At 39.0% G+C, this 72,089-nt stretch overlaps 2 protein-coding genes across 2 annotated transcripts; both read left to right on the top strand.

The window, feature by feature from the left end:
• Positions 1 to 33,999: 33,999 nt before the first annotated feature.
• On the top strand, positions 34,000 to 35,565 carry LOC128045746 (glutamyl-tRNA(Gln) amidotransferase subunit A, mitochondrial-like). The gene has a single exon (XM_052638204.1). It carries the CDS (start codon positions 34,000 to 34,002, stop codon positions 35,563 to 35,565), a length of 1,566 nt encoding a protein of 521 aa, XP_052494164.1.
• A 3,504-nt stretch (positions 35,566 to 39,069) lies between these two features.
• On the top strand, positions 39,070 to 63,215 carry CDC7 (cell division cycle 7). The gene is made up of 11 exons (XM_052637776.1): positions 39,070 to 39,184; positions 47,068 to 47,151; positions 48,892 to 49,027; positions 52,295 to 52,388; positions 52,474 to 52,616; positions 53,505 to 53,757; positions 54,391 to 54,486; positions 55,263 to 55,441; positions 56,248 to 56,330; positions 61,343 to 61,492; positions 62,818 to 63,215. The coding sequence occupies exons 1-11, from the start codon at positions 39,070 to 39,072 to the stop codon at positions 63,213 to 63,215; spliced, it is 1,731 nt and encodes a 576-aa protein (XP_052493736.1).
• The last annotated feature ends 8,874 nt before the right edge of the window (positions 63,216 to 72,089 follow it).

Raw genomic sequence — 72,089 nt, 5'->3', positions numbered from 1 at the left:
TTCTTCTAAGAAAGTGACTTCCTTTCTTTACTGCTCATTCTGATCCTTTGATGCTAGTCCCTGGTTCCCACAAGGTCCACATTTCTAACTTCCAGAAATCATTTCACAAAGTGAGACACAGCTCCCCTCTGGGGACCTCCTGATCCTGCTTTGCAGAATACATTCTTACATTTTTCCCAGCATTTTAAAAGAATTTCCTTCCTGACTTTAAGACACTGGACCCTGTCCGCTTCTTGTCATTTTAAGAGTTGATGAGTTACAGCCTTGCCTACGCACAGCTATGGAGGACTGTGAGAAGCAGCTGGCTCTGCTCAGATGAACCACGCTAGACTCCCTCAACCTTCAGTTTCACTCTCCAGCCCTTGGAAATGCTCATGCTCTCTAATGCTCATGAAAGTGAAAAGTGAAAGTGAAGTCGCTCAGTCGTGTCCAACTCTTTGCGACCCCGTGGACTGTGGCCTACCAGGCTCCTCTGTCCATGGGATTTTCCAGGCAATAGTACTGGAGTGGATTGCCGTTTCCTTCTCCAGGGGATCTTCCAAACCCAGGGATTGAACCCGGGTCTCCCGTGTTGTAGACAGATGCTTTACCATCTGAGCCACCAGGGAAGTCTCTAATGCTCATGGGGTAACACAAAATATTTGCTTCCCGTTTCGGGGTGGAATTGGGTTGGTGCTGCCCAACCCAAATAAGCAGTCTCTAATTTTAGGATGCCAGTCCCAACTGTGCTCCTAACCTGAAGGCATGCTCCCCTTCCTGGCACTTCTGGGCCTTCTCCCCAGGAATTTTAAGGAAAAAGTAAAGGAAGAGAGGAAGAGTACAAAGAAAAGCCAAGAAGGGGTCCCAGATGACATCTCACAATCACTCAGAAAATAGGACCTCAATTTGAAGATCTATTAGAGTGGAAGTGAACAGTGAAGCCAAGTTACACTGATGAGTTGCATTTGGGCCACAAGGAAACTGTTTGCACGTGTTTCACAGATGAATCTTAGCAATTTACCAACATTTTTTTACTCCATGTTTCCTCCTACCTGACAACCCTTCTCTCTACATAGGTGGCAGATAGAATATGAGGAGCGTGTCAAAGAAAACATGATGGCAAGCCATAGGAAAAAATTCTTATTTTATGCACTTCAAATTCATAGGCTTAATATTATTTTATCAAACTAAACATTTTACATGTATTCTCTTCTTTAATCTCCATAAGCATATGGTGTGGTAGACAGAATAATGGCTCCCTCAAAGATATCCATGCCCTAAGCCCAGAAACCTGTGAATATGTTACCTCAAATGGTGAACCTTTGTGGATGTGGTTAAGGATCTTGATAAATAAGATGTGGTCCCTGCCCTCAAAGAGCTCACTGTCTGACTCTAAAGATCTTAAACTTTGGCACAAAGAAATGAGACTCAACTAGTTAGTCTCTTGGATGTGAAAAGATAATGAACTTCAGAAGCAAAGAACATCTTGTTGGATGTTGATGTTCTATTTTGTCTAGAAAAATTTAGAAAATAAAATTCTAGTAAACAGCGGGGGCAGGAGGGTGGGGATGTTAAGGATACTGAGATAGGGAAATAAGCCTGGATTATCCTGGTAGATATTGCATAAGAACCTGGAATGTTAGGTCCCTGAATCAAGGCAAACTGGAAGTGATCAAACAGGAAATGGCGAGAGTGAATGTCAACATTCTAGGAATCAACGAACTAAGATGGACTGGAATAGGTGAATTTAACTCAGATGACCATTATATCTACTACTGTGGGCAAGAAACCCTTAGAAGAAATGGAGGAGCCATCATAGTCAACAAAAGAGTCCCAAATGCAGTACTTGGATGCAATCTCAAAAACGACAGAATGATCTCTGTTAGTTTCCAAGGCAAACCATTCAATATCACAGTAATCCAAGTCTATGCCCCGACCAGTAATGCTGAAGAATCTGAAGTTGAATGGCTCTATGAAGACCTACGAGACCTATTAGAACTAACACCCAAAAAAGATGTCCTTTTCATTATAGGGGACTGGAATGCAAAAGTAGGAAGTTTAGAAACACCTGGAGTAACAGGCAAATTTGGCCTTGGAGTAAAGAATGAAGCAGGGCAAAGGCTAATAGAGTTCTGCCAAGAGAACCCACTGGTCATAGCAAACACCCTCTTCTAACAACACAACAGAAGACTCTACACATGGATATCACCAGATGGTCAACACCAAAATCAGACTGATTGTATTCTTTGCAGCCAAAGATGGAGAAGCTCTATGCAGTCAGCAAAAACAAGACCGGGAGCTGACTGTGGTTCAGATCATGAACTCCTTATTGCCAAATTCAGACTTAAATTGAAGAAAGTAGGGAAAACCACTAGACCATTCAGATATGACCTAAATCAAATCCCTTATGACTATACAGTGGAAGTGAAAATAGATTTAAGGGCCTAGATCTGATAGACAGAGTACCTGATGAATTATGGACAGGCGTTCATGACATTGTACAGGAGATATGGATCAAGACCATCCCCAAGAAAAACAAATGAAAAACAACCAAAATGGTGTCTGCCTTATAAACAGCTGTGATAAGAAGAGAAGTGAAAAGCAAAGGAGCAAAGGAAAGATATACCCATCTGAATGCAGAGTTCCAAAGAATAGCAAGGAGAGATAAGAAACCCTTCCTCAGTGATCAATGCAAAGAAATAGAGGAAAACAACAGAATGGGAAAGACTAGATATCTCTTCAAGAAAATTAAAGATACCAAGGGAACATTTCATGCAAAGATGAGCACAGTAAAGGACAGAAATGGTATGGACCTAACAGAAGCAGAAGATATTAAGAAGAGGTGGCAAGAATACACACAAGAACTGTACAAAAAAGATCTTCACAACTCAGATAGTCATGATTGTATGATCACTCACACTCACCTAGAGCCAGACATCCTGGAATGTGAAGTCAAGTGGGCCTTAGGAAGCATCACTACGAACAAAGCTAGTGGAGGTGATGGAATTCCAGTTGAGCTATTTCAAATTCTAAAAGATGATGCTGTGACAGTGCTGCATTCAATATGCCAGCAAATTTGGAAAATTCAGCAGTGGCCACAAGACTGGAAAAGGTCAGTTTTCATTCCAATCCCAAAGAACGGCAATGCCAAAGAATGCTCAAACTACCCACAACTGCACTCATCTCACACACTAGTAAAATAATGCTCAAAATTCTCCAAGCCAGGCTTCAGCAATACGTGCACTGTGAACTTGCAGATGTTCAAGCTGGTTTTAGAAAAGGCAGAGGAACCAGAGATCAAATTACCAACATCCGCTGGAACATCGAAAAAGCAAGAAAGTTCCAGAAAAACATCGATTTCTGCTATATTGACTATGCCAAAGCCTTTGACTGTGTGGATCACAATAAAATGTGGAAAATTCTGAAAGAGATGGGAATGCCAGACCACCTGACCTACCTTTTGAGAAACCTGTATGCAGGTCAGAAATAAACAGTTAGAACTGGACATGGAACAACAGACTGGTTCCAAATAGAAAAAGGAATACATCAAGGCTGTATATTGTCACCCTGCTTATTTAACTGCTATGCAGAGTACATCATGAGAACCACTGGGCTGGAGGAAGCACAAGCTAGAATCAAGATTGCCGGGAGAAATATCAATAACCTCAGATATGCAGATGACACCACCCTTATGGGAGAAAGCGAAGAAGAACTAAAGAGCCTCTTGATGAAAGTAAGAAAGGAGAGTGAAAAAGTTGGCTTAAAGCTCAACATTCAGAAAACTAAGATCATGGCATCTAGTCCCATCACTTCATGTCAAATAGATGGGGAAACAGCGGAAACAGTGGCTGACTTTATTTTTCTGGACTCCAAAATCACTGCAGATGGTGATTGCAGCCATGAAATCAAAAGATGCTTACTCCTTGGAATGAAAGTTATGACCAACCTAGACAGCATATTAAAAAGCAGACACATTACTTTGCCAACAAAGGTCTGTCTAGTCAAGGCTATGGTTTTTCCTGTGGTCATGTATGGATGTGAGAGTTGGACTATAAAGAAAGCTGAGCGCCAAAGAATTGATGCTTTTTGAACTGTGGTGTTGGAGAAGACTCTTGAGAGTCCCTTGGACTGCAAGGAGATCCAACCAGTCCCTCCTAAAGGAGATCAGTCCTGGGTTTTCATTGGAAGGACTAATGTTGAATCCGAAACTTCAATACTTTGGCCACCTGATTTGAAGAGCTGACTCATTTGAAGAGACCCCGTTACTGGGAAAGATTGAGGGCAGGAGAAGAAGGGGATGTCAGAGGATGATATGTTTGGCTGGCATCACTGACTCAATGGACATGGGTTTGGGTAGGCTCTGGGAGTTGGTGATGGACAGGGAGGCCTGGCATCCTGCGGTTCATGGGGTCGCAAAGGTTCGGATATGACTGAGCAACCGAACTGAACTGAACAGATCCTTGTAGATCCAATGTAGTCATGGGGTCCTTATAACAGGGAGGTGGAAGACTCAGAGTTAGAGAGGAAATGTGATGGTGGAGGCAGAGATGAGGTAAGGTGAGGTGAGATGAAGGGGAGAGCAGGGGAGGGGCAGGAATGAAGTTCAAGCTGTCATTCGTGGGTCTAACCAGGACCAGGGAATGTTTCTGTGATATCGACAAGGTTCATGTTTTGTCCAGACGTAAGAATAGAGTGGATTTGTTTTTGTCTTGATGCATCCTGGTCACAGACTGGCCTTTCAGATGTTGCTGCTTTGTGAAATTGCTTATGTTGAACAGGAGAACAGAATGGCCTCACCAACAGTACAAGGCTAGCTCTTGTATGTTAGGGGCTGCTTCTTTCTTCCTCATTTTTTACATAGTTTGTACAATCACTCATTTGATGTTTCATTCTTTATTTAACCTTGCCTTTCTGTTGAACATATAGGCTGTTTCCAGATTTTCAGTATTATAAATAAACTTGTAAATTTAGCCCTCAAACAGCCTTAAATAATAAAGAAGATTTACTGGCTCCTATAACTCATATGTCAAGAAAATGAAAAGACTAGCCACAGGCTGGGAGAAAATATTTGCAGATCAAATACCTGATAAAAGCCTTATGTGTCTAAAATACATGACGAACCCTCAAAACTCAATAAGAAAACAACCTAATTGTTTTTAATGAACGAAAGGTTTGAACACATTACAAAAAAGATATACATTTGGCATGCAAATATAAACATATGAAAATATGCTCAGCATCATAAGTCATTAGGAAACTGGACAATGAGATACTATTATACACTGATTAGAATGACAAAAATGAAAAAGACTAATCATACCAAGTCCTGGCAAGGATGTAGAGGAACTGGAATTCTTGTAAACTACTGGTGGCATGTGAAATGGTACAATCACTTGGGAAAATGGTTTGGCAGTTTCTTAAGGTTCAACGTATACTCACTGCATTAAACAAGCCTTTCTACTTCTAGGTATTTATCTTAAGAAAAGGAAATACATGTCCATAGAAGTGATCATAGCAATTTTACTCATCATAGCCCCAAACTAGAAACAACCCAAATGTTCATCAACAGGTGCACGGATCAACAATTGTGGTATATCCATACGATAGCACACTACTCAGCAATAAAACAGAATGAAATTTTGATATATACCACATGAACAAAGTTTTAAAATAACTATGCCAAATGAAAGAAGCCAGAAGGTGCATTCTATTTATATAAAACTCAGGAAACACAGCTAGTCTATAGTGAAAGTGTATCAGATGTTGCCTGGGGAGTGAGTGATTACAAAGACACAAGAGAAAACTTCTGGAGGGAGAAGTTCACTGTCTTGTTTGTAATGATGGTTGTACAGGATACACATACAGTTATTAAATTATGCAATTTAACTAGGTGCAGCTTATTTTATATCATTATACCTCAATAAAACTTTTTTAAAGTGGGGGAGGGTAGGGACTTCCTGGTGGTCCAGTGGTTAAGACCTTCTAATGCAGGGGGTGCAAGTTCAATTTCTGGTCAAGGAGCTAATCCCACATGCCTTGTGGCCAAAACACCAAAATGTGAAGTGGAAACAATACTATAACAAATCCAATAAAGACCTTAAAAATGATCCACATCAAAAAAAAAAAATCTTAAAAAGTGGGAGGGGAGGGGTAGCATGGGTTTTAATGGAACATGTGACTGTCATCACAGATCCAATTTCTTTCTCTTTCCCATTGTGCCTCCTGTTCTGCAGGACAGAAAGCATCCCCCAGTTGACAGGGAATTTCCAAGCTAGTTGACTGAGACCTGAAATTCACCCTGACTGAATATGCTTAGGTCATATGGCTACTCTCCATTAACTACAGCCAGGGAAAAAAACTTGGGGAACTGGGTTCACCACTGAAGGTGGGGCCATGTATCGTTGCAGCTCTGAATATTTTCTTGTGAGAATCTTAGAAGGAGAATTACTTTGGGGAAAAAAAAAAAAAGTTTTAAAGGGCTAATGTCCTGGAGAAGAAAGGAAAAGAAAAGCACAGTGAAAAGGGGTAATTGAGGGGAGTTTAGTGAAGGACTATTTACGAAGATGGGAAGAAAATTAAAGAGCTAATGAAACTGCTGGGGGGACCAACAGCAGCAGGAGGGATGGGGCGATGGGACAGGGAACCTGCTCCGTTTTCCTGACCTGAAGGTGAATGGAGGAGCTGTCCTTGGGACCTGGTTAGAGTGAAAACTGTGGGAGAGGAGTTACGGGTTACCGTGGCCCAAGGTAGGGAACACGGCCAGTCAATTTGGAACTCAGCAGGGAAGGAGCTGGGGAAAGAAAACCCCAACCTCTCTTTCCTCTTCATCCCTCCCCGGTGGTTAGCCAGCATCGTCCAGAGTCTAGAGGGTAAGAGATCCTGGGTGATGTGGTCGAGTCAGTAGGGATTAGTCTCTCAGGGTGCAGAGTAAAGTGGATATTGAACAAAGAGAAGGTCCAACACAGTACTTTTTGCTCGATTGCTTTCCGAAGAGCTACCATTTATAACATTGTATTTTCCAAATTTATGACATTTTGATTCTACTTGTTTGACTTAGTATGAATAGAATGCTAGATTTCTAAGTTATATTCATTCAAAACTCTGATATAGTTCCATATATCTTAGCATCTAGTATTACTGCTAAAAGTCTAGAAAGTTTATTACCTTAGTAATTAAAAAAAAAGTTTTTGAATGAGGTTTGAAATTTCTAATCCAGTTCTGAAAATATAAAGAAATACTTTTGTAGAAAACTGTATTTTCCTTTCCTGGGACTTCCCTGGAAGTTTAATGATTAAGACTTCATGCTTCCATTGTAGTGGAGGCACAGGTTCAATCTCTGATCAAGGAACTAAGTCCTGCATGCAGTGCAGTCAAAAAATAAAAATATAATATAAAATATAAAATTTTGTGTTTTCCTTTCTTAAAATACCGCTGCCAGATGCTTAATGAGGGACTTCTGTGACCTGCTAAGAAACAGCCTTCTGTCTTATCCCTATCACCACACCATTTGCTAAACATGTTTGATGTTGTCTTAGAAAAACTAAAGTTCTCTGAAAGGCGGGGCAGCTAGGCATCTGGTGTCACAAATGGGAAAGGGCTTTTTAAAGGAGTGTCTTGCTAGCTTCAAAGGCTTAAGTCAAACGAAAGTTCAGATGATGACTTTCTCTAGGTTTCTACCCTCTCCCCAAATTCATCAGCAGAATAATTCTCAGTTCAGTTCAGTCGCTCAGTCATGTCTGACTCTGCAACCCCATGAACTGCAGCACACCAGGCTTCCCTGTCCATCACCAACTCCAGGAGTGTCCTCAAACTCATGTTCATTGAGTCGGTGATGCCATCCAACCATCTCATCCTCTGTCATCCCCTCTCCTCCTGCCTTCAATCTTTCCCAACATCAGGGTCTTTTCACATGAGGCAGTTCTTTGTATCAACTGGCTTAAGTACTGGAGTTTCAGCTTCAGCATCACTCCTTCCAATGAATATTCAAGACTGATTTCTTTTAGGATGGACTGGTTGGACCTACTTGCAGTCCAAGGGATTCTCAAGAGTCTTCTCCAACACCACAGTTCAAAAGCATCAATTCTTTGGCACTCAGCTTTCTTTATAGTCCAGCTGTCACATCCATACATGACTACAGGAAAAACCATAGCTTTGACTAGACAGACCTTTGTTGGCAAAGTAATGTGTCTGCTTTTTAATATGCTGTCTAGGTTGGTCATAGCTTTTCTTCCAAGGAGCAAGTGTCTTTTAATTTCATGGCTGCAGTCACCATCTACAGTGATTTTGGAGCCCAGAAAAATAGTCTGTCACTGTTTCCATTGTTTCCCCATCTATTTGCCATGAAGTGATGGGACTAGATACCATGATCTTAGTTTTCTGAATGTTGTTTTAAGCCAACTTTTTCACTCTCCTCTTTCACTATCATCAAGAGGCTCTTTAGTTCTTCGCTTTCTGCCATAAGAGTGGTGTCATTTGCATATCTGAGGTTATTGATATTTCTCCCGGCAATCTTGATTCCAGCTTGTGCTTCATCCAGTCCAGCATTTCTCATGATGTACTCTGCATAGAAATTAAATAAGCAGAGTGACAATATACAGCTTTGACATACTCCTTTCTCGGTTTGGAACCAGATTTGGAACCAGTCTGTTGTTCCATGTTGAGTTCTAACTGTTGCTTCCTGGCCTGCATACACATTTCTCAGAAGGCAGGTAAGGTGGTCTGGCATTCCCATCTCTTGAAGAATTTTCCAGTTTGTTGTGATCCACATAATCAAAAGCTTTGGCATAATCAATAAAGCAGAAGTAGATGTTTTTCTGGAACTCTCTTGCTCTTTCAATAATCCAACTGGCAATTTGATCTCTGGTTCCTCTGCCTTTTCTAAATCCAGCTTGAACATTTGGAAGTTCACGGTTCACGTACTGTTGAAGCCTGGCTTGGAGAATTTTGAGCATTACTTTGCTAGCAAGTGAGATGAGTGCAATCAGCGGTAGTTTGAGCATTCTTTGGCATTGCCTCCAGTCCTGTGGCCACTGCTGAGTTTTTCAAATTTGCTGGCATGTTGAGTGTAGCACTTTCACAGCATCATCTTTCAGGATTTGAAATGGCTCAACTGGTATTCCATCACCTCCACTAGCTTTGTTCATAGTGATGCTTTCTAAGGCCCACTTGACTTCACATTCCAGGATGTCTGCCTCTAGGTAAGTGATCACACCATTGTGATTATCTGGGTCGTGACAATCATTTTTGTATAGTTCTTCTGTGTATTCTTGCCACCTCTTCTTAATATCTTCTGCTTCTGCTAGATTCATACAATTTCTGTCCTGGATTGTGCCCATCTTTGCATGAAATGTTCCATTGGTATCTCTAATTTTCTTGAAGAGCTAACCAGACTTTCGCATTCTCTTGTTTCCTAACTGGATGCAAATATAAAACAGCAGTCCTCTCTATTTGTCTTTGAAAAATGTAAACACATTGTAGGTGCCACTAATGAAAGAAAAAGATGGGACATTTCACCTGAAAACAAGCCATATTAGGAAATAGGAGAGCAACCGAGGAAAGATAGCAACTTACTTTCCACTGTAAAACAGGTTCATGCCTTTACTTTCCAAGGTTTGATATCTGTTTTAAAATGATGTTTTCTTGGAGCAGCAGTGGGCACAGTCTAAACAGTGAGTCCCTCTGAAGACCACCTTGATCGGCAAATCACTTGGGCCAAAACCTATCCAATGAGGACTATGCTTCAGGTAGACAGCCAAATGCTGTAAGGCAGAGTTTTGCAAACTTCAATGTGCATGGAAATCATGTAATATCTTTTAAAACTACAGATTCTATTTGAGTAGACCTGGGGTGATGCCAAGAACCTGCCTCTCTAAGCAGTTCCCAGATGATGCTGTTGGTCTTTGGAGCACATACTGAATAGCAAGGCTATAAGAGAGTGCAAACTCAGAGTCCATCCTGATAACAGATGTGTGATGCAGGAGGATAAAACTTGTCATGTTGGAAACTAGTGGGAACTGTGGTGAACTAGAGCATGCATGCTCTGCCTTCAAGCATTCAAGCAGCAACCTTGTGCTTTCCCTAAAAAAAAAAAAAAAAAGAAACTGTGGTTGAATTCCACGCCTACCAGTTTTCAACTACTGCACAAAGGAAAAGGATGTCAGGCAACCTTGGCCTAGTAGCAGAACCTGAATAATAAACTAGAGGGCCAATGTTTACTTGCTCAGAATTTCCTCTCAGTTTAGCCCTCCATGGACTCTTGCCTCAATGTTTCAGGGAACATGCACATTAACTAATAATGAAGCAAGCTGTTGCACTTAAAACTTTCTAAAAGATACTTGAGCCCAAGTAGTACATCTCTGCTTTCTCTCTCTGAAACACAAGAGGCTCAGAGCAGTATTCTCCCTAATTTACGATGGGGTGATATTTTGGCACCTCGAGGGTTCCTCTGAAGTCACAGAGTGGCAAGATCAATGGAAATAGCCGCCATGGTACCAGGCATGGTGATGCTTAAAGGGAGGGGGCTGAAGCAGAAGAGGGAAAAGAATCACATGGCAACTAAGATTGATAATTCTTATGAATTAAGATTCATAAGAGAACCTTAGGAGAACCCCTGAGTGCACCCAGAAATATCAGGATGTGGTAGGATGGGATTTCCCAGGCTCTAGGAACCTACACAAGTAGACTACACAAGAATCAGCCAAACACATGGTACATTAAGATCACTAAGAATTGGTTCATTTGTCTTATGTGGTCACTTGTGTCCATATTGTTTTATATTCTATCTTCAGCTCCATTTTTGAAACAGATTAGACCAGAACAATCTGATACAGATATAACATGAGCCACACATACAATTTTAAATGTTCTAGCAGCCACATTTAAAAAGTAAATAAGTGAATTTTATTTTAATAATCTATTTTAATTGAGTATATAAAAGTGTATAATTTCAACATGTACCAATATAAAAATGAGATTTTTTGCATTTTTTATACCAAGTTTTAAAAATAAGTACGTAGTTTATCCTTATGGCACATCTTCAGTTCAAACTAGCCATATTTTGAGAGAGTGAAAGTTGCTCAGTTGTGTCTGACATTTTGTGACCCTATACAGTTAATGGAATTCTCCAGGCCAGAATACTGGAGTGGGTAGCCTTTCCCTTCTCCAGGGGATCTTCCCAACCCAGGGATTGAACCCAGGTCTCCTGCATTGCAGGTGGATTCTTTACCAGCTGAGCCACGTTTTGAGTACTCAATAGCTATTTGTGGTACTATTTTGGACAGCATAGGATTAGAGTGTACTACATACATCTTGTAGTTTAAGACTCTCAATTCACACACATATTCTTAGTCCATAGGACTGATTTCCATAAAACATTAATTATTTACTATGTCTTAAAGTTTATTCTAAAATGTATTATAATTAATATGATCATTCATTTCATAAAAATGCATCCCAGAGAATATATGTATTTGCCAATCTCCCTCCACTTCAAGTGCTTTAGTAGAGGATCTGACTTGGTGTTGACCAGCCACAAAGCTATGTATTAACTGCTTTAGTTAATGGAACTGAATGAATGAACAAATGTTTTTCTCAAGTATTGGTGCTGTATATCTAAGTTAGAGGTTAACTGAAGATTATAAAAATGGAAACAAAGTTATTCATAGTTTTAAAGAGTTTTGGGGGACCAGTGAAACATGTTAAAATGATGTACTTTGAGAATACTGAAGTAGTGGTTTAAACAAGCTATAACTAGAGTGATCATCTGTTCCAGTTTTCCAGGAACAATGCCAGTTTATCTCTGTTGTCCCATCATAATTATTAACGATTCTCCCTTTTCACTCTCAAAATTATCCTAGCTTAAACAATTTTGGATCATCTTAGCTATAACAAATGACCATATACTTTAAGGCATATGGTTACCACTTTTTTGTGGTAAAATTATTACCGCTTTTTTGTGGTAAAAATCTGAGCATTAATTGAAGCTTGAATTTAAATTACTAACACATATATAGCTTATACATAAATATTCTTTCTCAAGAAAAACAAAAGCCTATGTTGAATTTTCCTGTGTAAAATCTTGTACTCAGGATAAAGAAAGAATGAAGGGCCTATCTATCTTTTTTACTCTTCATTCCAAAACTATATTCAATAGATGTATGTTACTACAGAAATGAATTCTAGAACATTGACCCATGGGCATCATAGAGTTCTTTTACTTTTTATGCCCTGCTCTTTAATTATTTTGTTCCTACAAGCCGACATAAAACTCTAACCAATATGTTAGCATTCAAAAGGGGTTTGTTTTTGTTTTCAAAAAAGAAGCTCTATAGATGTAAAGTATTCTTTCTGCCACTAGGGTTATATAATTACTTATTTTTAAACAAAATAAAGAAAATATTTTGAGCAGTTTATATTAAATCACAACAGCCCACCTGAAATGGTCTGATATCAGGTAGGATATCTTTTTTTTTCATGTCCAACATAACGTTTATTTAAATTCCTTGAAAATGAAATTCACTAAAACTTTAGTGATTGAACATAACATTGGTAGAATCCTATTTCAGAAGCTTTGATAATACCTCAGAATTAGGCATACTTTTCTGTGCATTGCTTCAGGAGTCTTGAGTTCTCTGTTTCACACAGTTGATCTCTTTCTGACATGCTTAATTGGCAATGAACTAAATTCTTTTTTTTTAATGTATTTATTTATTTATTTATTGGAGGCTAATTACTTTACAATATTGTATTGGTTTTGCCATACATTGACATGAATCTGCCATGGGTGTACATGTGTTCCCCATCCTGAACCCCCCTCCTACCTCCCTCCTCATCCCATCCCTCTGGGTCACCCCAGTGCACCAGCCCCGAGGACCCTGTATCATGCATAGAACATGGACTGGCCATCCGTTTCACATATGATAATATACATGTTTCAATGCCATTTTCCCAAATCATCCCACCCTCGCCCTCTCCCACAGAGTCCAAAAGACTGTTCTATACATCTGTGTCTCTTTTGCTGTCTCTCATACAGGGTTACCATTACCATCTTTCTAAATTCCATATATATGCATTAGTATACTGTATTGGTGTTTTTCTTTCTGGCTTACTTCACTCTGTATAATAGGCTCCAGTTTCATCCACCTCATTAGATCTGAATCAAATGTATTCTTTTTAATGGCTGAGTAATATTCCATTGTGTAATATATGTACCACAGCTTTCTTATCCATTCGTCTGCTGATGGACATCTAGGTTGTTTTCATGTCCTGGCAATTATAAACAATGCCGCAATGAACATATTCTTAATATTCTACCAAGATGGGCTCTCAGTTGACTGGTGGGGAGGGAGTCTGAGCTTGCAGATAATTTGTCTTTAATTCTTGAAGCAGGTTGAAAGGAGCAGACACAGATAAGTGTTGACATGTAGCCACACCTCCTGCATGGTTGACTTGAGGTGTGAACATGGGTTTTCTAACTCCACACCAGGGCTTTTCTCACTTCCTTCAGTATGTCAGATATTATTATGTAATGAAAAGAGCAAACTCTTGGAATCTGGGGGAGTGAACTATAGAGGGAACACATAGGCAGATATAAATTTGTTAATGTTCTAGTTCTTAGGTTTGTAGGTATTCATTATACTATTAAAAATAAATAAATAAATAATAGATGATGCAAGGCCCAATGATAGCAGCATGTCCACAAACCAAAGATTATACTTAATTAAAATCTGTGCTAATGGAGGTAAAATTTTTCTTTTTTATTTTAGTTCTAGCACTGTTCTTTTTTTTTTTTTTCGTTTTTTTTTTTTTAATTTTAAAATCTTTAATTCTTACATGTGTTCCCAAACATGAACCCCCCTCCCACCTCCCTCCCCATAACATCTCTGTGGGTCATCCCCATGCACCAGCCCCAAGCATGCTGTATCCTGCATCAGACATAGACTAGCGATTCAATTCTTACATGATAGTATACATGATAGAATGCCATTCTCCCATATCATCCCACCCTCTCCCTCTCCCTCTGAGTCCAAAAGTCCGTTATAGACAGCTGCGTCTTTTTTCCTGTCTTGCATACAGGGTCGTCATTGCCATCTTTCTAAATTCCATATATATGTGTTAGTATACTGTATTGGTGTTTTTCTTTCTGGCTTACTTCACTCTAGCACTGTTCTTGAAAGCTATGTGAACTTGGCAAGACACATAACCTCTCTGAACTGAACTTTGGTAAATCTGTGTGTTTTAGCCAGGGTTTTCCAGAGAAACAGAATTGATAGGAGACAAAGAATGAGAGAGAGGGGCGATTTATTACAGGAATTGGCTCATGTAGTTATGGAAGCCGAAAGTCCCACAGTCTGCCGTCTACAAGCTGGGAAAACAGGTGGTGAAATTCAGTCTAAGTCTGAAGGCTTGAGACTCTGGGGGTGGGAGGTAGGGGAGGAGGGGTGATGATGGAAGTCCTGATCTGAGTTAGAAAGCCTGAGATTAGGAACACCCATGTGTAAGGACAAGAGAAAGTCCTATCCTACTCTCTTTTTGTTCAATGGATTGGATCATACCCTCCAGAATTGGTAAGGGTAATCTTTACTCACTCTACTGACTCAAATGCTAATCTGGAAACACCTTCACAGACACACACACACCTCCCAAAAAAATGTTTTACCAGTTCTCTGGTCATCCCTTAGCCCAGTCAAGTTGACATATAAGATTAACCATCACACTGTTTGAAAATAAATAAATAAAAACCTGATTTACTACCTGCCTAACAAGATTATTGAAATATTGCACTAAAAAATTTTATGTGAAAAAAAAAAACAACACAGTGCCTGGTTCATAATAAGCAAAGTTGGGGGACTTCCCTAGTGATCCAGTGATTATAAGTCTGTCTTGCAATGCAGGGAACTTGGGTTCCATTCCTGATTTGGGAGCTAGGATCCCACATGCTGCGAAGTGACTAAGTTTTCGTACTGCAGGTACTGAACCTGGACTCCACAGTTGGAGAGTCCATGTGCCATAACTGAAACATGGCACAGACAAATAGATATATAAATTTTTTTTAATAGGCATAGTTAGTTTCCTTCTTTTTCATACTACCTGCTTCCCCTCTCAATGTCACTATCCACATAAAACCTCTTTTCATCAGTCATAAGAAGTTGTTTTGTTTTGTTTTGTTTTATCATTTTTAAATTTTTATTTTTACTTTATTTTACTTTACAATACTATATTGGTTTTGCCATACATTGACATGAATCCACCACGGGTGTACATGCGTTCCCAAGCATGAACCCCCCTCCCACCTCCCTCCCCATAACATCTCTCTGGGTCATCACCGTGCACCAGCCCCAAGCATGCTGTAGCCTGCGTCAGACATAGACTGGTGATTCGATTCTTACATGATAGTATACATGTTACAATGCCATTCTCCCAAATCATCCCACCCTCTCCCTCTCCCTCTGAGTCCAAAAGTCCGTTATACACATCTGTGTCTTTTTTGCTGTCTTGCATACAGGGTCGTCATTGCCATCTTTCTAAATTCCATATATATGTGTTAGTATACTGTATTGGTGTTTTTCTTTCTGGCTTACTTCACTCTGTATAATCGGTTCCAGTTTCATCCATCTCATCAGAACTGATTCAAATGTATTCTTTTTAACGGCTGAGTAATACTCCATTGTGTATATGTACCACAGCTTTCTTATCCATTCATCTGCTGATGGGCATCTAGGTTGTTTCCATGTCCTGGCTATTATAAACAGTGCTGTGATGAACATTGGGGTACATGTGTCTCTTTCAATTCTGGTTTCCTTGGTGTGTATGCCCAGCAGTGGGATTGCTGGGTCATAAGGTAGTTCTATTTAAGAAGTTGTTTTTAATTACTTGACTGCTTTGCTTATTTTCTGTTGTTGAGACTTCAGCTCCCACTCAATCAGGTATAATTTGCTAATATCCTTTTTGACATACTCCAATTTAATTTAAGTTATGATAAATCTGTGTACATTTAAGGACCGAAGGGAAAATGGGAAAGTAACTATAATGGGTTGAATAGTCCCCCCAAAAGATTTTTCCAACTCCAAATCTCTTCCATCTGTGAATGTGACCTTACTGGGGAGTAAAAAGTTCTTTGTAGATGTAATTAAGCCAAGGATCTCAAGATAAGATCATTCTGGATAATCTGGGTAGGGCTTTAATCCATTTACAAGTGTCCTTATATGAGACATATAAGGAAAAACAGGGAGAGAAAACAAGGCCATGTAAAGATGGAGACAGAGATTGGAATTATGCTGCCACAAACCAAGGAATACCTGAGCCTTTAGAAGTTTCACCAGGCAAGAAAGACCCTGTCTAGAGCCTTCAGAGAGAGGGCAGCCCTGCTGACACCTTGATTTCAGATGTCTGGCCTCCAAAACTGCAAGAAAATAATTTCTGTTAATTACAGCAGCCAAAGGAACTGACACAAGAACTAGTAGCTGCTGCATGCTAGCACTCTTATAGGAGCTTCCAACACATTGTGTTGTTTAGTCCTCAGAAGAACATGCTCAGGTAGTGTTACAGTCAATGCTTATTTTTAGATGAAGTAACTTATCCACAGTTACAGAGCTAGTGAATAATGAGGTGAGCTTAAATCTAACTTCATCTGATCATGAAGCTCATACACTATCCATTGTACCACGCTAAACACTAAGTCGCTTCAGTCATGTCCAACTCTTTGAAACCCCATAGACTGTAGCCTGCCAGGCTCCTCTGTCCATGGGATTCTCTAGGTAAGAATACTGGAGTGGGTTGCCATGCCCTCCTCCAGGGGACCTTCCTGACCCAGGGATTGAACCCACATCTCTTATGTCTCCTCCATTGGCAGATGGGATCTTTACCACTAGCGCCACCTGAGAAGCCCATGCTACCTATCAAATACATTATGGTTATCAAAAGAGAATGTTACACTGAAAAAAAAAGAAAAAAAATCAAGGTTTTTTTTTTTTAACCATAAATGTGTGAAGTAGTCTCACCATATAAGTGTCCATAAATATTTTCCATCTGCTGGATAACTGAACAGGCAAGAATGTTAAAGTAGAGATAAAATGCAATACTCTGTTAAGTATGTCAAGCAGTGCTGTACTTCAATAAATGAAGCGAAGTGAATTCGTTCATTCGTGTCCGACTCTTTGCGACCCCATGGACTGTAGCCCACCAGGCTCCTCCCTCCATGGGATTCTCCAGGCAAGAGTACTGGAGTGGGTTGCCATTTGTACTTCAATACTGGTTCTTATGTTTCTTTCCAATCTTCTATCTTTTCTTTTAGGTGACCTTAGTTTTTCATTTATCCATTTAATAATTCATATGTGCCAGATATTGTGCTAAGTGATAGTGATTTAAAAATAAATATAATTCCTCTCCAAATTACTCTAAAAAGAAAATTGCCACTTATAAGTTGTATAAAATAGATTGTTCAAATACTTTAACCATCAATAATGGAATACTACTAAAATTTTCATACCTGCGGCTCTTTCCTGCTACTTAAACAATGCAGATTTGCCACCTCGGTGTGAAATATAAATTTACATAAGCTCAGTTTTATACAGTATGCATAGAGCAAGTTGTCAATATGACATAAGTTCATGTGGTTACTGGTCATGACAGTAATGGGTGGGAATGGGTAAGGTTCAAAGGAGACCCATACAACTTCTAAGTTTTTCATAGTTCAGCTCAACTCACTATGTGAATTTTCCCAACCCAGGAACAAGAGGTTTATCAGAGATGATCTCATTTAAGCTAGGTGACCAGTCTCAGAAGACTCTCAACATTTCTGTTACTTAAACCTGTTAAACTGCATTTGTATTGAACATCTCTCACACATGTCGGGAGATAATTTTCTATTTTCTATTCACTTTTCTGCACATCCTGTGATAGAATCACTGATAGCTATTGCTGTAGAGTTTTTAAGGATATCTATCCCTGGTGGCAGATGGTCAACAATTCACCTACAATGCAGGATACCCGAGTTCGATCCCTGGGTAGGGAAGATCAACTGGAGAAGAGAATGGCTACCCACTCCAGTATTCTTGCCTGGAGAATCCCATGGACAGAGGAGCCTGGTGGGCTACAGTCCGTGAGGTCACCAAGAATCAGACATGACTGAGCAACTAACACTTTCACTTCACAAAGCAAAGCTTGGGAGAAGTGAAATACTATTTCTCTCTGGAGAAGAGGGCAGATTTATTTGTTGACCAGTTAAATAAAGATCATGTCTTTCACCGGAGAAAAGTTTAAGCAGGTTTGCTTGTGACCACTCTGGCATGTGCAACCTGCAAGGGAAGAGGGAGAACAGAAAACTATTGGGAACAGAAAACAGTGGATAAATACTTGCAGCTTCTCTTAAATCTGGGTGAAAATTTCCATAGCACATTTCACAAACCCACAAATTCTGCAAGATTATACACAGGGGTGGCCAGACCCTTAACACATCCTTGTCTTGGCCTCTCCTCCTTCCTATCTTTTCTGCCTGTTCCCTGGAATCACACAGTTTAATAAATGTTACTGGCCTTAAGGGGAACCCACACAAAGACACCGTCTTATATGTCTAGGTTTTAGCGATTGTTATTTTCCCATAAATTAAATGTCTGGAGTATTTGAAGAGTTATTATTATCAGTGCTGGGACTAAGCTGCTTAATGCAAAAATCCTGGGTGCTAACAGAATCCAGGGCTTTTCAAGTGCCTTAAGAGGAGCGGTTAGTTCTTCTCTTAATTTTGTCATAGGACTTCCTAATTCATATGTTAAAAGAGAAAATGTAAACTGATGACCACAAAAAAGCATGGAAGAGAGAAGTGGGCATATTCCATGAATGTATTACTTTCTATAACTGCCTACTCAAGATTAACTTTAAAAAAATAAGAAAAAAGACAGGAAAATTTGAGGTGCTGACTGTTAAACCGATTTTATAATAAAGTGTTCACTTTGTTCAAGCAAAGTGTAAAGTTACAGGAACTTATCCTTCATTTTTAATATTCATGATGACTATCCATGGGTAAACTGCAGTGGAAATGTGGTGGAAAGAATGCATTGGCCAGGGGTCTTGCTACAAGGAACTATCCTGTAAAGTTAACTTGCTTTGACAAGTTCCAGATGTGCTTCATCTGACCAGAATTATTGAGATCCCGGAGCTGAGCACAGATTAAGGAGATGTGATTTCTTACAATATAGAAGATGAGTGTTTATATAATCAATTGTCTGTCTTATAGGATCTAAAACAGAATTTTTAAAATGTTATCATTTTTGGTAAGAATGCTATTATGCTTTATGTGTGTGTCACATGAAAGGAGGCACTGAGCATTTTCACTTCTGGGTCTCTTTTTTCCTTTCTCCATTATATTTTGGTTGCCACTCTCAGCCACTTTCTTAGCTACTTGATGGCTTGAGGAGATGGTGGCTATACCTTCTTAAAGTTGATAGCTCACTCCATCCAAGGATGGCTAGTAGATAAGGGATCCTCTTTAGATCCTTCCAACATATTCTGAGATTACAGTTACCCTTTTTTGAGGAAGTTTCAGGTTTCTAAAGAGGTGCTATGAAAATTCTCCCCCAAAAATTTATGGTGTAACTTCTGCTGCTGCTGCAAAGTCGTTTGTCGTGTCTAACTCTTTGTGACCCTACGGATTTTAGCCCACCAGGCTCCTCTGTCCATGGGATTCTCCAGGCAGGAATACTGGAGTGAGTTGCCATGCCCTCATCCAGGGGATCTTCCCAACCCAGGGTTCGAACCCACATCTCTTACATTGGCAGGTAGGTTCTTTACCACTAGTGCCACCTGGGAAGCTGAGCATAGCTTATAATTTGCTGCAAATTTTAAGACACATGCTACTCTCTGTTTTTCACATGGATAGAGAGAAAGAATGTATTAGAACATTAGTAACAACATAGGTGTGACTTAAACTGTTAAGAAAGATTAGAATCGTTGCTATTGAGAATGCTGAAATAATTTTATGGCTTTACCACAACCCATTACCAGCTATACAAGTCAGGAAGGAAAGGTTCAGTGGATCTTTGCCTTCACTTCAAAGAGGCACTGAGTATTTGCTAGCTACTCTCTCCTCATATCAGAATTAAATACCAAAGTCTTTGTCCATCCAGAGTCACACTGTTAGCAAAGACTTCCAGATATAGATTTATGCAATATTTCTTCCACTCTGCCTTCTCTATTTTTTTTTTTAACATGGAGAGGGTGATTGGGGACACTCTTATCAAGGAAAAGAAACTACAATTAGAAAGTACTAATCCCAATTCTTAACTGTTTTAATCAATAGATACTAGAGTGTCTTTCCTTTTTCCATATTAAATAGTTGACTTACTGTATGGTAAAAATTTCCTCTGCATGCTTTAGTGGCATTTGTTTCATTTGTAAGTTCATGCCAAAATGCAAGCTTCTTTTGTGATGCTCCAGAAGTTGACATCATTTTCCATAAAGAGCCAGATAGTAAATATTTTAGACTTTGTGGGCCACACATCTTTGTGGCAAATATTCAACCCTGCCACTGTAGAGCAAAAACAGCCACAGACATTACATAAACAAATGAGCATGGCCATGCCCTAAAGAACTTCATGGTGTTGAAGTTTGGTTTTTGTATAATTTTCCTATGTCACAAAATAGTATTCTTAAAAAAATTTTTTTAATAATTTTCAAGTGTGAAATTCATTTTAGCTTGCTGTGTGTACAAAAAACAGGCAGCAAGCTAGATTTGGCCCAAGATCATTGATGTTCCAATATAACTTATGAGAGTTACAGTTTATCATTGTGCTTAAAGTTTCAGAGTGAATTGTGCCTGTGCTTCCATTTAAATAGTATTTTAGCCCTTGCGGGGAGCGGCAGGAATTTACAACCTTACTGTAAAATTCTCCAAGCCAGGCTTCAACAGTACATGAACTGTGAATTTCCAGATGTTCAAGCTGGTTTTAGAAAAAGCAGAGGAACCAGAGATCAAATTGCCAACATCCGCTGGATCACCAAAAAAGCAAGAGACTTCTGGAAAAACGTCTACTTCTGCTTTATTGACTATGCCAAAGCCTTTGACTGTGTGGATCACAGTAAACTGTGGAAAAATCTTAAAGAGATGGGAATACCAGACCACCTTACCTGCCTCCTGAGAAATCTGTATGCTGGTCAAGAAGCAACAGTTAGAATGGACATGGAACAACAGACTGGTTCCAAATTGGGAAAGGAGTATGTCGAGGCTGTATATTGTCACCCTGCTTATTTAACTTATATGCAGAGTATATCATGAGAAATCCTGGACTGGATGAAGCACCAGCTGGAATCAAGATTGCTGGGAGATATATCAATAACCTCAGATATGCAGATGACACCACCGTTATGGGCAGAAAGCAAAGAAGAACTAAACAGCCTCTTGATGAAAGTGGAAAAGGAGAGTGAAAAAATTGGCTTAAAACTCAACATTCAGAAAACTAAGATCATGGCATCTGGTCCCATCACTTCATGGCAAATAGATGGGGAAACAATGGAAACAGTGACAGACTATTTTTTTGGGTTCCAGAATCACTGCATATGGTGATCGCAGCCATGAAATTGAAAGACATTTGCTCTTTGGAAGAAAAGCTATGGTCAACCTAGGCAGCATATTAAGAAGCAGAGACATTACTTTGCCAACAAAGGTCTGTCTAGTCAAGGCTATGGTTTTTCCAGTAGACATGTATGGATGTGAGAGTTGGACCATAAAGAAAGCTGAGTGCCGAAGAATTGATGCTTTTGAACTGTGGTGTTGGAGAAGACTCTTGAAAGTCCCTGAGACTGCAAGGAGATCCAACTAGTCCATTCTAAAGGAAATCAGTCCTGAATATTCTTTGGATGGACTGATGCTGAAGCTGAAACTCCAATATTTTGGCCACCTGATGCAAAGAGTTGACTCATGTGAAAAGACCCTGATGTTGGGAAAGATTGAAGGCAGGAGGAGAAGGGGATAATGGAGGATAAGATGGTTGGATGGCATCACCAATTCTAAGGACAGGAGTTTGAGTAGACCCTGGGAGTTGGTGATGGACAGGGAGGCCTGGTGTGGTATGATTCATGGGGTCGCAAAAGTCAGACCCGACTGAGTGACTGAACTGAACTGAACTGATAAAAGATGTACTCACTTTAGATTTATGGTTTAGAAAGATTACGTCAGTAATAATGTGGAAGAGGGAAGCACAATATTAGATGCAGGGAGAGTTTGGGAAAATAAGAGGAAGAAGGATAGAGTAGTCATTTGAAATAGCTCTGGAGACAAACTCCAGGAGTTGGTGATGGACAGGGAAGCCTGGCGTGCTGCAGTCCGTGGGGTCACAAAGAGTCAGACATAACTGAGCAACTGAACTGAACTGAAGCACTATTGATGGGATTGTAAAATGGTATGTGCATGCTCAATTGCTTCAGTCACATCAGACCCTTTGCAATCCTATAGACTGTAGCCTGCCAGGCTCTTTGGTCCATGGGATTCGCCAGGCAAGAATACTGGTGTGGGCTACCATGCCCTCCTCCAGGGGATCATCCTGCCCGAGGGATTGAACCTGAGTCAGCTGCTGTGGAAAACTGTATGAAAAACTCAAATAATTAAAAATAGAATTGCCATATGAGCCAGCAATATCTCTTCTGGGTAAATATCCCAAGGAAATGAAAAGTTCTTGAAAACATATTTGTACACCCAAGTTTACAGCCGCATTATTCACAATAGCTAAAATGTGGGGAAAAACTTCAACTGATTGATTAATAGATAGCTAAAATTTGGGGTATGCATACAATGGAATATTATTCATCCACAAAAGGAAGGAAATTCTGACATATTCTACAACATGGATGAACGTTAAGGATATTAGGCTTAGTGAAATATCAGGCACAAAAAGACTGATGCTGTATGATTCCTCTTCCATATGGTACCTGGAGTAGTCACATTCATAGAGACAGAAAGTAGAATGATGGTTTCCAGGGGTTAAGAGAAACAAGGAGTGGGAAGTTACTATTTGGTGGTTATAGAGTTTCCATTTTGCAAGATAAAAAAAGAGTTCTGAAAACGGTGGTGGTGATGCTGCACAATGATATGGACTTAATGCCGCTGGATTTGTTTTTTGTTGTTGTTTTAGTTGCTAAGCCGTGTCAGACTCTTTTGTGACCCCACAGGCTACAGCCCTCCAGGCTCCTCTGTCCATGGGATTTCCCGGGCAAAAATTGCATGCTAAAAAATGGTTAAAATGGTTAAGGTTATGTGTATTTTACCACAATAAAATTTTTTGTTTTAAATATAGTTGAGGTCTAACATAAACCAAGACCTTTGTAATCAAAGAGTCCTAGATTCAAATTCCAGCTCTGCTATTTACTAACTGGTTGTTGTCAGCAATTTACTTAGTCTTTTCTAAAGCTCATTTTCCTAGGCCATAAAACAGTTTCAGGAATTAAAGAATTAATTGAGTCACTGACTGAGTCACTAGGCACTAAGTCAGGCCCTGTAGTAAGACCTGTATATGTGCTGATCTAGCAGCCTGATCTAGCACCTATATACAGGGAGTATCTGTTCAGCTTGTTCATATTCTCCCACCACGAACTCCAGAGCAGCATATTCTCTTGTTTAAGGTGTTTTCTCACAGGAGAGATGTGTCTGGAGGCAAGTGCCTTGTAAGTGACCTTTCCTGGACTGTTACTTTGACTACTACTAATGCTCATCTTCAGGGAAAAGCAAAAAGAAAGAAAGAAAAAAAAAAAAGACAGAATCAAGTTTCAGTCGGACACCCAGACAAGAAGAACATACTTAGGAAGTTCCTCCATGCCCAGGGTTCAGGCTGTCCCCTCTCCAACTGCTTCTCCCCACAGAGCTCCACTGCTCATTAACCACTTCCCTCCAAAATGGCTACACAAGAAGAAGGGATGTCTTCTTCACTGGCTAGTCTGTTCTTACATCCACACACTAAAATCACTGACCTAGTTATTACTGCTGCAGCTCTTTTCTCCTGTGAAGGAGACCACATTTGGCAACACTAGAAATAACATTTTTGTGGTCACATCAGCAGTGATGAGAGCAGGGCTGTTACTTTTGCTATCTTGTAAACTTTTCGTTTATAAACAAACTAGCTGTGTATCTCCTTTCAACATCTTTCAAAGAGGAATAAGCACAAACAAAATAGAAGGGCCTTGAGTGCAGCATAAAGCATCAAGTAGGAATAAATTCATTTTGAAACGTTTCCATAAAAAGACCCTTTTAGATCGCCGATTGCAAGTTTTCACTCTCTCTCACTCATTCTCTAAACATTTACTGACAAGGTCACATTGCTTATAGCCTTTTCCTCCTTTAGTTTATCTTCTACTCTCTCTCCTAAGTGATCTTATATAACTCGTTTATTTCTCTCCCCACCCCTGTCCATTTTCTTTACTAGCTCTCTATTGCCCTCATGAATGAAAAGAAGAAGTTGTGAAATGAAAAGAAAAGCTGTGAAAAGAAGAGAAGGGAAAAGCAAAGGAGAAAAGGAAAGATATAAGCATCTGAATGCAGAGTTCCAAAGAATACCAAGAAGAGATAAGAAAGCCTTCCTCAGCGATCAATGCAAATAGAGGAAAACAACAGAACAGGAAAGACTAGAGATCTCTTCAAGAAAATTGAAGATACCAAGGGAACATTTCATGCAAAGATGAGCACAGTAAAGGACAGAAATGGTATGGACCTAACAGAAGCAGAAGATACTAAGAAGAGATGGCAAGAATACACAGAAGAACTGTACAAAAAAGATCTTCATGACCAAGATAATCATGATGGTGTGATCACTCACCTAGAGCCAGACATCCTGAAATATGAAGTCAAGTGGGCCTTAGAAAGCATCTCTACGAACAAAGCTAGTGGAGGTGATGGAATTCCAGTTGAGCTATTTCAAATCCTGAAAGGTGATGCTGTGAAAGTGCTGCACTCAATATGCCAGCAAATTTGGAAAACTCAGCAGTGGCCACAGGACTGGAAAAGGTCAGTTTTCCTTCCAATTCCAAAGAAAGGCAATGCAAAAGAATGCTCAAACTACCACACAATTGCACTCATCTCACATACTAGTAAAGTAATGCTCAAAATTCTCCAAGCCAGGCTTCAGCAATACATGAACCGTGAACTTGCAGATGTTCAAGCTGGTTTTAGAAAAGGCAGAGGAACCAGAGATCAAATTGCCAACATCTGCTGGATCATGGAAAAAGTAAGAGAGTTCCAGAAAAACATCTGTTTCTGCTTTATTGACTATGCCAAAGCCTTTGACTGTGTGGATCATGATAAACTGTGGAAAATTCTGAGAGAGATGGGAATACCAGACCGCCTGACCTGCCTCTTGAGAAACTTATATGCAGGTCAGGAAGCAACAGTTAGAACTGGACATGGAACAACAGACTGGTCCCAAATAGGAAAAAGAATACCTCAAGGCTGTATATTGTTACCCTGCTTGTTTAACTTCTATGCAGAGTACATCATGAGAAACACTGGGCTGGAAGAAACACAAGCCAGAATTAAGATCACCGGGAGAAATATCAATAACCTCAGATATGCAGATGACACCACCCTTATGGCAGAAAGTGAACAGGAACTAAAAAACTTCTTGATGAATGTGAAAGAGGAGAGTGAAAAAGTTGGCTTAAAGCTCAACATTCAGAAAACTAAGATCATGGCATCTGGTCCCATCACTTCATGGGAAATAGGTGGGGAAACAGTGGAAACAGTGTTAGACTTTATTTTTGGGGGCTCCAAAATCACTGCAGATGGTGACTGCAGCCATGAAATTGAAAGGCGTTTGCTCCTTGGAAGAAAAGTTATGACCAACCTAGGCAGCATATTGAAAAGCAGAGACATAACTTTGCCAACAAAGGTCCGTCTAGCTAAGGCTATGGTTTTTCCAGTGGTCATGTATGGATATGAGAGTTGGACTGTGAAGAAGGCTGAGCGCCGAAGAATTGATGCTTTTGAACTGTGGTGTTGGAGAAGACTCTTGAAAGTCCCTTGGATGGCAAGGAGATCCAACCAGTTCATTCTAAAGGAGATCAGCCCTGGGATTTCTTTGGAAGGAATGATGCTAAAGCTGAAACTCCAGTACTCTGGCCACCTCATGCAAAGAGTTGACTCATTGGAAAAGACTGATGCTGGGAGGGATTGAGGGCAGGAGGATAAGGGGACAACAGAGGATGAGATGGCTGGATGGCATCACCGCCTCGATGGACGTGAGTCTGAGTGAACTCCGGGAGTTGGTGATGGACAGGGAGGCCTGGTGTGCTGTGATTCATGGGGTCGCAAAGAGTCGGACATGACTGAGCGACTGAACTGAACTGAACTGATTGCCCTCATATTGAGAACAGCACACAAGAAACCTCATGATGAGGTTCCTGTTTACTCTTTAGCTTTTCTCCTACCAATCTTTCTCTATTCATGCTGACATAATACCAAACAACTTACAGTTTCCTGATCAGTCCTCTTAGCCTAAGAGAATGCCTCTTCTTTCCCCCGTCACTTGGGAAATTCTATCGAATTTTCAAAACCCAGCTTGAACTTCAATTCCCCCTGGAAAAAATTTTCTGATTCAGAATTAATAACTCCTTCCTCTGTGTACTTATTCCATTCTATTCATTCATTTATTTGACAAATTCAATAACATTTGACAAATATTTACTGCCCTACTTAATACATACCAAGTACTGTCTAGGGAATTTCATCACCATTGTCGTCATCCTGGCTAATACTAACACACTATGCCAGGCACTGTTCTATATAATACATTTATTAGTTCACTGACCTGAGCAACAACTCTTTGAAGTATTAATAGATACTCTTACTATTGTCATTGTGTAAACGAAGCAACTGAATCCCAGAAAAGTTAAGTAACTTGCCCATGCTCACTCTGTCAGCCCAGTGTGAGAGAGCATGTTCAAGACAAGCCTTGTCCATATCATAACAGAGACAACAAGTCTAATGAGGAAGACTGACATTAGCAAGCAATTATAACACAGTGTGATACAAGAATGAATACAAGATGCTATGGATGCATGCGTGTGAGGCTAACCTATTTAATCTGTATATAACGATTTTGCAAGGTAGTTATTTTTCTCTCCCAAATTGCTAAATAGCTTCAGTTCATTCATGGACCTTTGTGTATTTCAAAATTTCCTTTCTGCTCTACGGCAGTTTCAGAGTCAACTCATGGACAGCTCTTTGACTTTTAAATAATTTATGATTTTATTTATTTATTTTTGGCTGCATCATGTGGCTTGCAGGATCTTAGTTCCTCGACCAGGGACTGACCCTTAGCTCTTGGCAGTGAAATCGTGGAATCCTAACCACTGAACTGCCAAGGAATTCCCTATAATTTTATTTTTGAAATAAACATTTTTTCCCCATGAAACTCTAAATGTCTTGTTGTATGTGTATTTTACAATGAATATCTAGGATTTTATTTTACAGCATGTAGGCTTATTTCATTTACCTTAGTCTATTCGGGCTGCTATTAAAAAAAACCATAGATTATGTGGCTTAAACAACATTTATTTCTCACAGTTCTGGAGGCTTAGAAAGTCCAAGATTGAGATTCAGACAGATTGAATGTCTGGTGAGAACACGCTTCCTAGTTCACAGATAGGAACTACAGTATCTATGTCTATGACCATTGCTCCGTGCCCCACCCGCAAAAGAGGTGAGGCAGCTCTCTGAGGCTTCCTATGTAAGAGCCCTAATCCCACTCATGATGCCCTGTCCTCATTGCCTAATCACTTTCCAAAGGCCCCCATCTCCCAATATCACCAATTTGGGGGATTATGTTTCAGTATCAACATGTGAAGGGGAGAGAGGCATAAACACTCAGTCCATAACAACTACCCTAAGAGACAATTTTTATTCATATTCAAAAGCTATATACAGTCGACCTTTGAAGAACACAGGGTTAGGGGTGCTGACCCTTTGTGCAATCCAAAATTCTTTACAGTAGCCCCTCTGTACCCACAGTTCCTACATAATCAACGGTTCTACATCTAAGCACGGCACACAGTACATCTGAGGATTAAGACAACTTCAGATCCCATAGTACTGTGCATGTGTAATCACTCAGTCTTGTCTGACTCTTTTCGACCCCGTGGACTGTAGTCCGCCAGGCTCCTCTGTCCATGGGGATTCTCCAGGCAAGAATACTGGTGTGGGTTGCCATGCCCTCCTCCAGGGGATCTTCCCAAACAGAGATCAAACCCAAGTCTCCCGCACTGCAGACGGATTCTTTACCAGCTGAGCTAAATAATCCTGATATAAGTGAACTCACACAATTCAAACCTGTGTTGTTAGAAGGTTAATTGTAACTGTTTTATCAGCCTCCTACAATTTATCTTTGAGGAGTCTCTAGGAGGGTGCCTCAACTTCTCAGCTTAATAGTGGACACAAGAAAATAAGTGGGGAGAGGATAAAACTTCCCATAACTTTTCCTTTTTATACACTAAACATGTCTTTCTTTCTTTTTTCCTCTTCTTTTTTTCCATTAGTAGGTACCTCCATACAGAGATATGATGAACAGAATTATTTGAAAGTTGTTCTGGGAACTTATTCTGCATCAACTGTACAACTATTCAGGGCTCTTCACTCTTCCCAGAGTGAGAGACTACTCAACTCATATTAAATTCTAGTTAAGTGGTGGGCGCCTGGTTTTCCCCCGTGCTAGTTGTCTATAATCATTTGGAACTTAACCACATATTGCCTGGTGTCCAAGAAGTTTGAACCCCACTAATGAGATTATTCACCCTTGCTGCACATTGAAGTCAAATGGGGAGTTTTAAAAGAATCTGATGCTCAGACCCTACTCCCAGAAATACTGAGGTAAATGGTCTGGGCTTCCAGATTTTTAATGGTTTCTTAGGTGATTCTAATGTGCAGGTAAGTTTGACAACCTGTTCTGTAGAACCGTGATTGTGAGGCCTCAAACATTACACGAATCACCCAGGATCCCTACAGTCCACTGTAGGTTCTGATTCAGGAGGTATGGGGTGGGGCTGAGATTCTGCATTTCTTTCTTGCACCTGTGTGCTGAAACGGAGCCCCGAGGCAGAGATACTATTTATTGCCTGGGGAGAAATTCAGTTCAGTTCAGTGGCTCAATCATGTCTGACTCTTTGCGACCCCATGGACTGCAGCACGCCAGGTCTCCCTGTCCATTACCAACTCCTGGAGTTTGCTCAGACTCATGTCCATTGTGTTGGTAATGTCATCCAACCATCTCATCCTCTGTTGTCCCCTTCTCCTCCTGCCTTCAATCTTTCCCAGCATCAAGGTCTTTTCCAATGAGTCAGTTCTTCGCATCAGGTGGCCAAAGTATTGGAGTTTCAGCTTCAGCATCAGTCTTTCTAATGATTATTCAGGACTGATTTCCTTTAGGATGGATGGTTGGATCTCCTTGCAGTCCCAGGGACTCTCAAGAGTCTTCTCCAACACCACAGTTCAAAAGCATCAATTCTTTGGCACTCAGCTTTCTTTATGGTCCAACTCTCACATCCATACATGACTACTGGAAAAACCATAGCTTTGTCTAGACAGACCTTTGTTGACAAAGTAATGTCTCTACTTAATATGCTGTCTAGATTGGCCATAGCTTTTCTTTCAAAGAGCAAGCGTCTTTCAATTTCATGGCTGCAGTCACCATCTGCAGTGACTTTGGAGCCCCCCAAACTGGTCAGTCACTGTTTCCTTTGTTTCCCCATCTATTTGCCATGAAGTGATGGGACCAGATGCCATGATCTTAGTTTTCTGAATGTTGAGTTTTAAGCTAACTTTTTCACTCTCCTCTTTCACTTTCATCAAGAGGCTCTTTTGTTCTTCTTTGCTTTCTGCCGTAAGGGTGGTGTCATCTGCATATCTGAGGTTATTGATATTTCTCCCAGCAATCTTGATTCCAGCTGTTGCTTCCTCCAGCCCAGCGTTTCTCATGATGTACTCTGCATAGAAGTTAAATAAGCAGGGTGACAATATACAGCCTGGACATAGTCCTTTCCCAATTTGGAACTAGTCTGTTGTTCCATGTCCATTCTAACTGTTGCTTCTTGACCTGCATACAGATTTCTCAGGAGGCAGGTAAGGTGGTCTGGTATTCCCATCTCTTTCAGAATTTTCCACAGTTTGCTGTGATCCACACAGTCAAAGGCTTTGGCATAGTCAATAAAGCAGAAGTAGATTTTTTTTTTCTGGAACTCTCTTGTTTGTTCGATGATCCAATGGATGTTGGCAATTTGATCTCTGGTTCCTCTGCCTTTTCTACATCCAGCTTGACATCTGGAAATTCATAGTTCACATACTATTGAAGCCCTGCTTGGAGAATTTTGAATGTTACTTTGCTAGCATGTGAGATGAGTGCAGTTTTGCGGTAGTTTGAGCATTCTTTGGCATTGCCTTTCTTTGGGATTGGAATGGAAACAACTTTTCCAGTCCTGTGGCCACTGCTGAGTTTTACAAATTTGCTGACATACTGACTGCAGCACTTTCACAGCCTCATCTTTTAGGGTTTGAAAGAGCGCAACTGTAATTCCATCACCTCCACTAGCTTTGTTCATAGTGATGCTTCCTAAGGCCCACTTGACTTCACATTCCAGGATGTCTGACTGTAGGTGAGTGACCACATCATCGTCATTATCTGGGTCATGAAGATCTTTTTTGTACAGTTCTTCTGTGTATTCTTGCCACCTCTTCTTGATATCTTCTGCTTCTGTTAGGTCCATACCAGTTCTTTTCTTTATCAGGCCAATCCTTACATGAAATGTTCCCTTGGTATCTCTGATTTTCTTGAAGAGATCTCTAGTCTTTCCCATTTTATTGTTTTCCTCTATTTCTTTGCATTGATCACTGAGGAAGGCTGTCTTATCTCTCCTTGCTATTCTTTGGAACTCTGCATTCAGATGGGTATATCTTTCCTTTTCTCCTTTGCCTTTACCTTCTCTTCTTTTCACAGCTATTTGTAAGGGCTCCTCAGACAGCCATTTTGCCTTTTTGCATTTCTTTTTCTTGGGGATGGTCTTGATCCATGTCTCCTGTACAATGCCATGAACCTCCATCCATAGTTCTTCAGGCACTCTGTCTATCAGATCTAATCCCTTGAATCTATTTGTCACTTCCACTGTATAATCGTAGGGATTTGATTTAGGTCATCCCTGAATGATCTAGTGGTTTTCCCTACTTTCTTCAATTTAAGTCTGAATTTCGAAATAAGGAGTTCACGATCTGAGCCACAGTTGGCTCCCGGTTTTGATTTTGCTGACTGCATAGACCTTCTCTATCTGTGGCTGCAAAGAATATAATCAATCTGAATTTGGTATTGACCATCTGGTGATGTCCATGGGTAGAGTTTTCTCTTGTGTTGTTGGAAGAAGGTGTTTGCTGTGACCAGTGCATTCTCTTGGCAAAACTCTACTAGCCTTTATCCTGCTTCATTCTGTACTCCAAGGCCAAATTTGCCTGTTACTCCAGGTATTTCGTGACTTCCTACTTTTGCATTACAGTCCCCTATAATGGAAAGGACTTTGGGTGTTAGTTCTAAAAGGTCTTGTAGGTCTTCATAGAACCATTCAACTTCAGCTTCTTCAGTATTACTAGTCAGGGCATGGACTTGGATTACTGTGATATTGAATAGTTTGCCTTGGAAATGAACAGAGATCATTCTGTCGTTTGGATAAGAGGCTTATGGTGCTTTCTAATGGGAGAGACTGACTGAGGTGAAACTGGATCTTGTTCTGATGGGCAGGCTCAGTAAATCTTTCAAGCCAATTTTCTGTTGATAGGTGGGGCTGTGTTCCCTCCCTGGGGCCAAACTATGGTGGAGGTAATGAGATTGGGGGAGAAATTGGATTAGACAAAATAACCGAGCCTGAGCATGGGTTTAGAATCTTTTAACACCAAAACATAACTTTTCCTCCAGAAAATTTAATTACCTTCTTGAATGCTCTTATGTCTGAAATCCAAGTTTTCACCATTCCACACACCACATACCATCTCTGTCCTTCTAACTCAACCCTATACCTCCATTATACCAACCCTTACACTACAGAGAGAGTTCCAGTTCTTTGTTCCCAGTACTTCTCATCTATCTATTGACTGATTGGCCCATTCAGTCTATTTATCACAATCTAATATCTTCCTAAAACCTTTCCCTTTCACCTCCCAAAGACTTTGTTGTGCAGCATTACAATCATTTCCTCATAAACACCTTGCTCCTTTCTGTGTGATACTCATCCTTACTTAAGTCCAACTATACCTTTCCACATTTGCATTCTCTTGACTGAAGTTTACTTGAGAAAGTGAAAGTGAAGTCGCTCAGTCGCGTCTGACTCTTTGCGACCCCATGGGCTGTAGCCTACCAGGCTCCTCTGTCCATGGGATTTTCCAGGCAATAGTCCTGGAGTGGATTGCCATTTCCTTCTCCAGGGGATCTTCCCAACCCAGGGATTGAACCTGGGTCTCCCACATTGTAGACAGATGCTTTACCATCTGAGCCACCAGGAAAGTCTTACTTGAGAAAATAAACATAATGCTATGCTGTAGTAAAGTAATGCTCAAAATTCTCCAAACCAGGCTTCAACACTACATGAACCATGAACTTTTAGATATTCAAGCTGGTTTTAGAAAAGGCAGAGGAATCAGAGATCAAATTCCCAACATCCGCTGGATCATCAAAAAAGCTAGAAAGTTCCAGAAAAACATCTATTTCTGCTTTATTGACTATGCCAAAGCCTTTGACTGTGTGGATCATAATAAACTGTGGAAAATTCTCAAAGAGATGGGAATACCAGACCACCTGACCTGTCTCTTGAGAACAGGTCAGGAAGCAACAGGTCAGGAAGCAACAGTTAGAACTGGACATGGAACAACAGACTGGTTTCAAATAGGAAAAGGAGTACATCAAGGCTGTATATTGTCACCCTGCTTATTTAATTACTATGCAGAGTACATCATGAGAAACGCTGGGCTGGAGGAAGCACCAGCTGGAATCAAGATTGCTGGGAGATATAGCAATAACCTCAGATATGCAGATGACACCACCCTTACGGCAGAAAGCAAAGAAGAACAAAAGAGCCTCTTGATGAAAGTGAGAAAGGAGAGTGAAAAAGTTGGCTTAAAGCTCAACATTCAGAAAACTAAGATCATGGCATCTGGTCCCATCACTTCATGGCAAATAGATGGGGAAACAGTGGCTGACTTTATTTTTCTGGGCTCCAAAATCACTGCAGATGGTGATTACAGCCATGAAATTAAAAGACGCTTACTCCTTGGAAGGAAAGTTATGACCAACCTAGAGAGCATATTCAAAAGCAGAGACATTACTTTATCAACAAAGGTCCGTCTAGTCAAGGCTATGGTTTTTCCAGTAGTCATGTATGGATGTGAGAGTTGGACTATAAAGAAAGCTGTGTGTCAAAGAATTGATGCTTTTGAACTGTGGTGTTGGAGAAGACTCTTGAGAGTCCCTGGACTGCAAGAGATCCAACCAGTCCATCCTAAAGATCAGTCCTGGGTGTTCATTGGAAGGACTGATGTTGAAGCTGAAACTCTAATATTTTGGCCACCTGATGCAAAGAGCTGATTCATTTGAAAAGACCCTGATGTTGGGAAAGATTGAGGGCAGGAGGAGAAGGGGACTACAGAGGGTGATATAGTTGCATGGCATTACCGACTCAATGGACATGGGTTTGGATGGACTCTGGGAGTTGGTGACAGGGAGGCCTGGCGTGCTGCAGTCCATGGGGTCGCAAAGAGTCGGACACGACTGAGTGACTGAACTGAACTGAACTATGCTGTCTGAACTTACTTTAAACTTATGACACAAATATAAAACCCTGCTGGCAGTATCATCATCTTTCCACAGTTCACCTTCTCACTCTCAGCAGATACCTCTGACTTTCTCACTCTTCTAACCTCTAATATCCCCTTCTTGATGAAGACCTCATCTCATATTTTATTAAGAAAATCGACGGTTTTCCTCCTCGTCACTTGGTCCCTGTGGTGGCAGACAGGGCACGAGGACCATGTTGGGCCGGACCCTCCGAAAAGTTTCTGTGGCACTGAAACAAGGCCAAGTCACACCAACTGAGCTCTGTCAAAGATGTCTCTTCCTTATCAAGACAACTAAGTTTCTAAATGCGTACATTACTGTATCAGAAGAAGTGGCCTTAAAGCAAGCTGAAGAATCAGAGAAAAGATATAAGGAAGGTCACTCACTGGGGGATTTAGATGGAATTCCTATGGCAGTAAAAGATAACTTTAGTACATCCGGCATTGAGACAACCTGTGCATCGAACATGCTGAAAGGTTATATACCACCTTATAATGCCATGGTAGTTCAGAAGTTGTTGGATCAGGGAGCTCTACTAATGGGAAAAACAAACTTAGATGAGTTTGCTATGGGATCTGGAAGCACAGATGGCATATTTGGACCAGTTAAAAACCCGTGGAGTTATTCAAAACAATATAGAGAAAAGAGGAAGCAGAACTCTCACAGTGAGAATGAGGATTCAAATTGGCTTATAACCGGAGGAAGCTCAGGAGGAAGTGTGGCGGCCGTGTTAGCATTCACGGGCTTTGCGGCTTTAGGATCAGATACAGGAGGATCAACCAGAAATCCAGCTGCCCACTGCGGGGTTGTTGGTTTAAAACCAAGCTATGGCCTAGTTTCTCGTCATGGTCTCATTCCCCTGGTGAATTCAATGGATGTGCCAGGAATATTAACCAGATGTGTGGATGATGCAGCCACTGTGTTGGGTATACTAGCTGGGCATGATCCCGAAGATTCTACCACAATTCAAGATCCTGTTAAACCATTTATACTTCCCAGTTTGACAGATGTGAGCAAACTATGTATAGGAATTCCAAAGGAATATCTTACACCAGAATTGTCAAGTGAAGTACAATCTCTTTGGTCCAAAGCTGCTAATCTCTTTGAGTCTGAGGGGGCCAAAGTAATTGAAATCTCCCTGCCCCATACCAGTTACTCAATTGTATTGTGTACATCAGAAGCGGCATCAAATATGGCAAGATTTGATGGGCTAGAATATGGTTACAGATGTGACAATGATGTGTCTACTGAAGCCATGTATGCTGCAACCAGGCGAGAAGGGTTCAATGATGTGGTGAGAGGGAGAATCCTCTCAGGAAACTTTTTCTTATTAAAAGAACATTATGAGAATTATTTTGTCAAAGCACAGAAAGTGAGACGGCTCATTGCTAATGATTTTGTAAATGTTTTTAACTCTGGAGTGGATGTGCTGCTAACTCCCACGACCTTGAGTGAGGCAGTGCCGTACACAGAATTCATCAAGGAAGACAACAGGACCCGCAGCGCCCAAGACATCTTTACACAGGCTGTAAATACGGCAGGATTGCCAGCTGTGAGTGTCCCTATGGCCCTCTCAAGCCAAGGGTTGCCAATAGGACTACAGTTTATTGGACGTGCATTTTGTGACCAGCAGCTTCTTACAGTTGCCAAATGGTTTGAAAAACAAGTCCAGTTTCCTGTTATTCAACTTCAAGAACTAATGGATGATTGCTCATCAGTCTTTGAAAATGAAAAGTTAGCTTCTGTTTCTCTAAAATAGTGATAACTATATTGTGCACATTATAATGACTTTTAAAGGTATTTATATTCTAGAGAAGTCAGGTGTTCTTGAAATTTGGCTTATTGTCGACATAGTCATTCCCTGGAGTCATTTTTTAAAATTCTTGTGATACAGTTAATTATAAATAATCTGTCAGCAAACAAAAAAAGAAAGAAAGAAAACTGACATAATCAGGTCAGAGCCATCTTACTCTCCCACCCAAACACAAACCGTTGTTTCTGAATTAAATCTTCTATCTTTCCCTTCTATTAAAAGGATGGGAATCTTGGTTCCTTTCAAAGGTCCATCCCCTCTCCTTATGGTTTGGGGCCATTCCTTCATCCTCCTCTATAATGACATTATCACTGTTAACAGATATGTTAACAGTCATTTTAGACTTGATTATTCACTCCTGTAGGTATTTTCTTTTTTTGAACATCAAATTTTTTTTAACTAGATCATTTCCACAAAAAATATAAACACTTACCAGCCAATACAACAACCAAAAACTTCCCTTGCTCTATTTGACCAACTATAGCTACCATCCTGTTTCTTTAATCTTCCCCTCCAAAAACAAAAACTAAACCAACCAACCAACCAACCAAAGAAACAAAACCTTAAGACTTGTCCCAGTTGTACATATTTTGCTCTTCATACACTTCAGTCTTTCTGTCTCACTATACCTCTGAAACTATTCTTGCTAGAGACTAATGATTGCCATGTTGCCAATTCATTGTCACCTCTGTGTCATCTGTGTCCTCACTACTTAACTTTTGGGAAGCATTTGCTATAGTTAACCACTCTTGTTCAATTGTAAAACTTTCTCCCCTTGATTACTATGACATCACCTTCTTACCTCACAGGTTATTCCTTCTCAGTCTCTTGCTGGTTCTTCTTCCTCCACTGCACAACTTTGAAATGTTGGAGATTCCCATAGCCCAGTTCTCTACCTACAATCTGCTTGGATAACTTCATCTAGTCCAAAAATTTTAAGTTTCATGTATAAACTCATAATTGACATATTTATGTCTCCAGCCTTGACTCCATTCCAGATCAATATATTCATTTGTTTACCTGACGTTATCACTTAGATATCTTAACAGGTGTCTTAGATTTATTATCAATGCCCTCCACCAAAAGACCACTAGGAACACAACTGTAATGAATGAGTTAGGTTTACTACTTGTTTCAATGAGAATGTACACCATGGAGAATCATATGACATCTCAGTAACAGGGTGTTAGAAATTTGAATTTGTGTGAACTGTGGTATTGGAGAAGACTCTTGAAAGTCCCTTGGATTGCAAGGAGATCCAACCAGTCCATCCTAAGGAGATCAGTCCTGAATATTCATTGGAAAGACTGATGCTGAAGCTGAAACTTTAATACTTTGGCCACCCAATGCAAAGAACTGACTCACTGGAAAAGACCCTGATGCTGGAAAGATTGAAGGCCGGAGGAGAAGAGGACAACAGAGCATGAGATGGCATCACCGACTCGATGGACATGAGTTTGAGAAAGCTCCAGGAGTTGGTGATGGACAGGGAAGCCTGGTATGCTTTAGTCCACGGGGTTGCAGGGAGTTGGACACGACTGAGCAACTGAACTGAACTGAAATATTGTGATTGAGGGAAGGGCTCAAGGAACAGGGACTTTGCTCTGGATTGGAAGCTGTAGGAAGGCAGAAGTAATTCTATAATTGTGTATTTTAGTTAGTACTATTGAGAGTGACTTGAGTATCAGCTACTGGAAAGAGACTACAATTATAATTAGCAAAGAAGCAGCAGTCACTCATATCAGCAAGGATAGGGAAATGTTTACTCCTTTTTGTGGCTTGGACAATGGTTATATTTAGTCTATATTCAGACATGATTACAAAGTGATCTTTTTCTTGCTCTTGATCCATCATTGTCAGAGTGGCCTTGTCTGACGTTAATGTTCTGCGAAATCCCCCCCTACCCCAACATACCAAGCTCATTCCTATCTCAGCACTTACTCTGTCCTTTTTGCCAAGTAATCTCTTTCCCATTTGGCGCCCATCATGGTGCCTCCTTCTTGGTGACTATCACTTCCTTCCACTTTATTTCCTTCTTTGGAGCCCTCGCCAACATCTAAAAGAATGTTGTTCATTTGTTTGTTTATTGCCACTGCCTCACTGGAATATGACTTCATTTAGGGATGGAGGTTTTTTTCCATCATATATTCACCTCTGTAAGCCCAACCTAAAGAAACCGGCCGCAAAGCCAAGGGCTCAAATTTATACTGACTGATTGACTGACTGTCACTAGGTTCATTTCCTCGAATACAGCCCTAAACAATTGGCAATTGCCTTTTTTTGTTTATTTTAACGGATAACTAAGGCACTCAACAAAAAGAAGTGAATCTGGGAGTCAAGAAAGTTGTCTTTTTTTCCAGAGTGCCCAACGTCTCTGTAGTCAGGATGTGTTAGGACTACAGTACCCGAGACTTTTTAATTATCCCCTTTCCTGAAAATCTATTAAAGCCCTAACCTTAAGTTTCATTATATTCTTTATTAAAGGACTTTACATCTGTAACAGTTCCTTCAGACAGCCAGAGCCTTAGGGAAGAAACCCAACCCCCTTGCGCAATCTCCCAGAAGCAGAGGCCACAGCGCCGAGGGCTTCACAGTGCGCATGTGCAACTGGAAGCGGCGAGGCGGGAAGTGTTGCGCAGGCGTGTTTGGCAGACTTGGAGGCGGCGACCCAAGCATCTGGGAAGCCCCAGAAGGCGTATTCCTTTAAACCGTGAGTTTCCGACGGTTTGGTCCATGGCGCGGGATTGTGAGGGATTAGGAACGAATTCCAGATTGTGATTTCCCTCTCGTCGCAGCTCAGTTACTCCCCCAGACCCTTGCGGATCCCACTGACCCGCGGCGGGAATGTCCTGCGCCTGCGCACTAAGCATCCAGTTCGGTCTCGGGTCTGAGGGACTAGGTCTTTCCCCGCGGAGCTCGCGGGCCGGGCTCCGGGAGGGATCCCATTTATGTCCCCCTTCTCTGCCTCCCGGCGCTCCCAAGACGTGACGTTATCATTTCTCCACCACGTTGCACGGGGCCTTGGATAAACCTCCGGCGCTCCCTTTCAGTAGTCAAACGTTCTCCTTCAACCCTCTTCCTCCAGGTCAAACCGTTTTCCACACTAAGGCCTCCCCCACCCGATTCGCTGCCTCTGCAGTTCCCACCGCCGTCTGCCACCGCAGACTCCCCCGGTAGGCAGTTTTCCCTTCAGCCCCTGCCGGTATGTCTGAGAGGTGAAAGTGAAACCCATGGAATCTTTACAAATGGTTCACGGTTTTCTTTCCTTTGGGGATTTGAACAAAGGTGCGTTTTTAAGTGTTTGCTTTGGGGACAGTAGCATTTTTCGTGCTTAGTTCACTAAATGATTTAAACTTCTCATCTTCTCCAGTATTCTGATTTTCACAGCTGCTTTGGTCCCCTTATGGACATGACCCTGTAGCTGGCATTTTGCACCCCACTTGCTTTGTGATGGAGCCTGCTTTGGGGATTCGGATGGATGAGCCAATGACTTTTTCTCCCCTTGGTGGCCAGTTTCAGGCGGATGGCTCATTAAAAAAACAAGAGCAGAATTTGAAACCACCAGGTATGTGTTTATTTCCAAAGACATGTAAGCAACAATTCTCTAATTTCCGTTATTAAAAAACAACCAAAACACTGAATCTTAAAGTGAGTTGTATGTTTATATAGGAGTATTTTACGAATCGGTAAAACATAAGATCTAGATTTAGGATTGGATTGCATTTTAAAAGGATTGTAGTCCAGCCATGTCGTTTTACAGGTGAAGCTGCTAAAATCTAAATATTAGTACTTGTCTAAGATCACAGTTTGTTGATAGCCAAACTAGAATTTCTCTTCTAGACCTGTGTTCTTATTTCTACTCACCATATTGCATTAAGCTTGAATTTAGAAATGGACATTGGAGGGACTTTCACTTAAGTATTCAAAGGTAGAATTCACTGACAAAAGTAAATGAAGTGTCTGTAGCAGTAATAAAGGATTGTATCTCAGTGTACATCATGAAATGTTTGACTCTCACCCAGACCTTGAAATGAGAGTATCAAACAGTGCCTGATCTTGTACACTATAATGTGCACCTTTATTCCTGCTGTAGCACTGTGTCTGCAACACAGTAGACATTCAGTAAATATTGATTAAATAGGAGTTCCAATTAACTGTTGATTTTTTCCCTCTAAAATGTAGCTAAATCTTCTTGTTCCATCTTTGTCTTAAGCATATTTAGTGCTTTTTTCAAAAATATTAATTTTGACTTTTTGTCCATGAGATATACCTATATACACACAAACACTACAAAATAGACTTTAACTTGAACCCTGGAAAAATATGACATCCCATGCTTCTGCTTTCTGACTAAAGCTTAACTCATCTTTGATGTTAAAGTACCCTATTTGATGAAAGTACCCTTTGATGTCCCTATTTGATGAAAGCCACTATTATTCCAGTTAAAGTTTCTACACTTAAAACTTTACACTTAAAAGTTATTTTTGGCTTATGCTTTGTATTTGCTGCCCTCATCCAGTCCCCCAATTTTATCTTCCCATTCCCACTTTCATTCCCTTACACTTTGTTCCTGAATTACAGTGAAGTTTCTTACTTAAGCTGCCACCTTTCACTTCCTTTTTCATCTTCCAGTTCAGTTTGTACACTGCCACTAGAATAATCTTAAAATGCCACTTTCATCCAGTTTCATGGATACTCTACCTCTTCCCCTCCTTTTTTTTTGCAGTTACCTGTTTTTCGAGGTTCAGCTTTCCCTATGTCATTAGATACATACAGTAACAGTCATTATATTATTATTCTTGTATTATTATTCTGTGTATCTTGCCTCTTCAGTAATACTATAAGCTCCTTGAAGGCAGTATCTTGTATAGCTCCCGATGTACATTGTGCATTAGGCAGGGTATATGAATAAATGAATCTGACTTGGCTCTAGTAAATGTTCAGGTAAAAGCTATTATTCTAATACTCTTCTGAAAATCTGCTAGGAAATAAAGGGTAAGGTGGATTTTATTCCAGATTTCCAAAGTTTTGTAGCTTTTATGTCACAGAACATTGAACATTATAAACAGTACTTTTTATAATTTATAAAGCATGCTGAAATTGTATTCATATGGTTATTTTTTATTTGACCCTTAATAAAAAGCTAACATTATATCAAAAACATGACTTGAATAAGGAATAAAGCTGATGAAGTCCAGGCACATAACTGTTTCATGATCTAGTATGATTTCCCTTGATAGAACAACTTTTGAATGGTGGGATTTCTGTATATCTTTGTATTCCCAGAGCCTTAATCTGTTCAGCACATAGTAGGTACTTGAAAATATTTGAAGGCATGTTTTAATGCAGGGATATAAAATAAAAATCTTAGTATAATGGGTACATAGTATGACCCTTTGTTTTGGAATATTGGTCAGCTCTTTATATAGTAACTTTTTTTCTGATTATTGTACATGCTTAGAGAAGAAAATATAGAAAGAGAATATGCCACTGTCCAGATGTTGCCACTGTTGACATTTTGTTACCTTTCCTTAGTTTTCCTGTGCATACAGAGATACATTTAAAAAAGAAAATTGGAATCACAGCCAATTTATTTCTAATCTCCATTTTTAACTTAGCAATATGTATCTTGAACATTTCTTAGTGTAATTAAATATTCTGTAGCTTAGACTGCCTAATGTTCCATTGCATGGTATGCTATAATTTATTCAATTGCCTTTTCTTACTGAACCTTTAGATTGTTTGCCATTTTTCCTGTTAGAAAAAATGCTGCAATGAATGAGGTTCCTGGCATAGTTTATTCTATAATAGATATTACTTATAAACAGTAGATATATTTATAAATGATATCTATAAACAGATATTATTTAAACTATCAAAAGTTTATTCTTTCATATTTTCAGCAAGCTTTTTATTTTTTATTTTTTTGAGTGTCTACCATATGCCAAGTTTAGTAAGTGATGAAGATCTTTTCAGTGAAAGAAGAAACTCTGTGTGCTCCTAATGTCTTCTCTATACTGTTGAACTGTATTGGAAGGCTTGCTTTTGGTGTGTTTTGTGAATAGCTCTTAGCCCACACTTCTAAAGTGGGTTATAGGTAACATCCTGGTTTGCCTGAAACAGTTTCAGTTTATGCCTATTATCACAGTGTAATTATTAGTGCCCCCTTTCACTGTCAAGAGTGTCTAGTTTGGGTGATCTCCCTAAATTATGTGATCTTAATTTACATTTAATTATATATAAAACAAGTTACAGGAAGCATAATTTTAGGCAGTACATGAAGCCCCAGAATAAGCAAGACATATTCCTGGAGTATCAGTGTTACTCCATAGTAATTGAAAGCATTTCATTTATATGATAGATATTTCTTAAACCTCTGTTACATTTAACATAACACCTTGCTAGGTGCTAGTAATAAATCAGTTCATAAAACAGACAAAAAAAAATCAATGCCCTCAATCTAGTGGATAGAGACAGAAAATAGATAAATACTATATTCAAAAGTGATTAGTGCAGTGAAAAAAAATGTAGCAGGGGAGGGGAGATGGTATTGGGGAGGAGACTGTGATTTTAGTAAACTGGTCAGAGAAGGTCAGTGTGGTAACATTTTTTAACAAATAAAGTTGCTTATTTATTTGTTTTTGGCTGTGCTGGGTCTTCCTTGCTGCGCAGGCTTCTCTCTAGTTGCAGTGAGCCAGGGCTGCTCTTCACTGCAAGGTGCCAGCTTCCCTTTGCGATGGCTTCACTTGTTGCAGAGCACAGGCCCTAGGTCGCTTGGGCTTCAGTAGTTGCTGCTCCCAGGCTCTAGAACACAGCTGTGGTGCACAGGCTTAGTTGCTCCATGGCTTGTGGGGTCTTCCAGACTGAAGCCCTGTCTTCTGCATTGGTAGGCAGATTCTTTACCTCTGAGCTACCAGGGAAGCTCTAGTATGGTAACATTTGAACTAGGACTTGAAGGTGGTGAAGGAGGGAGCTATGCATATATCTGGGGAGGAGCATTCCAGGCAGAGCAATCAGCAAGTGTGAAGGCCCTAAGCTGGGAGCGTGCTCTCATTTAGAAATAGCTAAGGTCATGTGACTGCAAGGAGGTGAGTGATGAGAGTGAAGTCAAAGAGGAGGGAAAGGAGGTAGTTCTTTGGCTTTTATGTGGAGCAAGATGTGAAACTATTAGTGGGTTTGGGCAAAATAGTGATATGGTGACTTATGGTCACTCTGGCTGCTGTGTTACAAATAGATTATAGGTCCTCGAGGGTGAAAGCAGGGAGTATAGTTAAGGAGGCTGTTGCTTTGACCAATATAGATCTATTACAAAACAGGAAAATATTCACTTAAAATTTCAAAACAGAAGCCTAGATCTTCATTTAAATAATATTTAACAGTTTAAATAATATTTTAGTTTGTGGACTTTTCAGGGTCTTTCCCCAATCCTCAAAGTGTATTTTCATTGGTCTCTGATATTCACTGGTCTCTGCCTTTGGTAGTATTTTGTAGCTTTTGACATGAATACTGTCTTCCAAGATCAACTCTCATCTCCCACTTCAGAATCTGGGGGTTTTTCCACACTGGGGATTTTTCATTCGTTTTGATTATCAGGAAGTTTTTCCATTCAGAAACATCAAAGTTGTTCTGTAAGCAGGAAACCTTCATATAATCATAATTTGAATTTTGTACAGATGGGTAACTGCATAGTAAGTGCTGGTGGTATGGAAACACATTGAGCTTGCATAGTCATTCACATGGCTTGTGCATTACAATATTTTCTTACTAGTTATGTTTTCTTTCTAGTTATTTCTAGCAGCTAACCAGCGTCTCTACTACTAACTGCCAGCTCACATTTATGCAAAGGGAGGTTCTGAACATGGAACTCATAGGAAAGCCATAGAATGTTGTAGTTGGAAGGTGAAGTTCATCTAATTCAGCTCCTTTGTTTTGCAGGTTAAAAACCTGAGCACTAATGTGGTTTAATGATAGGAGTTGACTCCAGACTCTTTAGATTGCAGTGTCTATATCAGCACTGTCCATTAGAACTTTCTGCAATAACAGAGATGTTTGTATGTTGTCGTATGTGGCTAGTGTGACTGAGGAAGTTAATTTTTAATTTAAATTTATTTAATTTTGATTACTTAAATAGCCATATGAAACTATCATCCTACTGCAAAGCTATGGGTGTTATTAATCATGTACATACAACAAAGCATACACACAAGCACTTTAATACATTTAGTAATAAAAAGACCACAAAAGGTTGTTAAAATATTTCATCATGCCTAAATACTGTTGATTGTTAAGATAGACCATTATTTTATGTACTGCTCAGAAATGCTGCCAGTTATACTGTGACACAAGGCTTTTCCTTATCGCTAGAATTTTTTTTATATACCTACTGGAAGAGTTCTTTTAGCTGTAACTAGACAAATAATTATATATCTCTAGTACATACATGAAAAGGACAATAAACATTTTGGATCTATCTCTTCTGAATCACTGTTTGTATTCAGAGTCATTAATACCCTATTTTTTCCGTCCTAGTATTGTTCTTATATATTAGCGATGCAGAATTTCTTTGAAAAATTCATTAAAAAAAAAAAAGCCATTGTTAATGGGTTCTTAAGAGCTCAGTTATGTGAAGCTAGCCTATGTTTGATTTGTACTTCATCACCTCTACAATTCTCCCTACAGTCATTTGGCTCTTAAGGTTTAAATGTGAATGTTCCTCTGATTTTTAAAATTTTCTCCAGGTTATTGACACCTATTCTGTGAGTTTTGATGCTGACCAACCACAGTTGTAAGTTGCATCCCAATTTGAGAGTTGTTAAAATTGTGTCTTACAATCAAAGAAATGTTATAGCAAATTGAACATATTTTAGTGCCCTTTCATGATGCCTTTTCTGTGACACTGGAACTTGAAGTTGGTTGGACTTGACACTCATTAGACGTGATTATAATTGACTGTGGCAACTGTGACTGCTAGAAAGCCAGCTTTCCCCCCAGGCCTTGGTTTTGGTTTCCAGAGTGAAGGAGTGTGGTAGCTAATAGTGAAGGGATTTCTGTTGTCTTTGGCTTCACTCTGTTGTAACTTATAAACTTTTGCTTTTTTTTTTTTTTCCTGCAGCTGTCTGAGTGACCATAATGATAGTAAAAACTCATTCATTCAACGAATGTGCCAGACAGCGTTCTAAGAGCTGAGTGCTTTGTGAATTATACAGACAGGGAGCCTCTACTGATGGAGCTTATATTCTAGTGGGAGGAGGCAGACAGCAAACAAATAAACAACATAATTTTGTAGCAGATAAGAACTCCAAAAGACAATTAACAGGGTAAAGTGGATAATGGGAGGAGTGCTAATTTAAGTAGGATGTCAGAGGAAACTGAGGATTGATCTAGCCAATGTAAAGTTAAAAGGGAAGAGGATTTCAAGCAAGGGGAACAGAAAGCGCAAAGGCCCTAAAGAAATATGTTACTAATCATAACCACCACCACAAGAATCACCAGTATAATTTATTTAATATTTACCAGTGTCAGACATTGTGTTAAAAGCTGCGCTTGTGTTTTGTATATTGTATTTTAATCCTCATAGTATTTCAGCAGCATGGGTACTATTATTACCCCATTTTCTGCAGATGGAGAAACTAAGGCTTACAGATATAAGCTGTTTGCTTTAGAAAGGTCATAACCAGCTGGAGCCAGAATTTTGATTTAGACCTCTCATCTCTAAAACTGGTTCACATAATTACTGTTATATTACCTCTTGTAATATTGAAATCCATGAAGCTTTTCCAGTTCACCTGCACAGTAGATGGGAAGGTGTTTTAGTTGTTTAGTCTACAAGTTGTGTCTGACTCTTTGTGAGGGTAATTTAAATAAGTAAGTTCTTTCTGTTACTTAGATGGAGTGATAGAGTAGAAAGACTTTTGGATTAAGTCTTCTTGGCCTCATTTAATTTTCACCTCTTAGTATTCTTCCCCTCAGATTTATCTTCCACTTGTCATCTTCCTGCTTAATAACTTTACACGGCTCTTATTTGCATCCTGTCTTTCCTTTTGAATTTTATCAACCACATTCAATTTTTGTCTTCTCTCCTACTCTCCCCTCCCTCCACAGTAATCCTTGCCTTTTTCCTTTTGCTTGTCTTTGCATACATAGTAGTTCCTTCCTAAAATGCCTTCTTGTACAGTTCTCTACTTGGTAAGTGCTTCAAAACACAGGTTAACTGTCACCTGAAGCTTCTAGGCACCTTCAGAGATGTTCATTCCCCTCCCCTTCTACCTAGTAATATGTATGAGTATGTGTGTGCTCAGTAGCTCAGTCATATCAGACTCTGCAACTCTTCTAATATTACAATTAAAATCTTGTGTTAAAAGTGAGCTTTTAACCTCTGTCTTTTCCACTAAACTAAGCTCCTAGAGAACAGGAGCTTCACCAACTTTGTTCATATGTATTTTAATACACCAATTGCTGGGTACTTTTTAAAACACAGTGTTAAATGAGTGGATCAATAGACTTGTCAGCAATACCTCTGTGAAACTGGGCAAGTGACTTAACTTCCCTGAATATGGTTTCCTTACCTGAAAGACCAGGATCATTATGTCTGTTCTCCCAATATCACAGTGCTGTTATATAGATCTGAAAAAATGCTGTATCTGAAAAGATAATACATGTGTATGTGCTTTGAAAATATCTTAAACTGTTGCAGATGCAGAGTGTTGTTATAACTTAAAAATAGCTAATGCTTGGCCTAGATATTGTAATAAAATCTGAGGACTCTTAAGTATGTAAATCTCCTTTGTATCCAGTAATTTATCACATTTTGAATTATTTCCTTTCTGTATTTTAATCATGCAGGCTTTTGCAAAGATCTTATATTTATTTAAAAGTAATGATTTATCTGCTTTCAGGATGTAGGATACTACTGGTAATTGGGACAATTTTTAAAGAATATTTTTTAACATTCCTGATACTTTTTAAGTAGAGCTTCTTTCTAGGGTATACTGTGAATATTGAATATGTAAAATTTTTCCAAGCCTGTAAGATTTTGCATCTTTGGAGGAAGGAAATAGTTTCCAAGAAAATTGCGTTGTGTCCTTGTCATGCCATCTAGTGATCGCAGCTCAGATTGTTTAGTTATTTTTTAAACTTAGCTTGTTCATTGTGTTGTACTCTATACAGTGACAGTATGTCTGTCAGAATGTAATTTTAGAGCAGCAGCAATTGGGTATGAGTGATTCAGTTACTTTTCAGTTTTGTCTGTTCCTTCAAGAGGTTTGTGAGTTAGAGCAATTTGATGGGTTTTTAGTCTTATAATTTTAAGGTTTATTTTAGTTATTTTTGTTTGTAATTAATGTAATATAACGTAGTATTTATGTTTTAGAAATTATTTGAGACATTTTAACCTAAGAAAATATAAAATATACTCATTAATTGTAACTGAATTCTTTTTTGCCTTGACAGGTGTTAAAAAAGATATTGAGAAGCTTTATGAAGCTGTACCGCAGCTTGGTAATCTGTTTAAGATTAAGGACAAAATTGGAGAAGGTAATTTGGGTATATACTTTATTATCTTTATAAGCTCTTTTCCCCTCCTGTTTTCCTTTGTATGATCTTGGATTTTCATTATTATTTCTTATTGGAAAAATACCCCTTTTAAAATATGAAGACTATGGTTATATTACTAATTGGCATAACTTTTCTTTTTTCCTTGGAAATAAAGGAAGAATAAATAAATACTTACAGTAAAATGAACAGTCCTATTCAAAACTTTATAATTTTATATTATTAAAAGTATTGATATCAATGTATAAATAACTATTGGTGATAATTATCTATAAAAAATAAAAAGTTTAAGATTTAAGTGGGGGCATTTGATCAGGGAAAGCCAAATCTTTTTTTCTCTTTTTCCATTGCAGTTAGGTAGAATTAAACATATATGAAACCTAAGATGGTAAGTTGATAAATAAACTGGTACAATATTTATAGGATGGTCAGTGTTTACATAAATACCATTCAGAGACACAATCATACTGACTGAATGAAGGCCAGATTTAGCAGACAGATGTGAAGGGAATGAGAAGGTAAAAGATAATAGATTTTTGGTGACTGTATTGAGAGATAGAAAATAAAAACTTAGTAAAAAGAAAAAAAAACAACTTCCATTTCTTCATTGTTTGCTTTTCACAGGTAAGTGTCAGATGAGAAAAGGCTGAGTCAGTGAGTGCAGAGAAATTAGAAGATGAGATGATTTGGGATATAAGAATCAAATCTTTACATCTTTTTTCTTACCTGTTTTTGACACTTAAGTCAATTTTCTTACCTTTTTTCCAGCACTGACTTAGTATTTAAAAACTGTTCTGAAAAACTCGTGCATATCCTCTTTGGTGTTACAGTTTAGTTGCTAATTCTTTGGGACCTCATGGACTGTAGCCCGCCAGGCTCCTCTGTGGGATTTCCCAGGCAAGAGTACTGGAGTGGATTGTCATTTCCTTCTCCAGGGGATCTTCCCAACCCGCAGATTGAACCCGTGTCTCCTTCATTGGCAGGGTTCTTTACCACTGAGCCACCAGGGAAGCCCTCTGGTGTCCTCCTAACAAATAGCTAACTATTCTTGGGGAGGCAGAGGGTTGGAGTGTGATCTGAGGCTAATAAGTTTGAAAATTATAGCATGTATAGTGCCTTTTTGGTTATTTATGATGTACTTCAATACATTAAAGGTCTAGAAAATTTTGTAATGAGAAATCTATCAATTTATTTTAACTCAGTGTTTCTCAAATTTAATTGACCACCCAGTCTTTTATTTTTTCTCTGTTTAGTTTCATGGTAAATTTTAAAGTTTAAAAAACTTTTTAAAATGAAAAATGTTGTAGGTTTTCCTCTTCTTAGATTATTATAATTTTTACTTCTAACAGACCTGAATCCGAGTCTAAAGATAGTAATTTCAAATGGCAATATTGTAGAAAGATAGATACTTATTGGAATGGGTCATACCATAGAAATACCAATATTTTATGCTGATCCAATCAAACAGATTTACTGTATAACTTTACTTAACTAATATATCACCTAAAGAAGTGACACCAGTTAAGAATGTATTAAAAATTAAAAATAAGTTCCATTTATTAATACAAATGTATTTGCTTTTTTTGTTCAGTATCATTAGAATATTAATGATAAATTATGATAATTTTAGTTTCCAAGCAGTTTTTAAGAATTATTTTAGCATTATCTCATAAACATTTTTAAAAGCCAAATATTAAAAGATTCTAATAAATTGTTTTACAGGCACTTTCAGCTCTGTTTATTTGGCCACAGCACAGTTACAAGTTGGACCTGAAGAGAAAATTGCTCTAAAACACTTAATTCCAACAAGTCATCCCATAAGAATTGCAGCTGAACTTCAGTGCTTAACAGTGGCTGGGTAGGCAACTGCTATATATGATTTTTAAGATTTTTAGATATTAATAGATAGCTCATAGGGATGATGAGATTGTCTGTGAATTAAACATATTCTTCAGTCGGGTGTTTACAGTTTGCTGGCCCTTTTCCTCTAATCTTGGAATGGCTAGTGAAGTTTATATTAATTTTTAGGGTGGATTTCCCTTGAGGTTCAGCTTGACTTCTGTTCTCTTAGGACTTCTTCTAATCTTCCTACCAAATCATAGACCTTGTCTTCCATGGTCTAAAATGTGGGGAACTCATATTTCACATCTCCCTAGATATTAGCAGCTTCATCTCTTTTTTTATTTTGAACAACAGAATCTTCTAGCATGTCTTTGTCATTGGTGTGTCTCTACTAGGTCATTCCTGTCAACAGTATCTCTTATCCTCCCTGCCTGCAGCTACTCCATCATTTCTTTGCTCCCCTTCACAGCTAGACTCCTCAAAAATTAACCTGCACAAACCTGTTTTCACTTCCATACCTCCCTTTTAACTACGCAGACACACACATACACACACAGACACGCATGAGTGAGGCTACTCTCTGTGCTAAACTGAAACTATTAATATCCTTTAGAGTCAGCCCTGACTTCATTTCGCCAGTTCCTTTTTCTGTTCACATGAACCCCTGGCAGTGTGTAGCGTAATTGATTTGAACCGTTGTCTTTAGACTTCTCTGCTGCTATTTATTCCTCAATTTCTCCCTGCTTTCTTTGGCCTTCATTTTCGGTATCTTTGTCAGTTCTTCCTCTTCTGCCTGACCCCTAAATGTTGGAGTTCTTCCGTACTTGATCCTGGGCTTTCTTTCTCTAGGCTTTCTTAAGTGGTGTCATGTATCCCACATGGGTTTAAATACATAGTAGTGATTCCCACAAGTGTATATAACCTCAGAACTCGTATTTGTATATAAACTCATGTTTATATATAAAAATTTATATATATATATATAACTGAGATTTATATATCTATATATATGTATATCCACCTGCCTATTTGACATTTCCATTTGGGTACCTAATAAACATCTCAAACCTAGTACACCAGAAAGTAAATTTTAATCCACCTTCATTGGCCCCCAGAATTACCTGTTGCCACAATCTGTTTTCATCTATCCATCTCAGCAGATGGCACCATAGTCTACCTAGATACCGAAGCCAGAAATCATCACACTCAGTTTCTCCATATCTCTCCTAGTCCACATCCATCATCATGTCCTGGCAGTTTTGCCTCCCAAATATATCTAAAATCTCATCCATATCTGTTTACCTTCTCAACTGCTGTCTTAGTCCAAGCCTCCATTACTACATAGCCTGCTTCTTCTCTTCCTCTCTTAAACCCATAGTCAAAGTACAGCCAGACTGATCCTTAAAATATAAAAATATGTATGTATATAATTCAGATTGGATACTGTTAGTTCCACTAATTGTTCAATGTTTTCTCAATGTTCTTTGAAAAATATCCAACTTTATCTCATGTCAGTCTTTCTACTTTCTTCACTGTGCCCTAGTTTCTCTAGCTCCTCAAATTTGAGTCAGGAGCTTTCTCACTTCAGGGCCGCTCCCTATACTGCTTCCCTAACCAGGAAGACCCCTGCCAGTCTTTGCATGGTGACTCCTTATGTTTCTGCCCTGAGCAACAACAGTATCACTTTAAAGTGATCTTTGATTTAAATGAGATCTTTTTTTTTTTTCATTATCAGGACCGTTTGCTCTCTTTTCAAATCCTTATATTTTGTCATTATTTGTTACCATGTTTATTATCCATATTGTCCACTAGATAGTAAAGTTCATGAGGGCAGAAATCATGTTAATTTTATTCACCATCACATCCTTAAATGTCTAACATAGTGTCTGTTGATTAACAGGGCATACTAAGTATCTGTTGAATGAATGAACATGCTGTCTGTTTATTATAGAAGACAGGAGAATAAAGTGGCTACTGTAAGGCACCTACCTTCTAGTACCCTGAATAAGATTACTCCTTTTTCTATACTGTAAACAACTCCTTCTGCAAGTTTCTCTTTCCTAGTTCTTCAGCAGTGTACATGCTAAAGAAGTCTACCTGATCCTGTTTCCTTTCTAGCTCCCATACTGGTTCTTATTTTTTTATTTGACAGTTACTTCAGAAAAACTGTCTTTACGTTCTGATTCTATTGTATTCTGTTTTTCCTCCGTAAATCCTGTTTGGCCTCTTCTTTTCCACTTAAATTACTTTCTGAAAATTAGTTAATTCCACTTTGCAGTAAATTCCCCTTTGCCAGAATGAAAGCCTTTCCTCAGTCCTTATTTTCGTTGACCTCTTTACTGATCACCCCTTCCTTCAAAACTTACTTGTGGACATTCCTGTCTGGGCTTTTTGCCCCTTCTTCCTTATCTTGCCCTCCAACTTGAGATTTTTCCAAGGCTCAGTTTTCTCTCATAATTTCACAACTTTAGGTATCACTTATCTGTAATACAGTCACTGACTTACACTTGACTTCTCACTTAAGATGTAGTCTTGTATCTAGATATCTTTGTCAAATTGATGAGGTTTTAGTTTTAATGCTTTTTCCCCCCCTGTTTTCTCTACATACTTTGTTAGTATCTGTGTTGTTTTACTCAGACTCAAAACCATGGAAATTGGTTTACCTTGTTTTTCTCATTTTTCTATGAAGTAGTGTGGTGGTTAAGTCTAGGTCTGGAGCACACTGCCTGAATTCAAATCCTGGCTTCATGACCTGCTAGTTTAGTTACCTTGGGGAAATTCTGTAGCCTCTCTGGTCCTCAGTGTCCTTATCTGTTAAAAAAAGGGGAGGGGGGGAATAATAGTACCATCCTTATAGGGTTGTTGTGAAGGTTATTTGAATTGTTGATCACTATGATTGATCGATTAGATCAGAGCTTGGCATGTAGTGAATGTTCAATAATTATTAGCTATTTTTAATTGATTTATTTATTACTGTTATCATCCTATCTCTAAGTCTTGTTAATTCATTTTTATTAGTCATCTTTTCCTTCTCATTCTGTCACTTCCCCATTTAAAGCTATAATTACCTTTGTTTTTGAATTATAACCTCATAACTGGTGCTGTTTTTGTTTAAAAAAAAAAACTTCAGTTAAGTGAGTAGACTATCTTATATGGTGATGGCTTTAAGTTAGTTTCCTGGTGTTATTTATGTATTGCTAAAATTGCATTTTTTTGAAAAACTTCATAAAGTTTCAGTTCATTTGACCTTTCCTCCAAAGTTCATTGTGCATTTTTCCACTAGGGGGCAAGACAATGTCATGGGAGTTAAATACTGCTTTAGGAAAAATGATCATGTGGTTATTGCTATGCCATATCTGGAGCATGAGTCCTTTTTGGTAGGTTTTAATATTTCTTGAATTTTTATCGGCTAAATATTTCATTGAAAACAATCTTATAACCTTATTCATAACTTTATTTTAGGACATTTTGAATTCTCTTTCTTTTCAAGAAGTACGGGAATATATGTTTAATCTGTTCAAAGCTTTGAAACGCATTCATCAGTTTGGTATTGTTCACCGTGATGTTAAGCCCAGCAATTTTTTATATAATAGGCACTTGAAAAAGTAAGTATGGAAAGTTACCAGAAAATATTTGTACTTGAATGAATTTGTGCTATGGGGTCCATCTCTTTGACTTAAAACATACCACAACAACCATGCACAGATTTTTCTGTTTTAGATTTTCACTGTGGTTCGGGAAGGAAAATACCCTCAAGGAGAAGATAAAAGTGTGTTAGTAAGACAGTGTACAGCATTAGATGTGCCATGGCTCGGTGGAAATAGCTAAGAGATTTAGAAAGGGTCTAGTTTTTTTAAACCTTATACATTTTTCTGGGCTTCATTTTAGTAAATGAGGGGATTGGCCCACATCATAGCCAATTTCCTATTTCAACACTAAAAGTTTTGTGTTTTTTATTTTTTTCTGGTGATGGTATACATAGAGGCATTGTAAGCTGACAACTTAACAACTGCTGTTTATACAATGGATCATATTGAGTATAGTAAGGAAAATAGAACCATAACCTCTTTTCTTGGGCTTCTGTACTCCTGACTTGTAAATTTAGACCATGATTTTTAATTTATTTTGATTTTAAACTTGTTTAATTAAAAATTATCTGCTATGATGCCATCTCTGCCACCATCAGAGAACAAAGGATCATGTTTACATCTGCTTTCCTTGTCTGCACAAGCCATTGGAAGAAGGGGAGAAAAGATGCTTTCTCTGTGTGGGAGACATCTTTCCTTAATTTTCAGTAGTTAGCCATTAAATTGTCTAAGACAAGTTTTACCTTGTCTGTAAAACTTAACTTTTCTTTCTTCAGGAATATTTTAAATCCTTAATTTATCACCAGAAGATTTATAGTTTCTGTGTGAATGTGGTTTGAGCATATTATGATGTTACTAAGCTTTCAATGTTACAGAGAAATAAAAATGCTTATTTTTGTTTCATAGGTATGCCTTGGTAGACTTTGGTTTGGCCCAAGGAACCCATGATACTAAAATAGAGCTTCTCAAATTTGTCCAGTCTGAAGCTCACCAGGAAAGCTGTTCACAAAATAAATCCTATGTAATCACCGGCAACAAGATTTCATTGAGTGGCCCAGCAGCACCTAAAGAGCTGGATCAGCAGTCTACCCTAAAAACTTCTGTTAAAAGGCCCTACACAAATGCACAAATTCAGACTAAACACGGAAAAGATGGAAAGGTTCTACCTCTTTGATTTCTTAAGTACCAGTACAGTTTTAGAAATGTACTCTGTCCAACAGAGGGAGTTCTAATTCTAGGATGATACTTGCAACTAAAAAATACATATATATATGTTGTTTATACTTGTTATATATTCAGTTTGTTAGATTTCACTGAGATTTGTAATGGATTGCTTTATGATTTGAAAACTAAAAATTTTGTTTGGTAGATTTATAGTGTCTTTGTCACTACAATTGTATTATATAACAAAAATGGAAAATAATAAATTTACCCCTGCATGTGTAAAGTTTATATTATCCTTTTTAAAAGAAAAACATTAGTTATAGAGGAAAAAAATTCCAAAGTGTCTATCTCCATTTTAGCTGCACAGCAACATGTAACATCCATGCAGGTGGTTTTATAATTTTTCAGTTATGTGTATTTGTGGACTGTGATAACACTGTATGGCAGTTAAGAACTCTGTCTAGACTGTTTTCTCCTTTCACAGAAGTGTTTTGGTGCCTGAGGATGACTTGGATGCAGCTGCTTTTGTTTTATGTCACTTAACTCTCTCAAAACTATGGCAGAGTACAGCTGGCAGAAAGTGTTACAGATATAATCCTTCTTTTCCTTGTTTTTGTTGGTATTGTAGGAGGGATCTGTAGGCCTTTCTGTCCAGCGCTCTGTTTTTGGAGAAAGAAATTTCAATATACACAGCTCCATTTCACATGAGAGCCCTGCAGTGAAAGTAAGTAATGTAGCTTAATAGTGCAATCATCAGTCAGTGTCACACTGGAGAGAATTTAGGGAATGGCTAGATTAGGTTTTATTATCAGTAAGTTACTAAGGTTTTTTTCTTTAGCAGAAGGTGTTACTGCTTTGAGCATCTATCTAGTCAGTGCTTTCATTTTCTCCAGGTATGAACTTTTCTAGTGGAATTTTTCATCATTTTTGATTAGCTGCCTATTGTTGCTCTTTCTCTAAGGGAACATTTAGACCGTGTCTGAATGGCCTTATCTCTCATTGGCTGGAGTTGTAAGCTCCCAACAACTAGCACATTTCTGATACAGTTGATGGTGTAAAGATGTTTGTAAAGTTTATAGAATTTTCATCAATGTTAAATGGTTTTAAATGGACTTAAGGTATCCTGTAGCAGCTAAATAGCATGAGCAACAAATTAAAACTGATTTTAGCTGATGTAATTGTGCAGTTTACAGTTCTGAAATGGAGTTAGACACTAGAACGTAACTGTTTTATACTTTTGTAACATTTCAGGGAAAGTTCTAATAAAGTGCAATTCAAATATTCACCAAACTAGGACCTGTTAGTAAATTTTTATGTTTACTCAACACAGAAACCTAAAAAGGCCTTAAATGTTTTGATAGGCAAGTGTTTGTTTACATTCCAACAGCCTGTTCAGCAGTTTTGAAAGTTATACTTCCCCTATTGCTTTTACTGTTACTAGCATATACTAGCATCGTGTTAAATGTCATGAAAATAGAGACTATGACTTTTCTTTTACAGCTTATGAAGCAGTCAAAGACTGTGGATTTACTGTCTAGAAAATTAGGAACAAAAAAGAAGACTATTTCTACAAAAGTTATGAATAGTGGTGTGATGAGGAAAACTGCCAGTTCTTGCCCAGCTAGCCTGACCTGTGACTGTTACGCAACAGATAAAGTTTGCAGTATTTGCCTTTCAAGGTAATGTGTTTTGATGGTGCTGTAAAACCACCAGTATGGTGCCATAGAAGATGAGAAATTACATTGATTTTGATGGACAGTTGATATAAGTGAGTGAAAAGGAAAAAGGCGGTCCTGTGAACAGCACAGGCACTGATACAGATAAGCACCTTGAAGAGTAGGTGACAGCTGTTCTCGTGCTTGTCCCTTTAGACACATGTGCTCTTTGGGAAGCACATTTGCTTTCACATGAGATGGTTTTGTAGTGGTAGGGATAGCTCTTTTGAAACTTCAAAATTGCATGCTTTACTTTGGTGATTTAAGCTTATCATCTTTTCTTTATTCCTGCCTGTGTAGAGTAACCTGAACCAAATACTAGAGCTCTTCTCTCACTCCCACCTCCCAACTCTTTGGCCTAACATGAATTCCTTTTTTCTGTTCAGGACTTTCATAAGCTTTCATGAGCCTTTCCTGATTAACTCAAGTGTATAAGTGAACAAGTATCTCTGTAATTAATCACGCCAAACAGAAATTTTTTATATCCCAGAGTTCCTGTTTTACTCTGTTTTTCCATTATGACTCTTATCCTACACTACCTCTTTTTATGTGTGAAAGTACCTTGAACCCCTTCTGAAATAAGGCCTAGGAGCTGGTGTGTGGGGAGAGGCCTATAGAAGCAAAATCCAGGATTTTCATCCCACTGGGTTATCATTTGCTTTATAATAACATTTATTTATATAGATGGCAAAGTAGAGTTTACTGTGAACTAAACTGATGAGTGTTATATTTTTGGTCTTAAATAATTAAACTTATTTCATCATCATAAGGCGGCAACAGGTTGCACCCAGGGCAGGTACACCAGGATTCAGAGCACCAGAGGTCTTGACGAAGTGCCCCAATCAAACTACAGGTATGTTACACCAGAAATACAAAATCCAGTTAAATTGGTTGCCATGAATTTCATCTTATGATTTTTGTCTACTTATGACTAAATTTGAGCTCTTCTGCTTTTAACTAAATTATATAAGTGGTTCTAGCAGAGTGACCGGAGAAGGCAATGGCACCCCACTCCAGTACTCTCGCCTGGAAAATCCCATGGATGGAAGAGTCTGGTAGGCTGCAGTCCATGAGGTCACTAAGAGTCGGACACAACTGAGCGACTTCACTTTCACTTTTCACTTTCACTCATTGGAGAAGGAAATGGCAACCCACTCCAGTGCTCTTGCCTGGAGAATCCCAGGGACGGGGGAGCCTGGTGGGCTGCCGTCTCTGGGGTCACATAGAGCCGGACACGACTGAAGCGACTTAGCAGCAGCAGCAGCAGTGTGACATTCCCTTTTTGAGATAGTATTATTAATGAAATCTAGTGTTGGCTTTTTTTTTCCCCCAATAGATTGCATTTTGCTTATCTATTTATGAGATGATTTAGAAATAATTTAACATTACCTTTGTGGGGGGAAAAGTTGTATTTAGTAGTCTTTGCTAACTTAAGACTTGTAACTTTATATGTTTGTCTAATACCTCAAAATTCTTGTGTGACACACATGATTGTGTGTTAGATTAAAAATTTTTTTTGTTATTGTGAAAACAGTATAATAGTGTTAAATAGATTTTTTAAATTAATTTATTTTTTATCAAAGGATAATTGCTTTACAGAATTTTGTTGTTTTCTGTCAAAACTCAACATGAGTCAGCCATAGGTATACATATATCCCCTCCCTTTTGAACCTCCCTCCCATCTCCCTCCCCATTCCACCCCTCTAGGTTGATACAGAGCCCCCGTTTGAGTTTTCTGAGCCATACAGCAAATTCCTCTTGGCTATCTATTTTACATATGGTAATGTAAGTTTCCATGTTACTCTTGCCATTCATCTCACCCCCTCCTTCTCCTCTCTCCCCATGTCCATAAGTCTATTTTCTATGTCTGTTTATCCTTTGTTGCCATGTAAATAAACTCTTCAGTACCATTTTTCTAGATTCTGTATATATTCATTAGAATACTGTATCTTTCTCTTTCTCACTTACTTCACTCTGTATAATAGGTTCTAGGTTCATTCACCTCTTTAGAACTGACTCAAATGTGTGCCTTTCTATGGCTGAGTAATATTCCATTCTGTATACGTACCACAACTTCTTTATTCATCTGTCGATGGACATTTAGGTTGCTTCTGTGTTCTAGCTATTGTAAATAGTGCTGCATTGAACAATGGGATACGTGTATCTTTTTCAATTTTGGTTTCCTCAGGGTCTATGCCTAGGACTGGGATTGCTGGGTCATATGGTGGTTTTAGTCCTAGTTTTTTAAGGAATCTGCATACTATCTTCCATAGTGGCTGTATCAATTTACATTCCCACCAGTAGTGCAAGAGCATTCCCTTTTCTTCACACCCTCTCCAGCATTTATTGTTTGTAGACTTTTTGACGATGGCCATTCTGACCAGTGTGAGGTGATATCTCATTCTAGTTTTGATTTGCATTTCTCTAATAATGAGTGATGTTGAGCATCTTTTCATGTGTTTGTTAGCCATCTGTAGGTGTTTGGAGAAATATCTGTTTAGGTCTTTTCCCCACATTTTGATTGGGTTGTTTGTTTTTCTGTTATTGAGTTGTATGAGCTGCCTGTATATTTTGGAAATTAATCCTTTGTCAGTTGTTTCACTTGCTATTATTTTCTCCCATTCTAAGGGTTGTCTTTTCACCTTGCTTATAGTTTCCTTTGCTGTGCAAAAGCTTTTCAGTTTAATCAGGTCCCACTTGTTTACTTTTGTTTTTATTTCCATTACTCTAGGAGGTGGGTCATAGAGGATCTTGCTTCGATTTATGTCATTGAGTGTTCTGCCTATGTTTTCCTCTGAGAGTTTTATAGTTTCTGGTCTTACATTTAGGTCTTTAATCCATTGAGTTTATCTTTGTGTATGGTGTTAGGAAGTGTTCTAATTTCATTCTTTTACATGTAGCTGTCCAGTTTTCCCATCACCATTTATTGAAGAGGCTGTCTTTGACCCATTGTATATTCTTGCCTCCTTTGTCAAAAATAAGGTACCCATAGGTGCATGGGTTTATTTCTGGGCTTTCTATCTTGTTCCATTGGTCTATATTTCTGTTTTTGTGCCAGTACCATACTGTCTTGATGACTTCGCTTTGTGGTATAATCGGAAGTCAGGAAGGTTGATTCCTCCAACTGCATTCTTTCTCAAGACTGCTTTGGCTATTCAGGGTCTTTTATGTTTCCATGTGAATTTTGAAATTATTTGTTCTAGTTCTGTGAAAAATGCCATTGGTAATTTGATCCCTATCAAATGCATTACATCTGTAGATTGCATTTGGTAGTATAGTCATTTTCACAATGTTGATTCTTCTTACCTAGAATCATGGAATATCTCTCCATCTGTTTATGTCAACTTTGATTTCTTTCATTGGTGTCTTATAATTTCCTTTGTACAGTTCTTTTGTCTCCTTAGGTAAGTTTAGTCCTAGATATTTAATTCTTTTTGTTGCAGTGGTGAGTGGGATTGATTCCTTAATTTCTCTCTCTGATTTTTCATTGTTGGTATATAAAAATGCAAGTGATTTCTGTGTATTGATTTTGTATCCTGTAACTTTGCTAAATTTACTGATTAGCTCTAGTAATTTTCTGATACTATGTTTAGGGTTTTATATGTACAGCATCATATCATCTGCAGACAGTGAGAGCTTTACTTCTTCTTTTCTGATCTGGATTCCTTTTATTTCTTTTTCTTCTCTGATTGCTGTAGCTAGGACCTCCAAAACTATGTTGAAAAAGAAAAAAGTCTGTAACCTGAAAGAGTTGTCCTGGAGCAGGAACCCAGAAAACATCTTATTGAATAGATGAATCCTGTTATATTCACTTATATTATGGACTTTACAGAAATGTATTCATTGATTGTGGGTTTATTCTGTGCTTGCTAATGACCTAAAAAAATGAATAAAACTATCTGCTTCCACTCTAGTCAGGACACACTCGCAAATAATTATAAAGTAACTGTTAAGTATGGTTATAAAACTTTATACAGAGTATTTAGGGATACTTAATGAAAAAAGCTGAGCGCCAAAGAATTGATGCTTTTGAACTGTGGTGTTGGAGAAGACTCTTGAGAGTCCCTTGGACTGCAAGGAGATCCAACCAGTCCTTTAGGGAGATCAGTCCTGGGTGTTCTTTGTAAGGAATGATGCTAAAGCTGAAACTCCAGTACTTTGGCCACCTCACGAGAAGAGTTGACTCATTGGAAAAGACTCTGATGCTGGGAGGGATTGAGGGCAGGAGGAGAAGGGGACGACAGAGGATGAGATGGCTGGATGGCATCACCGACTTGATGGATGTTAGTTTGAGTGAACTCAGGGAGTTGGTGATGGACAGGGAGGCCTGGCATGCTGCAGTTCATGGGGTCGCAGACAGTCAGACACGACTGAGCCTCTGAACTGAACTCTTCTTACCTGAAGGGATTATGGAAGGAGGTTCATGGAAGAGAGAATGTCTGAAAAGAGAATGAATTGGAATTGGGGATTTCGTGGGCAGAGAAACTCAAGAAACAGCATGGTCATACAGGAATCAATAAAAGTTTAGTGTTGCTAGAATGTATGGTGAAAGTCAAGGAGTGGTGAGAAACCAACCTGGAGAGAGGTAGACAAGTTTGGATCACAGTTGTTACATGGTTTAGATTATATCCTGTAGGTTTTGGAAAGTTATTCTAGGGAAAAAGATGGTAATAATTGTATTCTAGATGGGTTAATTCTGGCAGGTATGCAGAGAGGAGGTGTGTGCAGGTCCAGATGAGAGGTGGTGAAAACCTGAACAAGGCATTAATAATAGGAATGAACAGAAAGTGAAGAATTGGAAAGGCGGCCAAGCTTGATGGATAATTGGATGTGGGACTTGGGTACGAGCTGGTGGGGAAAAGACATCCAGGATGTTGATCAGATTTCTAGCTTGGGAGATTCGAATGGGTACCAGTAACCAAGGGAAGGGGAGAATAAAGAAGTAACGTGTACAGGGAAAGATAAAGATGACTGGGGTCATCATTGATTTGAGATGTTTGTAGAAATCCACACAGCGATGTCCAACAGAGAAAAAAGTAAATGAAGTTCAGGGAGGTCTGGACTGCGTAAAAGGTATTAATAATTGAAGCTGTGAAGTAGATGAAGGGCCAGTCAGGGAGAGTATACAGGATAGAAGTTGGAACTCGGGAAACTCAGCCCTTACGGCTTGGAGAAAACATTGAACGAGAAGGCAGAGGTTCAGAGGAAACCAAGAAAGTCAGATGATGCAGTGGTCATGGGGCTGGTGATACTGGGAGTTCAATCATTAGGAGAGAAGAGATCCCTAAATATGAATTTTTTAATGAGTTTCTTCACATGAGGCTGAGCTGGTCTTAGTCATAACTGCAAGAACTACAGAGATTAAAGTTTCCACAATAAAAGTTAGGGTTAGCATCTGGCTGAAGATGAACTTCTAATGTTTAATACTTTTCACTAACATGAAACACTCTCAGTACTATGCTGTGTAACTCACGGGGTGCATTCAGTTTTTCTTTCCTATGTAGCTACTTTGGATGTATTTTGATGTTATAAAATGTGCATTCACTTAGTGATAAACTGTCCTTTTAAACTTAACCAACTCTTATGTTGCTCAAGAAAGGAAATACTGTATTTTGCATTAAGGATGTTAGACCAGGGATGCTCAACTTTGAAATTACGTAAAAGCACCTGAGGAACTTAAAAAACTGATGCCTAAGCCCTGCTCCAGCACAGTTAAATCAGAACCTCTGTGGAGATTGGGGCAGGGCATCAGAATTCTTCTAAGGTTCTTAAGAGGGTTTAAATGCACAGTAAAGATTGAGAGCTACTGATGTAGAAGTATCATAGATTGGGGATTTTTTTTTTTAAGTGTGTTTTCTGTTACAGCAATTGACATGTGGTCTGCAGGCGTCATATTCCTTTCTTTGCTTAGTGGAAGATATCCATTTTATAAAGCAAGTGATGATTTAACTGCTTTGGCTCAAATTATGACAATTCGTGGATCCAGGGAAACTATCCAGGCTGCTAAAACTTTTGGTAAGCTGTTTTATATTATAGAATGAAACACATACCTTTGCTAATCTCCTGCAGATCACTTAATAAATTATTACAAAATTCTCTTTACAAATAAACATGTCCTTTGTTTGTAAAGTTCTCTGGTGTTAGTGACTACAAACTATGGGACACTCCTTTGGGACAAAATTTCAGTCAACCCACCTCAAAAGTAACAGGGCTGCCTCTTGCCCAGCCCCAGAGTCAGTGTGCCTTAATCAAAGTTGCATATCAAAATTATCAGAGGAACTTCAGGAAATACATATACTGGTCTCATCCCACCTTTTCTTGGAAAATATGATTCAGAAAAATGTTATACATAGAAAGGGTTGACATTTGTTAGTTTGAGAAAACAAGTAATTTTGACCAAGAGCTATTTCTGAGTAAGAACCACTGCAAAAATGATTATCCATCTGAGTGGCGCAGTCTAATCTACCAGGAAAAGTCAGTGGCGCTTGTGGTCCTGCAGCAGAGTCAGTCTACAACCTTGTACCTTATTGGAAACTATTGGGTTAGGCGAAAAGTTCATTCGGAGTTTTTCCCAAAACCCAAAAGAACCTTTCGACAAACCCAGTGTTACAAGAAAATTTTATCTGAGAGTAATAGAATGAAGTACGGCATACATACTTGAGAGATGGAACCATAAAGGAAAGCAAGATTGTTACATCAGAAATTGTGTTCTTGCATGAGTATGTTTTTCAGTTGGTTGAGAAAATGATAGCTTCTATCTTCAAAGAATTCATAGTCTAATAGGTGAGACAGACAGATATTACAATACAGGTTACAATCCAGAACTGCTAAAGGAATAATAGAAGTTGTCACAGGATACAACAGAGGCTTAGAATGATCAACTCTGAGAGTGTCAGGCCTCATAGAGGTAATAATGCTTGAACTGAGTGGTGATGTAAGTGGGAGTATTCTGGGCATAGGGGTGGAGGGGGTGCAGGGCATCCTCATCAAAGACAGGAAACGTAGTCAGAAGCATGTAGAAGCTTGGAAGGGGAAGAGGGAATGGGAACTGCAGCTGATTAAAGATTACAGAATACGATGAAGCTGAAGATTTTGGCGGAGTCAGGAGAGTCCTTTATGTTACTTATTAAGGCACTGTTTTCTGCTTACCATCTCCCACTTTATGAGTTGACCTTCAACTGCGTGATGTAAAACACAACTAAAATACAGCACATGGTGCTGTATCTCCCATTCAGTGTAAATATATGCACAGAGCAAACAGTTGGACTTGCATGTTTCTCATGGGAGAGACTTCTGATATATTCAAATAATATGATATATGTATATTTTTTCTCTTTTAGGCAAGTCAATATTGTGTAGCAAAGAAGTTCCAGCACAAGACTTGAGAAAACTTTGTGAGAAGCTTAGAGGTATAAATTCTCACACTCCTAAATTAACAAGTGATACACAGGAGTGCAGTTCTCATGACCCAGCTTTTTCAGAGAAGACAGAAAACCATAAAATTGTTCACTGCCTACAGACACCTCAAGCGCAGCCCTCAGGGAGTTCATCATATGAAGGTGGCAGCAGTGGCCGTGGGGGCAATTTTGAGGCGTCTGCTACCAGTCTAGAAGGCTGGGATGAGGTGCCTGATGAAGCCTATGACCTGCTTGATAAACTGCTAGATCTGAATCCAGCTTCAAGAATAACAGCAGCGGAAGCTTTGTTGCATCCATTTTTTAAAGATATGAGTTTATGATTATTCTTTAATGTTTATTATTATGTATTGTGAGGTAAAGTGAAAAAGAGTTACTTGTAATAGCCATAAATTCTTGATTAGAGACCAGGTCAGGGTGAATAATTTATTTAATATTTGCTCTCCTAGGAGATTCTAAAATACAGATTAAGATGACTTAAGTTCCCTAGGATAGTTCTTGGACTGACGAAATTATCTTTTTAGATCTACCCAGGAAGAATCAGATCTTTCATTTACCTAATTGTTTGTCACTGCCATCTGCAGAAACAGGAACAGTTTTAGCCTGGTACATAGGGCTTCAAGGTATGAGTCTTGAAATTGAGGGTTGTGACAGGGATTAAAGACTTCAGTGAGTCAAAAACCTTCAAGTTTTCTGTTTTTTTGAGCCATATGTATTTCTGGAAAACTCAACCCGATGCTGGTCCTCTAATTATTCTGGAGGTAGAGAAGATAATTTCCTTTTTTAGAGGCATGGATTATACCTTTTATGAACACTAAAACAATGAGAAAATATTGGGATGTTACTTAAAATTGAGTTTTATTTATTCATTTTTTAATACTTTTTTTGTGTGAATTGCCATGTTTTTCGTAATGGTTTCTCTCTTGATTTTTCTGCCTTCTCTACCCACATCTAAAACACATTCTCCTTGGAAATTTTATGGTGCTTTCCAAGGCTTCTGGGTACTTTGTTAAATACCGCCTGTGTTCATAGTTGGGAAGTTAAAATAATGTGTTGATAAAGGGAAGCTGTGGGACCAAGGTAAAGATTCAAAGTTCAAAATGCTTTTCTTTTTCTCTGAATATATATGGTTTTTGCATTCTGTCGTAGATATAATTAGGTAGCTGCTAAAAGGAGAGTGAACACAGAATTGACAATGTTATTGGAGATTCCTCCTCTGCCTAGAGCCATTCAGATCTCTCTATCCTATTTTGAGTAAGTCGGTCCTGGTCAGAGGAAGACGCTTCCTAGAGTCTTCGGTGCATTGGAAAGAGTGCTAAATGAAGTAGGCAAAGTAGAAAAAGAACTAAGATAGAGGTTTATGTATTGTGACATACAAAATTACATATATATATATCAATGACAGCATGTCAGATTTACTAAGGGAATTGAGTCTAGGGGTGTAGGTCTGCTGAGAAGTTTCCCACTTGGTAGTCACAGAGTATAATACAACTTAGGGGGATTTAACATTCATTTTGTTGTTTTGAGCATTGAAGTTAGTTTGCCATAATCCATATTCCATTTGGCAAGTATTATACTTGTATACCACGGTTATTGATCTGCTGTCTTGTAATGCTATAGTTTTTTCTCTTAAAAAAAAAAAAGAATGTTCTTGAATTTGTATGTTTAATAAAGTCATCCTCGTATTTTTTATGTCAGTGTCAGAAACTACTCATTTGAAAAATGCATTTTTTTAAAAAATAGTATTGACCACTAGGTACATTTTCCTTCTGGCATTAATGAGTTCTCTCTCAAAGAAATAATAGGTAATAGATTAGCAGATGTAGACCTGACTCAAGTAATTTATGAAAGATAGATTATTTTTTATAGAAATGTGGTTCACAATCAACATGTTCTCAGAAAATTAACAGGAAGAAAAATTTACTAAAAATGCAAGTAAGGAGACATTCTCTAGAAAGTTTAATATTCAGGGTTATTGTTTCAACTTTCCATTAATGTCTTTTGAATAGAAAAGTTGAAACATTCGACTTTTAAGAATAGAATTTAGTTGTCATGCAAGGGAAGGAAAAGGGAACTAGTCTTCTGAACGATATGCAGTGTTACAAATTAGTTCTCAGGGAATTTCAATCCAACTAGATAATGTTGCCTCAATTTTGGCTGTTTTGTGGATAAAGATTAGCAAAGAGCTTCTCATATTATTCAGGTTTTTCAGCCTTCTGAAGACTATTTTATAAACTCAGACATCTCCCTAAAAGATATTAGACAGAATAGTCATTTCTAGGGAAAGACTGAGAAGATAACTAGTTAATGCCATTTCCTATTATTTTGTAAGTTCCCAGAATATTCAGCTATTTTTCATTGTCAGCTTTTTAAAATTCTTATTGCTCAGACTCTTGAGATAAAGCTGTTATGGGTATTTTCATCTAATAAGCCATAGACATCTAGAACTATTAATGTAACAAGCTACAAGTATTGGTTTTCGAAACAGGCTGCAGCTCTCCAGCATTTTTAATGAAACTTTTCCTTATAAGGAGATGCTTATGGTTGTCTTAATGACCTAAATGAAAATGTGGCTCAAGAATGGTTATTCCAAAGAATTAAACTTAGTTTATTTCAAAATCAGAACAAAAGTCATCAAGTAATGTTGTTAATCTGTTTCTGGCATCAGCATTTTAGCAACAAAATGGTGTTACAGATGTCAGAATATTGATTGCATGAAATCTTGAAACCCACAAAACTCGTAGGCTTAGGTTTTAGTAATTTCTGCTGTTTATGTAATTTCAGCCCTTCGCGTCACCGAAAAGTTATTTATCTTAAGAAACTGTGGCCAAATTTGGCGGGTAATGCTGTCTGCCAGTGTCTGCAGATGGATTGTTTCCGCCTACAACTGTGCGTGCTGTCTGTGGTCTTTAAAGAACACTATCTAACACCAGGAAGAAATGTCAGTTGTCAGTTCAGATTTTTTTCCTATATTCTTAGAACTGATGTTGCCGTTTCCTAATTTTGTCAAATTGTGTGTTTGAACTATCTTCCTTTCTTGAAAGGTGGGTATTATCACCCATGTACTAACTAGGTAAGTAATCAGAAGTAGTTAATACTGTGTCAAATTACAGCAAGAGTTTCAGCAAAGTAACCACAAAGGTCAGTGCTAAGGCAAGTATATAGTAAATAGTGACATTTTAGAGATCTGAAGTGAAAAGCCATGATCTTTGAAATGCAGTTTCAAGTTGGGTGAGAAAATTATAAAAGTGAAGTTCTGAACAAAGTAACTGCAAAATAGTTTGTGCTTAAACTGACCTAATTTTTTTTCCTCAATAGAAGAAAATGAACTAAAAGAATAGAATTTTCCGGATCTCTGTTTTGAGTACTTTAAAAAACTATCAAGGTATGTAAAAGAATTCAAAAGGATGAGCATAAAAATTTATTTGGAGAGTGTGTACAAAACTTTTATAAGGCAAGAGAGATGACTACAAAATAGACATAAATGGTTTATTTTTTAAATTTTTTTCATTGTGCTAGGGCTTATAGGATCTTAGTTCCCCGACCAAGGAAGTGCTGAGTCCTCGCCACTGGACCTTTCAGGGGATACCCAAAACGTGAATGGCTTAGGATCCTGATGCACCATGAGCAAAATGCTCTTTTAAATTGAATGCATATGATGCTGTCCTATCCCTTAGGCAGATTCCATCTTGTACCCTACTGAAGCAATTCTTTGAGGAAGGTAAGGATTTAGCACTAGAAAATTAAATCCTATCTTATGAAGGGATATCAAGGATAAAATAGCTTCTAGAATCATCTCTAGTACTCGGTTTAGAGAAGACCAAAGTCACTCTCTAGCAGGAACCAAGAAGATGAATCAAGGGATGGGCTTCTGACATCCTGAAATCAGAACAGTAACACTGTCAGCTGCAAGGGTGAGTGGCACACATCAGAAAGTGAAAGAGCCATCTGACAGTTCTTCCTGATCAGAACTTTTGCTTACATTTCTTATCTATGTTCTATTCATGGTGTGTTTTTTTAATCTGTGCTTAATCATGTATTCACCCTTAGTATAAATTCCTTGTGTAACTTCTCTGAAGACTAGCATATGATCTAGAAATGACTCCAACTAGGACAAGACTAAGACAGTAAATCAGAAACAGATGTATGGCTCTGTAGCCTCACATTGTTATTTCAACTCTGTCTGTAAGCAAAAGATCAGGGGTCCGGGGAATCCAGCCACCTTCTTATTTCTCTAGACACTCATCTTACTGCTTTTTCACCTGATAGAAGTTTCTCTGTTTCTTCTGGCATGTTGCTGGTCTTCCTACACACTAATGTTCTGACTGAAATAAAAACCAGCCCCACTGTATGTATACATATATGAGTAATCTTTAGACAAGTATTAGCAATGCTCCTTTACGCTTCTCCCCACGGTTAGTGAAATGAATGTCTGGTGTTCTGTGAGTGTCCATTTTGTCATTTTACCTTTTTTTTTAAAACTCCATAAATGGCCATATTAAATGTGTACTCCCCTTAAAAAATTTTTTTAAACATCTCTATATTGTGTATTATGAAGAAGCATCAGCAAGTGTTCAGTGAATGTTTGTTGAGTGAATGCATTTAACTGTTAGGGGCTTCCCTGGTGGCTCAGACGCAAGATTCTGCCTGCAACGTGGGAGACCTGGGTTCAACCCGTGGGTCAGGAGGAGGATCCCCTGGAGAAGGGAATGGCTACACTCCAGAGTATTCCTGCCTGGAAAATTCCATGGAGAGAGGAACCTGACCCTGACCATAGGGTCACAAAGAGTTGGACATGACTGAGGCATTTATTGAGCAAGTATTCAATGAATATTTGTTGAGTGAATACATTTAAGTTACATTTAATTAATTTACTTTTGGGGGGAAGATATAAGCCAAAACCCCTCTTAATAAGGGTGCCTGTTTTCCTGTTTGGTACAATTTATTTTATAGGGAGTGACACCAAATTGTAAGAAAAATAAATGTCTCATCTCTCCTTGCATATGAAATGTAAGTGAAGGCAAGGTTTTAATGCCAGGCTTTAGGTTCAGCATAGCCCTAAAGTGGTCTTTGGACTTGTAGTTGCCTTTCCCTCCCTTAGCCAGATGTATCCACTGTTAGTAGGCTCTCAGTAGTCCCATCCCATCCCATTTCAAATGATCGTTTTCTCAGTTCCCTATACTCAAATCATAGGAAGGTAGAGATTGTTTTATGTTCTCCCCAACCCACACATACATTTTGTATCAACACTTTAGAGACTTAAGTACTCAGTCAAAACTGGGATTGACTAAGGACCTGACTGACACCAGGGGTTATTTCCAAACCCCAACAACATAATCTCAGCCCTTATATTCTTAAAAATCTATAGGATTATAATGTTTTCCTGTGGTCGTCTGTCTTAAAATTTCCCAGCTTCTCACCCCCTTCCCATCCGTATCAGTTCTAATTTTTCTCCACTCCAATTCCCATTGCGCTGACCTCAGAGACAGAGAACAGCTGGTGGACATTCTGTTTGTAATAACCCTTAACATCCCTGTATAAGAGGCAAGTGAGCAAAAATTTTATAATTATTATAGTCATGGTTTTAGCGCCTACTGTGTGCCAAGTGCAACAACAAAATGTTTGTTTTTTAAGGACTTAAAAGCATGTGTAAATACCTATGGTAAACCATTATATACATTATTATGCTTTGCTAACACGATTCATCTTCATACATGCAGAACCCTATTCATCTTGGATTTTCCTGAGGCAGCTTCTATTACAAAAATGTCAGTGCTCATTGATGTGTTCTGAGAATTCCAACATTTTCTGCATCCAAATTGTATGGAATGTCTTTTTAGCTAGAAGTAGTGTGAAATTGTTAGAAACGCATTCTAGTTTTTTAGCTTTGAAAATATGTCTGTTACATTCATAACGTGGCATATGAGGTTCTCTTCTTTGGGAACCAGCTGATGTATATATTACTGAGTAAAACACAGTCTTTTAAGGCCATTTGAGCACCAAATGGGGCCTTAAGTATTTTCACTGAGGTCCTCACACTTAAAAAGTAAGGGGAACTAATGCCCCCTTACTCACCCTTTGTCAATTAAAAATAAATCCGAGGGAATTCCCTGGCTGTCCAATGGTTAGGACTCCGTGCTTTCACTACCAAGGGCATAGGTTCAATCCCTGGTTGAGGCACTAAGATCCCACAAGTTGTAAAGTGAAATCGCTCAGTCGTGTCCGACTCTGCGACCCTGTGGACTGTAGCCCACCAGGTTCCTTCTTCCATGGGATTCTCCAGGCAAGAATACTGGAGTGGGTTGCCATTTCCTTCTCCAGGGGAATCTTCCCAACCCAGGGATCAAACCCAGGTCTCCCGCGTTGCAGGCAGATGCTTTAACCTCTGAGCCACCAGGGAAGCCCAGTGAAAGTGAAAGTGAAGTCGCTCAGTCGTTTCCGACTCTTTACGACCCCATGGACTGTAGCCCACCAACAAGCTGTGAGGCACAGTCAAATGAAAAAAACAACAAAACCCCTATGTCTGAGTATTCCTCCCCTCCAAACAGGTTCATCAGACTTAAGGACACAGTGGGGAAAGGAGAGAGTGGGAGGACTGAGAGAGTAGCACCGACATATATACATTACCATGTGTAAAATAGCTGTCTAACCGGAACCTGCTGCATGATGCAGGGAGCTCAAGTCCAGTGCTCTGTGACAAACTAGAAGGGTGGGATAGGGTGGGAGGTGGGAGAGAGGTTCAAGAGGGAGGGGACATGTGTATACCTATGGCTGATTCATGCTGATGTATGGCAGAAACCAATCATGATGATATATGGCAGAAACCAACACAACATTGTAAAGCACTTCTCCTTCTATTAAAAAGAAGTTAAAAAACAAAAACAAACCCTGACTAGAGGCAGCATAACGTAAAGGACTCAGCCAAGTCTTTTGCCTTCACTGTGAGTCTTGGTTTCCTCGGCTGCAAAATGGGGTTGCTATGCCTATCTATTGTTTGGAGGAATAAGTGAGAGCATGGGCCCTAGATGTAATCACACAGTACACAGCTGTTTTTTTCTACCCCAATTTTCCCTTCATCTCCCCCATACAGGGGAATATTTGTATAGATTTCTTCCTTAACCTTTTAATGTTTTTAAAGCATATCAGGGCTTTTATACCTTTTGAGTGGAAAATTGCCCTAATCTGGGATGGTATGAGCCTGACCCTGAAGTAGCATCACATTTACATAGGGTGATCTGTCTGTCCACCAGATGGCAGGATTTCCTCTGGCACGTTCTGTCAGCTGTCTAGACAAATTTGGACTGGTGGATCAGTAAGGCTACTGAAACAGGCAAGAAGGTACACAAAACTACTGGCCCTTACACAGTCAAAACATAATAATCATCTATCACACACTCATCTTTCACGGCCACAAACTTCTCAGATGTTCCACCCTTCTCTCCTGGGTTTTTGCATATCCTGCTTCCTCTGCCTGGAACACTTTTCCACCAAACCCCAGCCACCATCACGTGGATAATTCCTGTCCATCCTTCAGGACTCAGTTCAGACATCACCTCCAGGAAAGCTTCCTGGGTCTTTCGTCCTGCATTTAGTGCATGGTACCCTTCTTCCCCAATTCCTAGGTCCTGTCACCATTCAGTACCCTCCTCAAATGTTGGCCTCCTCAAACAGGCCTCCTAATTTACTTACTTATCATCTTGTTCTCTAGAGTCTAGATTTGGGGACAAGTAGAATCCAGTGTTTGGGACAAGTAGACACTCAGACCTCTATGCTAAGGCATGACTGTGCTCCCACAGTGTGCTGTACCCTCCAGTACATAGCTTTTAGAGCTTATATCTTCAGTCTTACCATTAAAAGACGCTTACTCCTGGAAGGAAAGTTATGACCAATCTAGACAGCATATTCAAAAGCAGAGACATTACTTTGCCAACAAAGGTCTGTCTAGTCAAGGCTATGGTTTTTCCAGTGGTCATGTATGGATGTGAGAGTTGGACTGTGAAGAAGGCTGAGGGCCGAAGAATTGATGCTTTTGAACTGTGGTGTTGGAGAAGACTCTTGAGAGTCCCTTGGACTGCAAGGAGATCCAACCAGTCCATTCTAAAGGAGATCAGTCCTGGGTGTTCATTGGAAGGACTGATGCTGAAACTGAAACTCAATACTTTGGTCACCTCATGCGAAGTGTTGACTCATTGGAAAAGACTCTGATGCTGGGAGGGATTGGGGGCAGGAGAAGAAGGGGACAACAGAGGATGAGATGGCTGGATGGCATCACCGACGATGGACATGGGTTTGGGTGAACTCCGGGAGTTGGTGATGGACAGGGAGGCCTGGTGTGCTGCGATTCATGGGGTCACAAAGAGTCGGACACGACTGAGCGACTGAACTGAACTGAACTATACTATACACATAGGCACACAGTATGATCACAGTGAAGCAACTGATTTTGTTCTCCTTTTTGAAGAACTCAGTGAAGCAGAGTAAGAGGATTGGAAGCAGGGACCTCTACTGGGCCTTTTCCCACCTCTATAGTAACATCTGTACATTGAGTCAGCCAGGTGGGCTTTGATAGCAGCTGCTCTAAATGGATAGATTTTATGTTGGTCTGAAGTCTTGAGTGGATTTAGAATTCATGTCAAACTTGGTAGGAAGTTGAACATGGTTTACAAAGCAAGAGTTTGGGAGGCTGCAGAAGATTTGTAGAGATACCTGTAAGCAGTCATCTGGTGACCAAACAGATATGATGACATAAAAATATGCAACAGAAGTTAGATTTAGACAGGTAAAGAAAGGAGGCTGAGGTGCAGCATTCAGAAAAAGGCCCAGACTTGAGCACAAGAAGCATTTCTGAAGATGTGCTCTGGGTCTTGACCAGCACATGAGGCACATGACCATGTGTGTCAGAGGGTCTCAAGGTAGAAGCAGCATTAGCCAGAGTAAGGAAGGCCCTAAATCTCTCCTTAAAGGTCCCCATATGTTGTTTTTAAGAGAATGACAAGATGACAAAGTAGGTTTACAAAAATGTAATTTATAAATATTTCATCTAACAAATTAACATCTTTAACATATATATAATTTACAATGTATGTTATATGTTAAGCCTCTTGAAATTGTTGATATTCAACCTTTTTTTGTTGTTGAAAAACGAAATGTTTCATATAGTTCCATAAAACAACCTCATCTGGAGATAAATGTCAGAA

Source organism: Budorcas taxicolor, chromosome 3 (genome assembly GCF_023091745.1).
Source record: "Budorcas taxicolor isolate Tak-1 chromosome 3, Takin1.1, whole genome shotgun sequence".
Taxonomy (NCBI): Eukaryota; Metazoa; Chordata; class Mammalia; order Artiodactyla; family Bovidae; genus Budorcas; species Budorcas taxicolor.
Note: the sequence above shows the minus strand (reverse complement) of the source record. Positions and strands in the feature narration are given on the sequence as shown.

Bases quoted from the DNA above. Each gene is read 5' to 3' on its own strand.
- CDC7 (XM_052637776.1), top strand. From the start codon at position 39,070: ATGGAGCCTGCTTTGGGGATTCGGATGGATGAGCCAATGACTTTTTCT. The intron at 54,487-55,262 runs GTAAGTAATGTA...TTTCTTTTACAG, and splicing joins ATGAGAGCCCTGCAGTGAAA to CTTATGAAGCAGTCAAAGAC. The intron at 55,442-56,247 runs GTAATGTGTTTT...CATCATCATAAG, and splicing joins TGCAGTATTTGCCTTTCAAG to GCGGCAACAGGTTGCACCCA.
- LOC128045746 (XM_052638204.1), top strand. From the start codon at position 34,000: ATGTTGGGCCGGACCCTCCGAAAAGTTTCTGTGGCACTGAAACAAGGC.